The sequence below is a fragment of the Zophobas morio genome, unplaced genomic scaffold (genome assembly GCF_036711695.1).
Source record: "Zophobas morio isolate AGI-343-1 ecotype UQ-CSIRO unplaced genomic scaffold, CSIRO_AGI_Zmor_V1 ptg000183l, whole genome shotgun sequence".
Taxonomy (NCBI): domain Eukaryota; kingdom Metazoa; phylum Arthropoda; class Insecta; order Coleoptera; family Tenebrionidae; genus Zophobas; species Zophobas morio.
Window position 1 is genome coordinate 198337 of NW_026972287.1, and position 68885 is coordinate 267221.

General features: G+C 32.8%; 7 protein-coding genes and 3 long non-coding RNA genes across 17 annotated transcripts in view; 5 read left to right on the forward strand and 5 right to left on the reverse strand.

The window, feature by feature from the left end:
* Positions 1 to 666: 666 nt before the first annotated feature.
* Positions 667 to 2027, forward strand: LOC135145776 (uncharacterized). The gene is made up of 3 exons (XR_010283562.1): positions 667 to 868; positions 930 to 1036; positions 1883 to 2027. It is a non-coding gene; the product is annotated as an uncharacterized LOC135145776 (long non-coding RNA).
* Positions 2028 to 4433: 2406 nt separating this feature from the next.
* Positions 4434 to 17608, reverse strand: LOC135145796 (rho guanine nucleotide exchange factor 6-like). Its single transcript, XM_064077932.1, has 9 exons — positions 17384 to 17608; positions 17209 to 17324; positions 17065 to 17150; positions 16665 to 16992; positions 16525 to 16564; positions 15752 to 16416; positions 13106 to 13195; positions 12846 to 13061; positions 4434 to 4658 (listed from the first exon to the last, which is right to left on the reverse strand). Exons 1-9 carry the CDS (start codon positions 17526 to 17528, stop codon positions 4434 to 4436), a joined length of 1911 nt encoding a protein of 636 aa, XP_063934002.1. The 5' UTR covers positions 17529 to 17608.
* A 6702-nt stretch (positions 17609 to 24310) lies between these two features.
* LOC135145802 (uncharacterized) lies at positions 24311 to 24990 on the reverse strand. The gene is made up of 3 exons (XR_010283570.1): positions 24849 to 24990; positions 24681 to 24795; positions 24311 to 24618 (listed from the first exon to the last, which is right to left on the reverse strand). It is a non-coding gene; the product is annotated as an uncharacterized LOC135145802 (long non-coding RNA).
* Positions 24991 to 36070: 11080 nt separating this feature from the next.
* LOC135145807 (uncharacterized) lies at positions 36071 to 36447 on the forward strand. Its single transcript, XR_010283571.1, has 3 exons — positions 36071 to 36213; positions 36265 to 36341; positions 36410 to 36447. It is a non-coding gene; the product is annotated as an uncharacterized LOC135145807 (long non-coding RNA).
* A 6384-nt stretch (positions 36448 to 42831) lies between these two features.
* On the forward strand, positions 42832 to 43824 carry LOC135145799 (protein dj-1beta-like). The gene is made up of 6 exons (XM_064077935.1): positions 42832 to 42984; positions 43040 to 43138; positions 43196 to 43235; positions 43300 to 43389; positions 43445 to 43583; positions 43638 to 43824. Exons 1-6 carry the CDS (start codon positions 42898 to 42900, stop codon positions 43738 to 43740), a joined length of 558 nt encoding a protein of 185 aa, XP_063934005.1. The 5' UTR covers positions 42832 to 42897; the 3' UTR covers positions 43741 to 43824.
* Positions 43756 to 45633, reverse strand: LOC135145797 (DNA-directed RNA polymerase III subunit RPC6-like). The gene is made up of 11 exons (XM_064077933.1): positions 45562 to 45633; positions 45408 to 45491; positions 45300 to 45349; positions 45172 to 45236; positions 45010 to 45114; positions 44806 to 44963; positions 44400 to 44507; positions 44265 to 44324; positions 44152 to 44215; positions 43942 to 44018; positions 43756 to 43893 (listed from the first exon to the last, which is right to left on the reverse strand). Exons 1-11 carry the CDS (start codon positions 45631 to 45633, stop codon positions 43816 to 43818), a joined length of 921 nt encoding a protein of 306 aa, XP_063934003.1. The 3' UTR covers positions 43756 to 43815.
* Positions 45634 to 48606: 2973 nt separating this feature from the next.
* LOC135145786 (uncharacterized) lies at positions 48607 to 53288 on the forward strand. 5 transcript variants are annotated; one of them, XM_064077923.1, is made up of 30 exons: positions 48607 to 48694; positions 48749 to 48806; positions 48857 to 48939; positions 49005 to 49098; positions 49153 to 49235; positions 49290 to 49336; positions 49399 to 49501; positions 49608 to 49665; positions 49719 to 49791; positions 49851 to 49993; positions 50060 to 50186; positions 50249 to 50322; positions 50373 to 50441; positions 50495 to 50570; positions 50627 to 50757; positions 50811 to 50977; positions 51033 to 51098; positions 51164 to 51263; positions 51330 to 51392; positions 51448 to 51495; positions 51552 to 51625; positions 51682 to 51804; positions 51864 to 52058; positions 52110 to 52229; positions 52283 to 52348; positions 52412 to 52488; positions 52544 to 52680; positions 52738 to 52826; positions 52885 to 53056; positions 53142 to 53288. In XM_064077923.1, the coding sequence occupies exons 2-29, from the start codon at positions 48755 to 48757 to the stop codon at positions 53002 to 53004; spliced, it is 2658 nt and encodes an 885-aa protein (XP_063933993.1). In that variant the 5' UTR covers positions 48607 to 48694; positions 48749 to 48754; the 3' UTR covers positions 53005 to 53056; positions 53142 to 53288. The 5 variants fall into 5 exon arrangements, with proteins under 5 accessions (XP_063933993.1, XP_063933990.1, XP_063933992.1 ...); XM_064077920.1 differs by having other exon boundaries at positions 48686 to 48806; XM_064077922.1 differs by having other exon boundaries at positions 48686 to 48806; positions 48860 to 48939.
* A 3326-nt stretch (positions 53289 to 56614) lies between these two features.
* LOC135145777 (nuclear distribution protein nudE homolog 1-B-like) lies at positions 56615 to 57729 on the reverse strand. Its single transcript, XM_064077916.1, has 6 exons — positions 57526 to 57729; positions 57389 to 57473; positions 57160 to 57276; positions 56955 to 57103; positions 56734 to 56849; positions 56615 to 56680 (listed from the first exon to the last, which is right to left on the reverse strand). Exons 1-6 carry the CDS (start codon positions 57540 to 57542, stop codon positions 56634 to 56636), a joined length of 531 nt encoding a protein of 176 aa, XP_063933986.1. The 5' UTR covers positions 57543 to 57729; the 3' UTR covers positions 56615 to 56633.
* Positions 57730 to 59563: 1834 nt separating this feature from the next.
* LOC135145800 (double-strand-break repair protein rad21 homolog) lies at positions 59564 to 66526 on the reverse strand. 4 transcript variants are annotated; one of them, XM_064077938.1, is made up of 22 exons: positions 66465 to 66526; positions 66227 to 66351; positions 66093 to 66168; positions 65806 to 65894; positions 65614 to 65738; positions 65413 to 65507; positions 65289 to 65341; positions 64446 to 64511; positions 64291 to 64345; positions 63971 to 64044; positions 63744 to 63850; positions 63561 to 63696; positions 63035 to 63145; positions 62910 to 62975; positions 62764 to 62784; positions 62634 to 62696; positions 62415 to 62474; positions 62319 to 62364; positions 62170 to 62262; positions 61453 to 61555; positions 59964 to 60020; positions 59564 to 59600 (listed from the first exon to the last, which is right to left on the reverse strand). In XM_064077938.1, the coding sequence occupies exons 2-22, from the start codon at positions 66338 to 66340 to the stop codon at positions 59597 to 59599; spliced, it is 1614 nt and encodes a 537-aa protein (XP_063934008.1). In that variant the 5' UTR covers positions 66341 to 66351; positions 66465 to 66526; the 3' UTR covers positions 59564 to 59596. The 4 variants fall into 4 exon arrangements, with proteins under 4 accessions (XP_063934008.1, XP_063934007.1, XP_063934006.1 ...); XM_064077937.1 differs by lacking the exon at positions 59564 to 59600 and having other exon boundaries at positions 59947 to 60020; positions 63561 to 63690; XM_064077936.1 differs by lacking the exon at positions 59564 to 59600 and having other exon boundaries at positions 59947 to 60020.
* A 1235-nt stretch (positions 66527 to 67761) lies between these two features.
* LOC135145805 (NKAP family protein CG6066-like) overlaps positions 67762 to 68885 on the forward strand; it is a 2206-nt gene continuing 1082 nt past the window's right edge. Inside the window, exons 1-5 of the mRNA XM_064077942.1 lie at positions 67762 to 67827; positions 67895 to 67959; positions 68013 to 68564; positions 68674 to 68756; positions 68812 to 68880. Coding sequence (XP_063934012.1) covers positions 68708 to 68756; positions 68812 to 68880 — 118 coding nt within the window. The 5' untranslated portion in view covers positions 67762 to 67827; positions 67895 to 67959; positions 68013 to 68564; positions 68674 to 68707. The remainder of the gene's footprint in view (positions 67828 to 67894; positions 67960 to 68012; positions 68565 to 68673; positions 68757 to 68811; positions 68881 to 68885) is intronic.

The following is a 68885-nucleotide window of genomic DNA, read 5'->3' on the forward strand; positions in this document are numbered from 1 at the left end:
TAAAGCCGAAATAGATTCTAACTTTGTGTCAGTCAAAGGAGATAACTCCTCCCATCTAGCGTATAGCCCTTGGGAACTATTTTAAAAACTTCCTTTTTTTTTAATGGGAATAGGGTAAAAATTTTATTTAGAGGAGTAAAGGTTCGCCTTCATCCTTGTACACCAATTTTTGATATAATATTCTTATCTTCTGCTTTGAAAAACACGGCTCTACGACCAATACTATTGAGTTCAATGGGTTATATTTGAGGCTTGTGGAGAATCACTATGGCACTTTCTTCGGACTTCCACTGTTCGTCGCTATATATTTGTTGTAAACAAAGCTTAACCTTACGACTTTTTTCTTTCTTTCTACTAGTTTATTAAGTCTAGTCATGTTTTCTGTGCAACTAAATGTTCTCGCTGGGATAAGTAGTTTGGTGGCCGTAGTTATTTCTAAACGTCTAATATGTGGACATTTAAAGTTTTACAAGTCTCCGGAAAAACAAAAAAGAATTGTCAGAATTCTATTAATTGTCCCCTTATACTCTATAAGTTCGTGGTTCTCACTAAATTTTGTCTCTGTAAGCTGTTTAACTTGTTTATAATAAACAAATCTGTTATACTTGTGTTTATAAGTTTCCTCTCCTCTTTTTTTACTAGTTTTTTTTCTTATTAAAGGCGTCCCTTTATTTCGACTTTACTCGAGATTTGTACGAAGGATACGGTTTATATCAGTTTTTTCGACTATGCGTTTCCTATCTCGGTGGCGAGTACGAGGTAGAAAATCTTTTTCGACAAAGGTCAGCTGTAACTCCTTTTTGGCCCCTATATCTCTGTTTACGTTCTATTAAAATAAAAGAAGGTTTTTACCTTTTTCTCAAAAGAGGTAGTTATATTGTATGAAAGAGTGTAGCTTTTCTTTACAACTTTTTTGCATCCCTTTAAAGGAACTTTGCAGTATTGCTTGGTAAAACCTCTCATGACTATTTGTGCAATTTTCCTGCAAAGAAAGAACCGTTACTGTCCTGGTAATTGGAATCTTCGGTGTGGTTATGTATGTTTATTCTCTATCTTTTTTTTTTTCTAATTTTTGACCAAGCTAGGTTTTTATCTAGTTCACAACAGTAATCTGTTCATCTTGTTCTTAAAAAATGTGCAGGTTATGTACGCATGTACCTTGCGCGGTTATATATGTGTAGTGTAAACTATAAGAATTTATATTAATTCAAGTATAATTTGTTTGTAATACTTTGATACTTTTTTAAAAGCTTTTTTTTATATAATATTTTTATAAAACTTAAAGTTTTTTCATTCTTTCAATCTTAAAATATACCTAGTATTCTTTGATATGGATTTAAATTATTTAACTATGAAATTATAATGCTAACCAATTGACGTTTTTAAGTTTAAAGAAAAAAATCAGTTATATCTTTAGTTTATGCACTATTAGATTTCTTTCAGATTTATTAAAAATAAACTGCATGTATATATCTTGACATTTTCGTAAATTCCGTAAGAAATCTCGCTGGTGTAGTCCCGTTATACTAGCAATAGTATGAATTTAATTTTTAAGGTCTGTCAAATAGTTACTATGCTTTGACTTTTTGTCCTACTTTTTGCTCCTTCGCATTCTCCGCGGTCGCTATTACTTATTTTACCAACAGTTTTTAATATTTAAATCAATTCTAGTAAATTTTATTTTGGCCATATTTTCCTACGATTAACCATATTACTTTTTTTTTTTATCAATTAATTTTTTAGTAATCAAATATTATTTTTAGAAAGTACGAGAGTCCTGCCTTTTTATAAAGATTTGTTAATAATTTCTCAATGTAAACTATATTTAGTTTCGTTGAAAGTCCAGCCTGTAGAGTATTTATTACTATTATTATTTCATTAGATTTATCTCTCAACAATAAACAATTCAAGTATTACCTTCTCACTTTGCTGCCTTATATTGTTTTATCACGCGACATCTGTGGAGCTCAAGCCGTGGAATCCTTTAGGGAAATTTTTATGCGTGAAGGCTGTACTGTTTTTTTCCTACTGGCAAGGTCCCTTGTAAAATACTCTTGAGCTTTTATTATAACTACTTCTCTTTAGGCGTTCTTTTTTCACTGTTAACTTACTTTTGCGCAATTCCGAGTCTCTGCGCTCGCTCTCACGCTTTCCGAGATGCAGCCGCTGAGTTTCAAAATCTTCTTATTTGCTTTGAAGTCGTTGGCGCCGCTCTTGCATTTTACTTAGTGTTTCATTATAAAGTATTTTTGTATAAATGTTTCCGATCAACGACCAAATAATTTTTTTTAAAAGGATTATGCTCAGCTGCCAGATCCCAAGCTGAGTTTTATACAAGCAGCGGCTGATGCTTTTAAATTTTGGGATATACTATACGATATTCAAACGGCTTTCAATATTTTACCGTCTGAATACCAAAGAATTAATTAGAGCGATAGAGCCACTTTATTGCTCAAGACTTCTTTGTTCCTAAATTACACTCTTATTTGGTGGCCCGGCGCTCGATCTTTGAAATTCTATAAAATTTTTGATTCGCACTTTATTTAAATTCTTTGTTAAGTGAACTATTAACTACATCTTGACCTCTTTTTCTTTTCAAAGGATACTCTTAGGGGATAAAAATGATTAGAAATCAACTTACTCTATTATTTAAATTTATTGGTGGGCACTGGTTATGAAAAAAAAACACTGGTCATTATACGTATTTCTTTTTCATAAAAAAAACTTTTTTTGAGGGCATATGGGGATATATTAAGATAGGCAAGACACTTCACAGGTTAAGTAGTAAAAAACATTTTGGCTTTATAATATTATAGTTTCTTTCAGCGTAATGACCATAAGGTTTTTTTTTAAACTGCTCAATTGTAAGGAAAGTTATATTGCCTTGTTATTAAGAAATTGTAACGTATAAGAGATTTGTTTATTTATTCTTAATACTATACAGAAAGGACACAAGTGGGATGGTTAGACATAGAGCATTGGTTTAAATTTCGGGAGACAGTGGAGCCAGTAACAAAGGCGAAGAGATTTTTAAGCAAGGCGGCATAGCCTTATTCCCAGTGAAGTAGAGCGTAATTTTGACATTTTAGAGATCCCCATAATTGAACTGTAGCGTTTTCTCCTCCTATCATATTTAGATTATCCCAGAGGGATTTGACAAACTTTGATATCCTAACCATCGTACCCAATGATTATCTTATCTGTAGGTCATAAACACATACTTAGCGTCTATAATATGAATAATGCCATCTCATTAAAAAAGGGGTGGTACTGACCTATATACGCAATCTACAAATTCTAACTTATTTCTACCAGATTATGTAAAAAAATTTAGAACAGAAAGATTATTAGAAAGTCTTTATTTATAAAAGCAATATGACTTCAAAAAATAGCTAAACCTCCATCCCAAGTAAAGGGGGAAACTAAACAAAAACAAATTAAAGCCAAAATAACTTAAAACCACTAATAAATTAATATAAAAATCTGCGACAATTTTTAATAAAAAAGTAGCAGATGTATCCCACAGCCGAAGACTAATATAAAGCAAAAACCTTTGTACATAATCTTTTGATACAACGTAAACTAAACCACCTCAGCTAGTAAATTACACTATAGGGTCGACCCCTGTCTCTTAACCTTTACCCACAGAGTATGCGATTCATAGCACAAAAACAAAAATTAAAGATAGTTATAACTCATAAAACTATGAAAACAATAAGAACCGAGGGGATCTTTAACAATACCAATTGTTACCAGCCTTTCAAGGAGCTACTAAGACCATTTAAAACATACTCTCAAAATGTTTAAAAATATAATATGCTTTTGTTAACCTATTTAGCGAGAGTGTAAAGAACTATCGTCCCGTTATCCTACTACTATACTTAGAAAAGATGGCGCAAGGACCGTACTTGAATGAGTTAAAAATATCGAGTTAGAGGTGTAAATTCAAACTTCTAGCTAGGGCTATGTAAAGGTCACTCCTAGCAACAAAATTTAAGCTTACAAAGCACACTGCAAATACTTTTCGTTTAAAAATTAATCATATCTTTAAGTGTATATTTGCGATTTATGTACAGAAGCACGAAAAGTATCAATAAAAAAAATTTATTTCAAAGTTTTATTATCAGCATTCATTAAGCGGCCTTCAAGTTTAAAAAGAAGCAAGAGCGGTAGCCAACATAACGGGACCCACCACGGCAATAACTAAGCCGCCCATGAATTTAAGTTAAAAGCAGGTCTTAATTCAAAGTATAGACCGGATATTTCAAGGCATTTATCTACTGTAAAGTTATTCGAACTTACAACGGTTAAAGTACATTTTTTAGAATAGTAAAGAGTAGCTATTTTAGATGGTGCATTACACGTAGCACTATAATCAGCCCCAAAAGCTGTGCATGTAGTTGCTTTTAGCTTTTCCATCCTTGCAGTCTTTGCTAGTACAACCCTCTTAGCCGACTTGAAAGGGATATTAGCCAATAGATGTGCATGAAGAACTTTCTGAAAACGGTATAACTTCTAGTTTTGCAACCTACGGAATAGTTAAAAGTAGCATATTTAGCCGTTTCGTCGCACGTAGCAGAACATTTTTTCCCCAGAGATGAACAAGTTATTTTATCCGCTTTATCCTCGCAGTCTTTATCAGTAAAAGATTCAGTCCTCTGGATAAAATATTTACCAAAAGGGGTGCCTGTTTTTTCAATCGTGCAAGCTTCAGAAGTATTACTAACCTTTTCGGTGTAATACCAGTAATCATTGTTTATTTAATTGGATAAGAGGCGGACTCAGAGCCATAAAGGTAAGACTTCACTATTTAGAAACCAGAAATATTAGAAAATTTTAAACGTTAAAATCTAATTAATAGGCTATTAATATAGTATGTTAAATGACTCTAAAAATCTTGTGAACTCATTTACTTAGTAGGAATGAAGATAGAAAGCAAAAGCCGTTTGTCAGGAAAAGAATATTTTTAACTATATTTAGTAGTCATTTGAAAAAAATATTCTAAGGGCGCATTTTTTATTAAGTGGAAGAGGGGCCTTATCAAGGATAATTTGAAAAATTTTAATATAACTATTTATAATCTAAAGTAAATGAAAGCAAGTTGTGATCCCTAAGCCATAGCTCCTTTAATTGGCTTAGAGTAGAATTTTTAAAATAATTAATGAAGTTAAACTTCTTCCCACAAATAAATTAAATAACTATTTACAAACCGAAACTAAATAAATTTAAACTCTAAAACTAAATTCATCTAATTATTGTGCTAAGTGTTGTATATACACAAAAAAGGTTTTTTGCTAACTTGCACTGCAATTCTTTAAGCTATTACGCCAAAAAAAATTGTAATTTGATAGATATTGCTCTTATTATTACCTATTAACTCTTTTTAACTATTAACTGCTAGTTTGAACACAATAAAAAACCCTATTAGCAAAGTTAAATTACATGGTTAAAGTAAGTTACCCCTTTCAATTAGGTAATTAGTTAAAATATGGTATAACTTTGTTTAAAAAAAAATTAAAGTCAATTTTCAAGTTACTAGACTTATCGCAGTCGTTATCACATAACATTTATAACTCCTCTTCATTTGTAAAAAGGCCATACAAGTATGTGACTATCTTTATATCATATATTGAACTTCCTTTTATAATTCTTATATATCAATATTATATTCTTCTTCATTTTTATCAAAATTACTACTTAATATTAAACCTTTTATTAACTTAAGGACCTCAAGTCTAAAGTTGCCTTAGTCGGCCCCTCTACCATTATAGAAGAAGAGCAACAATCAGCTTATTCTTCTTTACCACAAACTCATTTTACTCTACAACAACTGAATTCCGGCCCTACTATGTTTGTTTATCCTCGCTTCTGGAAATAAATTACTTTTTTCAGTAAACTATAAGGCTGGATAAGCCTGGTTAGCCTGTGGAGGTCCTTGTTTAACTGGGCTATAGTGTTGTTCTTGCATTCCACTTTGTCTCGACCAATTTTTGGACTTAATACATTGCTGTCCGTTATGTGAAGCTGTTATCAGAACACGAGAGAGAATACAATTTTTCTAGCCTATATCATTTTATTATTATAAACAAAAACAAAATTTTTTTTTTAACCAGTTACCTTCTAATAGGTTAACCACATCTCTCTTATAAGGTACAGCGCCTCGATTGACTTAAGCAAATTTACATACGTATGGGTAAAAATGGTGACTCAGGTTTTGATAGTCGTTATTACGCTTGAAATATTTCTAAACTTTCGTAGAATAAGGTACAAAGCCTTTTAAAGCTCTTAGAAATATACATAAAAAAATTTTTATAGCGATTCATTTACCTATTGGTTAGAGCTAATAGGTTATCTAAATTATTGCGGTGATTGGTAAATTATAGAAATAAAAATTTAATAAACAAAAATAGTAGCCATCAGTTAAAGAGGAATAAAATTAAAAAAGACTCCACAGGTAAAAGATATAAAATAGAAGTAGAGCCAAAATTTTATAGACTTGGCTAGTGATAATAACTAATTGTGTGGTAAGTCATAATATTTAGTTGATCTCCTATCCTAACAGTTTTTTCGTCAAAATTCTTTAGCTAGTGTAAAGCGGTCAGTTATTGTAAAATTGTAATGTCTACGAAGTCTCCTAAGGTTATGCGAACATTTTTTTTTCTATGACCCTCTCTCAATAATCTGCTATATTAAATTTACTAGCTAATATTTAAGTTTTCTAAATATCTCTACACGATATAGATTGTACACCAGCAGGAAGTTTGTATTTTTTACAAATAACATACTTTTTTTTTATATCAACCTTCAATCATACTTCATAATGTTTCTCTTTACCAAAGGTAAACCCTGACAAGTTTACCAAAGTCGTCACATTACGTTAAACAACATACTATTTTAAAATTAAATTCTAACTAAAAAGTGATTTGTGTCGTAAGTTAATCTATTATTTTTAATTAAAACACTACAATTAGATAATAATATAACAATAGTTCTTCGATTTGCTCTCAGAAATATTGTTTATAGTTAACCGATTTCGGCAAACTCATAGGCGAACAGTATGTCTCTGGGTAAAAAGTCCCAATAGAAAGGGCGGTTTACTCTCTTAAGCACTTTTGTAAAGTGTTATAAACTTAATAAATTAAACTTTAGGCAACAATGTGGCTCTCATCACACGCACAACCCTTAAAACGAGGAAAAAGAAATTTTATACAGATAAACTCTCAAAAGACGTTACAACCACAAAAAAAAATTATAAAAAATTTTGATAGCAAGATAGACATAGCATAACCACAGTTGAAAATTAGAAAGGTGCATTCTCATTTTTAATATGCATATTTTTTAAAATAAATAATTTAATATTTATCTATAAGTTTCCTTTAAATAACCACGCATTATTACAAGTATTTGTCGATAATTTAGCAATCATTACTCATATTTGACCTGGTAAATATAGCTGCTTTACACTTACCAATAACAAAATGAATGGGATAGTTTAGAATTCTGTAGTAGCGGGAGTAATATCTGCGGGAAACGAAATGTTGTTCAGTTTTAATATAGCCACGACTCCGAATATTTGGTCGCCTTGCAAAAGGCTTTATACCTACCTTGAAAGTATCTTTATGGTATTTCTTAGCAATATTGGATTGCCCTGTACAAGGACACTCTTCTTTTTATGGGCATAGTTAAGTTAGTCCTTGGCTCATTAGTAATTAAAGGTTAGTGTTTGTGTTAATGTAGGGATACCACATTTTAAATAGTCATTATTAATAAGTTAAACGCCTAATACTAACGCCAAAAATGTAAATGTAATGTAATGATACTTTCTTAAGTCAGTATTATGCTTACTTATACATATTATCAACTTCAATGTTAAGCTAAATTGCACACATTTAAAAATAGATATGCAACTAGAGCCTTCTCGAGCTATATCATTAAAGAAGGCATTACTGACACGGCGAAATAGGCACAAGAACGTAACATTGCCGTTTGCAAAGCGATGAACTCTGAAGGATGAAATATTTTGTAAAGGGGTTATACAATAAACTGAAATCATAAAATAATAAGAAAAGGGTTATTTGAACGCTCCAACCTCCGCGAAAAACGATGCAAAACTAAAGTGTAGAGAAATTGATTACCGTTAATGCTTATCATTAAACATTTGAAACACTTTCTCCTTTGACATAACATTCAATCTTTAATAGCTCATTGACGAAAAATAAAAGTAGCCTTCCTTTCCTAGGCGATTAGTTCAATTACACAAAGTACTTACTGCTTAGGAAATTCTCTCTTAGATTTTTTGTGCACAATAATGAACTAGGGTAGTAGGAGCAACTTTAACAAAGCATCACTTACCTGCAGAGAGTTTGATAATGAACTCGTGCATTATAAAATGGTTTATAAACGAGAGGGCTACTTGTTTGCATTATAAAACTTGCTTACTTTCGAATTATTAGTAAAATATCATAATAGTCAATATCATTGTCGAACTGTAAACTTCCTTGTTCAATAAAAAATCCTAATTTCTTAAAAGCTGCTCTGATCCAGCCAATAGTACTTACTTTGCAGGCAACTGCCATAAACTTTCATGATTGAATTAGAAATACCTGTGCTCAAGCTGTTCGTTGGTTAAGTAATGAAGCCAGCAAACTACGAAATGGTTTGGACACCGAGTCTTTAAGAAAATTAATGATCAATATTTCGAACTTTTTTTCTACGCAATTTTCTTACATGCTCAGACTAGTTATGTGTTACTCTCCTCGGTCGAACATAGAACAGGGTAGAATGATTTAGTACTTAGTCCGGCTTAAATAAATCCTTTAAATCTCATGAGTGAGGTTTTTTAATAAAACTAAAACCATCGTAGAATTTACAAAAATAGGTATACCAAAATGATTAAGAAGTTATTGCAGCATATAACATTGAACCGTGCGAGCCCCCTTCTTCTAAAGGAAGTGCTAATAAAATTGCTCAACCTCATCTAGAGAACAGGAATAACCCGTCATTTGCCAAGTATTGAACCTCTCGTGCCGTGCAGGATCTATTCCCAGAGAACATGCTACTAACAGAGACCCTTTTTCTAACTGACAATAATCTTGGTTTGACTTTGCTCTTAGTTATATCTTTGTAAGCATTCTCAATGGTGTACAATCACTAACACCTAGATAACTCAAAAAGATCTACTAAAAAAATTATACAACAGAAAAATTTACATGAAACTACACTTAATTTTTAATAGTTAAGCTCTGCAAAAAAAACGCTATATAAAAGCAACAGAAACTCTACTCTAAGATTCCGCTGCTCTTTCGCCTTGAGTAACTCGATCTTTGCTTAAACATCAAGATTTAAAGACTCAAATAGAGCAACGTTGCAGCGAACCATCTATCCTGCGTTTTAGCAAAGCAATGTAAGCGTGGAGCTGTCATTATAGATTTGCATTAAACCGGCAGCTATATTAGTACTTCGGCTAGTTACGGACTAATAGGTTTTAGTGTTAATTGAAAATAACAATCATGCTCGTGAATTTTTTTTTTGGAGCAATCTTCTCTGGGTAACGTATTGTACGTGTTTAAGATCGAACCAATAGTAAAATTTAGAGACCTCTTTCAACAAATGACTCCGTAGTTTGCAAGCTATAAAGGTAGTACATTTAGATAGCCATTTGTGGGCAGATTATTGGTAGAGCGTATGTTATACTATCATTGTGAGATGGTTAATAACCCTCTATTTTATAAACTGCTTTCCCTGTCTTTAGTTGAAACTATAGAGTAAACTACTGACTTGTGCTTTAAATTGTATCTGAACTTTAAAAAAAATAATCAAACACAGTACATCGTGAATATGTTTACCTAGCCTTAGCTCGTATTAAGAAAGGATATGTAGATACCATAGAAAGCCGTAGGCGATAATGGACTGTTTTTTTATATACAAAAGTTCGCACGATAACAAGTGCTTTTAATAATGATAAAAAGGTAAGTAAACGGTATCACTTATGGAAGGGTCCTATCTTACCTTCGAGTTGTATCTTTAGGCTCCTATGCTACAATTGATGATATACAGGAGATATTACCCCCTTCTCATCTCTAATCCTCTACATTGACACAACTTCTCTTATCTATCGGCTGGTATAAGTATTAGTAATTCCAATGGAGAGCTAATTGGGTTACTAGTATGAGTAATACGAAATAACACTTTTGACATGATAAACTAGTTGTAAATTGACTGTGTTATATATGTATATATGTATAGTTTTGTATGAAATGACTGTTCTACTCAGTTGGTATAATAACATTATGTAACGAATTTGACCACAAGAATAGTGCTTACTTCATATATCTAATTTAGTATAGTAAAAAGTTCGAAGTAAGTACACAGTAGACAATAGTGCTATTTCCTAGTGTTGCTTAGGTAAAGTTGACACCAATCTACCCCTTTGGAACTAGCGTAGTCTTTCCAAACATTTTGCTCCAAAATGACGATCAAAGAAGGGGTTAGGATAAGTCGAAAAAGAGAAAATATTCTCTATCTTTTTCTTCCATTGAGTTTTTTTTTTTGTTCTACGTTAGTAGAACTTAATGAGCAGCTGGTGAGTGCTCGTTAGTTAATTCTACTAACCTGCTTTCTAACGAAAACTAAAATAGAAGAGTTAGAAATAGGAACATTCAAATCAGGAAGTAATTAGTTATCAAGTATTTGGTGGTGGTTTTTTTAATTACAACTTACTGTCTCTGAAATGGATCAACAGAGGAAAAGACGATAAGTAATGCATACAAAAAGGACTTAGTATTGAGAACAGTCTATTAGCTGTGAGGCGACAGTGAAGTAAACCCTTGATCATCAACACTACCTGCGCTCACTTAGCACTCTCGTCTAAGGAAGGTTTGAACTAGACCCTCAAGGGAGAAGGAAATAGAATATGGTAATGCAAAGGTGTATCTGTCAGTAGTACCTTGCCTTTGACTTTGTTAGTCAGCCTATGATTAAAGAAATTGAAACTCAATCCATCACTAACACTAACTCACTAGAGTTTAACATAGTATTTGAAGGTTAGTGTCCGTGATTAACAGACGAGAAGCTTCCTTATCTCCTGGGAACGAGAATCGGTTTCCCTGAAAGTAAGGAAGTAGATAGCTTCATCTTTTCTTAACAAAGGCGAGATAGGTAACTGGCATTAGTAATTAGAACGTGAGGGGTTCAGCTTTGGTTAAGATGACTAAGCATAGTAAGATAGTTAATGAACAGATTAGAAAAGAAACAAGTGGTTCTAAACTTTTTATTGAATGAATGAAATTGATGTTTTAAAATTAGTAAGCTAAGCCCTCTGATTTAACATCAGTTTACAATTTCTGGGTAATAGGCAATAGTCAGCTACCTTAACAAGAGTAGGTATATAAAGAGACAAAAAGCTAGGATATATTCAAGATTGTAATTTCTATCTTGAGTTTGGATCGATGTAACTTAAACCTGTTAGGAAAAAGGAGCTATATCTTGTAGAGGTTAGCAGTGAATTACTCCTCTAAATAATAAACAAAGTAATTACTGGCACACGAGGTCCAATAATCGAACTACACTACAAAAATGCAAAGTCCTCTCCAATCGCCTAAAGCCAGTAGCTTTAGCCAGCCAGTATAAGGCTATTTTAATTATTATCTTAATTTATCTCACGACATTTAAGCTAATGTTCCCAAGATAAGCTTCTTTACATGATTAAATACCCAAGATCCAAAATACAATCGAGGCTGATAAATAAAAAGTTGTATTCACTGCTGAAAGATTGATGAAAGATTCTACTTAATTTAAACGTACTATCTTCCCTTTGACTAATGTCTAATACCGTCAATGAACTAAGAGGTTAATGATATTTAACTAGTAATTACCTAATCTAAGCCTAAGTTTATGTTTTAATTGTTCACTGTTACAAAAAACTTCTTCATTTATAATTTAGGCCTGATTGAAAGGCAGTAGTTTTAAATGGTTCTCGATGGAGTAGTTGAGCTTTATAACCTTAGGGCTAACTTGTCAATGGGTTGGAGGTACTCTCTTAGAGTAGGAGGCCTTAGGGTGATTTAGCAAAAGAGCTGACTGACACTTGGTTAGAATAAACTTAGTTATTTAGCGGACTTAGAATCAGTTATACTATAATATGTTGTTAACTACTTGCATAACTTTTATTTAGCTTACAACAAACTACTCCTTACTAACCCTCGTTTTGTGCACCAACTAGTATTAAATTTACTTGATTAATACTTATACATTTTACAGTGGGATATATGGTTCCTTAGGAGCTTATCAAATTCTAAAGGTAATTAGTTCGAGCGAACGCACGAGGGTCAACTATATTACTGCCTAGTATGCTAAGTGCTGAAGAAAGACCTATTTCAGAGGAAATTATCTCTGCGCTTGGGACGAGTGGAACTTCAGGGAAAAGCCCATTAGTACTAAAATACGCCTGTCATGGTTACGATGGGGAAAAATTAGTAAGAGCGCTGTCCCCCATTAACCCTACAGTAGTTGTTCCTCTTATTTAGATATTAGTAGTCACATAGTTCTGCAGATCCCTTCTTGAGTTTTAAATTTTTTACTTTTATATTAAATAAAAAATATCGTAAATTTTTGAAACTTGCTGTTTATTGAGATATTAGGATACAGGACACACTAAACTTTAACTTCTATCTAATTTAAAATTTAGAAAAAAAAGTAAATTCCAGATCTGTGAGACCCTCCCCGACTACTATAGGGTTAAAAATGTGACAAAAATAAATGAATGCCTTAACCATTTGAATAATAACACTATAAAGTAATAATTAAGGTCGCCAAATATCATATATGAGAATAGAACAAACGCTTACAAGTCTTAAATCTCGTTTCTTCGACAATCCTTTGGGGCCGTTAAACCTTTCAGCTACTGCGATCACCGCCAGGTACGTGGTGGAGACCCTTTGAAGATCCATGTCAGCGGTGCAGGTTGAGCTCCAAATAGGAAACTTAGCTTTCGTGTTAGTTCGTACATTCTTCATATAAGTATTGACCGTTTTCTTGTCTCCAGGTGCTTTTCGTAAAGAGACCTAAAGGGATAGGCCCTTTAGTAAAATCTGGCGGTTCAGCTGACCGGTAGTCTTCGACGACTGGCTTCGTATTCCGCAAGATGAACGTTGTTCTGATCGGCTAGCCTTCCGAGAGGGTACAAGGTTGTCACAGCCTGAGCGGGCGATGCTTAAAACCCTCTTAATAAACTGCTTTTCTTGGCTTGAGCTGAATTTTCCACAGTAAACTTTCGTTCTATCTTGATATTAACTTTAGGGGAATAATTAAACACAGTTCGTCGTGAGTTTGGTTGCCTTCCTCGATGAAATGGTGATTGAATGGAATGGACATTGACCTCGGAGAAGCGTAGGTGAGAATGGACTGTTTTAATCGACCACAGTCCGCTCGATTCGTAAGGATACCTCTTAAAACTGGTATAACCGGTTGTTAGCTTGAGATTTTTATAAGATCCTATCCTTTAGCCCCCTTCATGTAATGAAGAGTCATGGCAATCTTGCTCTTTCTGCTTCCTTACTATCTTTTTCTTAGCCATTCTCTTGATCCGTCGTTGGCACTCAAGTTTAAGCGGCCCGCCCTCTTGACCTGGAGCTGTCTTACCCCTGGATCCGGTTGATCCATTGAAATTAATTGGGGTTGGGAACCACGGCTACGTTGTTACAATTCAGAAAAGTAAAGTGAATAGTTGCGGACGAAGGTCTGGGTTCTTCTAGTTGTATCGGATGAGTGGCATGGCTTACAACACTACTGGTACTTATTCTCGGTATACTCTAATTCCCTAGTTGAAACTGTTGTAACATGTGTATAGTTCTATAAACAATATTATGTCGTATCATATTATGGGGGTATAAGTACTATCTTGATCTCTCTATAAAGGTACCTTTCTCACTTGGCTTCATATCGAAAAGTTAAGTTTTAGTGTCCTTTTGAAATTTATTATTAGTGCTTACTTCTCTTGCTATGGTACAATTGTCGTATAGTTCTATATAAGGTTACATATACCGTAGTGTTATTTCCTAATATATACTATATTGAAGCGCGAGCTCGTACTTTAATATCGCTTTAAATACTTTTTCATTGGGTGCGAACTTTGTAAAGTAATAAAGCTGACATGTTTTACGAATAATACAAAAACTATAAAAAGGGTTTGACTCTACGTCAGGAATACTGCCATATTTATCATAAATAATTTCAAAAATTTTGAGCTCTCCCCTTTTACAAATGGCCTCACTTTCTAAGACTTTAGGTTCCGAACTAATTTGGATACTCGACAACTTAAAAAATTCAGGTTTAAGTTTTAAAGATCTTTTAACTAGTACTCGCGCAATGCGCTGTACGAGGGTAGTAACACCATAAGCCAGGTAATAATTAATTTACAGCTAATTATTAGGTCTCTCGGATGTTTTGCAAGGTGAAAGGCTTAACATATACCGTCGCTGTCTTAACAATTTATTATAATTAGGAGCACTCAGCTCCCTAAAAATAGTATTTGTTAACTGGCAGTTTGACGACCAAGTAAACTTGTATTGCACCCGTCAAACAACCATATAGAGCAAGCTTAAATTTTAATGTGCTTAATATATAGATTCGAACTTTTAGCGTTGAATTAACTGAATTCTTGATTTAAAATATAATCTTATAAAACAATATACTTTAAAAATAAACTATAAGGATTCTGGAGTTCAAAGTTCGCCCAGCCTAAAGAAACGCAATGCGCATAAAAAAGTTGTGTCTCCTGGAAAGCACTCTTTCTACTAAATTCTACGCCATCAAACCCAGCAGTTTTCCAAGCACTATAAAAAACCTTGAAAGCGCAGTATTTCTTTATTTAAAAGACTGATAGCTATTGTCGCAACAAATAAATAATAATAAATTTCCTCGCAGCGCTTAATATTATTTCCTTTCGATCTTTCTCGTTTTTGTATAATACTTTTTATATATACTAATTTAATAAGCTCAATTCTTATAAAACATTTGTTGTTTCAACACTTACTGCGCTTTTAAAGCTAATAAAATGAAATTAATTATTTAGAAGAAAGCCTTTGTAAACTAGTCGGCGCTAACTATTTTTTCCAGTTCTTTGCTTTTGCAAACTTTCTTTTAGCAGTTGCAGTTCGCTTTGTAAACGGTTGACCATCGAATATAAGGTATTAACGGCGTTAATAAGCTCTTTATGAGAACAGGACTCATGAAGAAACTGAAGTGGTCTTGGTCCCGAAATCTCCGGGGCTATTGCCTTGTTGGATCTGAAGCTTTGGCTTTTAGTCACAACTTCCTTGCTTCCGGAATGCTGTTCCATATTGCTAGTAAAGTTTATGACATTTTCATTTTTTAAGGTTTGGGACTTTATATGCTTCATCGGTGGGGTCGTCCGCTCGGGGCTCTTCGCTAAGGTTTCTTCCATTGGTTTTGATTTATTCGCTTTTTTGAAATTTTTAAAGGCACCCTTAATAGATTTTTTGGTTGAAGTAGAAGTAGAGGCAGAAAAAGAAGTAATTGGGGGCATTTCTACAGGAACTTTCAGTGTTCTTTCCTCACGGGGCTTGTTTAAAAAATTTATAGTTTCTTCTAACTCAGCTGGTGTATTACAAATGCAGATCATCGATACTTTGTTATTTATTAACAAACTAAAGGCAAAGTCGTAGTTTTCGCACTGACACTTAGTTGCCTTAACTTGGGAAAACTGAAATTTATCTTTTAAAGAAAAATTTACTTTGTTGCCTTTAAAATTCTTGTATAAAACTATAAGAAAGTCGACATAGACAAGCAGTAAAAGATTCTTTAAATTTTTTTTGTCTGAATTAGGCATTAGCACGTTAGCGCAGTGTTGCAGAGATCCACAAGAGGACAACTGAGAGAAATGCAACCCTTGAATATCGCTGGATGCAAGCAATCTTTCTGTAGTTCGTAACTTTTTTATCCTTTCGGCAGATCCAACGATTCTATCAAAAATTAGAATAGCCTCAGTTAACTGTTTTTTAGCTGGAGCGGAATCCGAAGTGTTCCGCGCTAAATCTTTTAATAATTTGGGATAGACTTTAAGACGCAAAATGGGCTTATTCAAGTAAATGGGAAAAACGTTTAAGTAGTCCACCGACTTCTTCTGTGAACAGCGTTTTAGGAATTCTTGAAATTCCGAGGAAGTTTTGATTTGCATGTAAATTTCAATTGCTGTAGGATACGAAGAAAAGTAAAAATAATATAGTTTACGAAATTCCTCAGAAGATTCTAAAAAGAGTTGCCCCACAAGATCTCTAGTGCCGCCTTCAACACAAGATTCATATATTTGAGAATAAAATTTGTTATGAAAATGTAAAATTGAAAAAAAATTAATAAGAAGTCCGTTTTTCTCAGTTTCGGAAATGCCGTTGTACCCCTCTTTTAAAGGTAAAGCATAAGTTTCGGTAAATTCTTCAAGTTCACAGGAATAATAATATTCGCTTTCTAATAAAGCATTAACAGCTTGCTCTAAGAATTCAGAATTACCTTTTTCAGCTTCTAATAGTGTTTCCAAAGGCTCTGAAATCTAAAAGAGTATTTTCAACAATAAGTAAAAAAAGCAAAGTAATAAAAAATTATAATAAGCAAGGAAAGCTCTTAACTTTTAAGTTAATAAATATCAATACTTTTGCAACTTCTGTGGGATCCTCAGATTCTTCTTCGTCAATCTCTGGAGGTGTAGATCCCTCGAAAATTTTGCAGTAGGGCGAGGGAAACCAGCCTACTTGGTTTGAAACTTTACCTTCCCACCATCCTTCCTCGGGCGTTTGTGTTAGAATTATAATATCGCCCTTTCTTAAAGAAAGTTCGTCGGATTTCGTAGCTGCATAAGACCAAAGTGCAATCGCTTTTTTTGTTGGTGAATTTTTCCAGGAAGAAGAATTATTACTCTTTTCTTTATTATCCAAAATTTTCTCAAGTTCACCTCGTATTGGATTAAGACGAGAAGGCTGGCTAAAAATAAAATAAGTATACAATACGCTTGATGTTTAAAAGAGAGGTAAAAAAAAGATTTAAAAAAATTACTTTGAGGTTGTACGTCTACTTTCTAATTCGGTTATTAGGTCATTTAGGATTTTAAGCAGTTGTTCAAAGGCAGAGCCACCGTAAACCTTTAAAATATAAGATTGATTTATTTTCGTTTATTAAAAAAATATGGAGTAAGTTTACCTCTAAAGCATTCGGAGCTTCAAAGTTAATAAAAGTTTGGCACTCATCAAAAAAAATTTTCAAGTTCGCCACACTTTGAAACCTAAACTTTGCTTGAGGGTCATAATCAAAGTGTTCTAAGTAAAAAAATCGTTAATAAATATAAAAGTTTATTTTTAATAAAATAAATTAAAACCTTTTTTAAATTGATTGAGAGCATTACACAGAACTACACCAGTTTTAAGGTAAGGATGAAGTTCAACATCTTTCACTCCCAGGGGAACAGTGGATTCTTCATTTTGGGGTAAATTTCGAAGCCACTCCGCTACACGACTGGACATTCACACAAGCTACAAAGTCAAGAATTGGTGTAATATATAAAGAAAAGATAACACAGTAAGGCCAGGTATTCTGCTACGACTTTTGAATAAGAAAAGCTGGCTAACTAGTTATGCGGTGATATTGGTAGTATCCTTGACCAATAATAATTTTTAGTAAAATTTTCCAGCCCACAGCGGTTTTGAATCCGCTGCTAGGACAGGGTAAACTCCAGGTGACTTACGTCATCCGATTCGTACGGGCTATGCAGCGCAGATTCCCTATCCAGGCGGTTAACCCCTGGACGACGGCGTCGCCCTTTGAGTCAGGCAAATCACAAGCATTTAATTTTACTTACTTTACTTTTTTTCGTTCTACTTTAGTAGAACATTTTAATTAGCTAACATTTCTAGACTGTTATTTCGTTCTTGTGTTCTACTAAAGTAGGACTTTATTGGCAAACCGCTTAAGCAGAGAAGTGGTATAACCTTATTACTTTGCAGTAAAGTCAATGTTTCCATCCCATTCTTAAGTAAGCTGACCTGTAGCAGTTAGCTTCCCTATCCTTGGGGAGTAATACTTGTAAATTTTGGAATATCTCTGTATTATTGTTTAGTCCCTTGTGCTTGGGTTCATAAACTAAGATGATGTAACTTCCTTCAAAACTCAAATATAATCAACGAAGTAGAACTAATTACCCCCTTTGAAAAAAGGAAGTAATCATGGTTTGAGTATTTATACCATAGTTAACATCTAGACCCTGCTAACACTTTTAGCACTTCTCTTGGCCTTGTGTAGAAAATATAGTGGTTCTTTACGAGCATTAACTATTGGTCGATAGATAAGGACAGTGATCTCAAAAGTTTATAAAGTTTATTGAGGTGATGGATCCTTTAGTTTTCTATTTATATAGATACATGTAGTGATACCTCAACAGATTTATTTGCAACTTATATAGTTAAATTTTGCCGTTGGGCTCACTTTGTACTCTTCAATAGTGGCATCCAAATCTAACCAATGACGATGTACTAGTTGGATGTCCATCCTAGGACAGATTAAAAATTCAATGGCGTTTACGAGCTAGTTTTGTGAGGCCTAATAACCCTCTAGGATTGAAGGTTTGAGTTGGCTTGAGCTGAAACGCCAAGTAGGCTTTAGTTAGCATTGTTTCATAAAGTAAGCTGAAAACTTCAATTCTGAATATGGAAGCCTTGCTCGGTCTAACGGTTATTGGAATCCGTGCATATAATCTCATGCTTATTACTGGACTCTTACTGTCATCTCCGTGTGTAGAACATTTCTCCAATAGCGGATTCTTGAGAAGGTCCTATCAGGCCTTTGTCTGGGTTCTTATGTAGTATTCACTTAATCCATTGTCGGAGAGGTCAACTAGTTTAAGTAGAATATTGGAGTCAGCATGAGTAAGAAGTGAAGCACTCTTCTAGCTAGAGTTAAATAAATTTGTACCTATGAGGAAGGCCGTAGCATTTTACTAGGTTCTAAAAAGGAAGGACTAAGATTATATTACCGAGTTGACGAAGGCTAAACTTGATAAAAGAGCAGTTTTAGGCTGCTTTAAAGTTTGTTCTAGCTACACCGAAGGCTCAAAGTAATTAGTGGCGTTCTATCTCATCAAAGAACGATCGAAAAAGAGTTTTACCCTTTCCAAATTGAAATAACCTGCCACTTTACGCGCTAACAGATAGAAAAGAGTAATAATATCTTTAACTAGGAAGAAATAGTGACTATAATTTGTATTTATATTTCTATTTTATATTTATACCAATATGGCTCTAGGGTACTGCTCTGAAACCAGTTTTTCTCCTAACCCTATCACGTGTCATTTACTTCTATATGTTTGAAATTTTGGTATTATGCTAGAGTTGTAGTAGGATTCTATCCTAGGCTTAATGCTAACAGTTGCTCTATGACTATAATACTAATCCTTGTTCATTGTTAGATCGTAGTTCGCACCGCCTTTCTTAGCATTGAAAATAGTACGATATCTGACAGAGTTCCTGGAGAGAAACGTATGTCATAGTGTTATGGTGATTCTTTAATTTAACCAGCGCTATAAAATCCTATAAATCCTGTACGAGGCATCCTTTACTATTAACGAGTTGTAAACTGGTAGGACTTTTCTGCGTGTTTGTAGAGAAACTAGTTGCCACCTATTGGTACTTTTGTAACACTACCTTAATTCGAGGGCTTTTAGCTTTATAATTTAATTAGTTTATATAAAATTCAACTTAGTTAAACAAAAATAGTTCTAAGTGAGCTTAAGCAATAGATTTTTTTTCTTGATTTTAGTGCTTTACCCTGAAAAAATACTTATGCTTTTACTATCAAGCAACACTTAACTAAAATAAATAAATTAATAAATAACATTTTAATGAATGAGAAGACTAAATTAACAAATAAAATAAAATGAAATAAAACCTAACTTTTTTAATAGTAAAGAACACATATACGTTTTTGTGAAAAACTAAAATTTATACTTGTAAATAACACTATTTTAAAAATAATTAAGTCCTCTGAAAACACCGTATAAAGAGCTTGGAAATTTAGCTCGATGCTCCTATTTAGGACGTCCTCTGCATTAATACTACTTTAACATTTACCTTGATTTTGCGAGGGACATGCTAGGCATCGTTAACTTGGCTGTGACTGCAGCAGATAAGACCTGTATCTTTGAAGGCATCTGCGTAGGTTGAGCTATTAGTGATAGCACTTTGTAAAGAAATTTTTTTGTTTGACTCTGACCGTTAGCTTCATCTTGCTGCTTTCGCCAAGTTCTGTACGCTCTCCATCAGAGCAAAAATTGCTTTGTTTACCTAGGCTAATAGAGTAAAGCGCACGAAAAAGATCTTGCCCTATATATAAGCGCTACGTTGAGTTAGTCCTCGCAGCTTCCTGTCGGTAGATGTATCGAAGGTTTATAGCAGGCTGCCACCCGGAGGTGGATTGCATGTCCAATGTCGGTTCAGTTCCCTTTGGTCATGTCACCCACTCCGACTAACGAAGGGCTTACTTTGACCCAAAGCTAATGATGCTAACACAGGTTACTGTAATGATTAACAAACCTTCAAGTTATGAATATGGTACCTTCCTTTGGCAAACATTGGGCCCAGGGTGGGCATGCACCCCGGAAAGTTGAAAGGTGTTTTACGCTCGGTTCGAAAGAATTACTTTTAAAACTGGCAAACTCAATACGAACGAAAGCTTCTAGACAGGTGCTACATTTCCTGTGGCCTTAGAGGAAGACTTACCGTCTATTCGCATATGGGCAATGTGAAGTCAGACCTTGATGAGCGGCTTTTAAAGTTTAGAAAATGCCCGACTATTAACTTGGCTAAAGTACAAACTTGCCCGAGGTTTACTAGCATTGCCTTTGGAAGTCGTTTCTTCTGAGAAGCGAACAAGCAGCTCTAGTAGAACCTTGAGCGAATTCTGGTTGAAATTAGCTAAGTTTTGTACATGCAGGCCCTTCTAGCTAGGTCCGTCTGAAAGCTTTCAGTGGTACTGGCAGCAAAATTAGTGACAACTTTAGCACTCTTGCTCCGTTCTTAAACCATACGTGAGGTTGGACTATTGGTTCAGTCAAATAATTGAACTGACCTCCGCCGATGTGTAATAATGCTTGTTTTTTGGTATGTATCTTAAATGATACGTAGTAAGAAGTGCTGTGGGTAAAGAACGTTATTTACTAGTATATAGTTATATAGCCGGCGAAAGCCTAGTTCCCATGTGCGCTCCAGTGCCCAATTTTTTATTTAGGTATCCAAACTGGTAAGAGTATTCTTTAGAAGTAAAAACCAATAAAATGTAATAGTATTTCAAGATTTAACCACTGCGTGTTACTCTTTTAACTCTTCTAAATATAATAAATTGAAGCATTAAACCTACAAAATTATACTAAAATATCTAACTAATTTTTATTATACTAAAGCCAGAGGTTCCCTTACTTAACTAAGTTGTGTCAGAAAGTGTCAGAGCAAAACTTTATAAAGCAACTGAGGCTCTTCAAACTTTAATTATTCCCGGAAGTTGCAGGTTATACGGTAATCCACATTTGCCTATGTTCTTTACTAATTTATTTAAAAATTAATATAAATTCTTTCAAGTTTAATTAGATTGTTTCTGCTTCGACTCTCGGGCGAGTTTTCCATGGAGTATTCGAGTTTGGACAGAGCAAGCGGAGAAACACAGAAGCAGCTCGTGGAAGAGCATCAGAAAAACTCAGTAGAAAAAATTGTTCATTTTTGTCGTATAAGAAATCGATCGTCCTGAGCTGGAGACCAAAGTACTAGAATTTAAGAGGGTGAAGATTAGATACACAATCAACAACAACCGAAATAGAAAGTAGCATTCCGGTGGGGATCTAACCCACGACCAACGCGCTTTAATGCTTTTAACCGCTGAGCTACGACAACAACCCTTAATCCTGGTGTGATGACTTAACGTATTTATTCGAAAAAGGGGCTAGACTGAAAGAACGCCCCATCCCTCCTTTATCGTTTTTGGGTAGTAAAAATCTAAGGTATTTCAAGTAAAATTATTGCTTATTGGTAACAGTTAGACGGGCGATCTCAAGCCCCAGTTCAGTATAAAGTGCACCGAAACTAGTGATACTTTTCTTTAAAGATGCACAAAAATGACGGCAAAATAGAATGGATGTAATGCCGGATGCATAAGTACCTGGACAATTACAATGTTCGTGTAGTAGGCTGTTAAATTTTTTTGGACAAATAAGTCAAAAGTCGATGTCTAACACAAACGTTTTCCCCAAAAAAAAATTTGCGAGAGTGATAATATGTATTCTGTTTGGCTGGGGTGAGGTCAAAGATATTATCCCACGGTTAAGAGAAAATAACATCCTTTTCTTCTTAAAGAAGAATTGGATAGTAGAAAACGAGAATCATTTAGCACGTAGAAGTAGAAGAAAGCCGAAGCAAGTTAGTTCAAAGCTCAGCCAAATTATGGTTAACAGTTCCATTTAAACTGAAAGACAATGAAGTAAATCTTATGCCTTTTGAACCTAACGACTTTTGTAAACAAAATTCCTAGTTTTAAGCTCAAACTTAGGTATAAACTGTAATAACGTGTGATTATGCGACAGTATTCACTATAAATACACTTGTAGATATTAATGAATAGAGGTTATGGTGTTTACAGTTTTATTTTAAAATAATATTGTACCAAGTATTATTACTTAAAAATAATAAATAAAATTGAAAGTTGTTCTTTAAAATGTGTTAATAAGATTAAAATATATATCTAAGATAGTTAACATATGAGAGTTAAGTCGGCATAAATTTGACTTTAGTCTAATGAATGTACGCGTGATCCCGCGGGATTGAAAATAAAGAAATAGTCTTTTACTATTTTATTAATCAATTTTTGCAGAAATCCTCACAAAATAATTCAAGATTCTTTCATTCGTGATTCCAAATGTTTTTTTCCTTATGACGCGCTTATGACTCATAACACCAACACGTCCTGTTCAGTATCGTCTGTTGTGTTTTAAATAATAGCTTATTATGCGAAATAAACTCACACCGTTGTTAAATTCGACTTAAAATTAAACTTGGAACACATATTTGGATGCTCTGTTTCTTTTTTTTTTTATTACGATGTGTGAAATAAAAGAAAGTGGTTACTTTGAACAAGTGGATTCGGCCCTGCATTCCCCCGGATCTTTTTTAAAAATATACGATACATAATCTGCTAAGTGCCAAGAATGTTCCGAAGTTATAAATTAAGGGCTAGAACGACAAAAGGATTACATATAATCATTTGAAAACCATTCATAAGATCGATTAAAAAATTACAAAGGAACACCGTCCAATAGTATTGAAAAGGGACCGAACCTAAAAAAAAATCCGGGTGATGATTGTAATGAGCCGGCATAACTCATTTCAAACCAAAAAAAGGAAATTGGAACATTATTTTCCTTTATAAAAACGAAAGCACTGAGATGATTAAACCGCGGATGGTTGCAATAGATGTTTTTCTATTAAAATCTTTTATTACTTCGACGAATTATAGAAAGTTATAGATAAATCAGGACAGAGTTACAGGTTCAGTCCACACTGTTAGCAATATCGTATTGAAATATGGAAATTCCGTAAAAAATGGTATGATTGAGGAAATTTTTGCTTTGCATTTCCAAAAATCATTGATAATTTTTTACCTTTTTTTTAAGTTATATTATATTTATAACATCTCATTTATCGTAGACTTCGTTAACATTGGACGAATGGACCTCTATAAGAAACCGACGCTACTTAAATGTAAAACGTTCATTGCTGTATGAAAAATTCAGTAATATTTGCAAATTAGGATTCGCTCGGGTGAAGGAAAAATGCCTACCGGGAATTTTTCAAAAGTTAGAAAATAAATTAGTCACCAAATTTGTCGTTTAAAAAGATATAGTAGCCGTTTGTAATGATGGTGTTAGTGTAATAATAAGAATGGGGAAATCGTTCAGTGCAGAGCTAGGTGGCGGTGAGTTAAAAATTTAGAAGTTGTTTAAAAATTTACTTTGCTTAAATAAATGATTTTATGTCTTTCTTGTAAAACAGCAACTGTATTATATTCATAACCTTCAGTTAGCAGTCTTAGATGTTATTTACAAATAAAAAGCAAAAGATAAAGTAGAAGAAGGTATTAAACTGGGACTGAAAGCGAAAAGGAGGAATCCTTCCTCGGTTGAATCGGACGACGAGGCATTCACCGAAGTTGAAAACGTAGGAGTTTTTTAAAAGCTTTAGTAGATTATAAAGAAATAATTAACTAAGTCCGTTAAGTTGTAAAGTTAATTAAAATTTAGGTTTCTATGCAAAATAATGTTAAACATCAGCTTGGAAGAGAAATAAAGTTTGAAATTGACTTGTAAGACTAGATAGAGTGGTCTACACGATATTGCAGAAAGAGTTATAGAGCTAAAGACTTTTGTTACAGTAGCATTGTTAGGGTTGCCTGCGGAAATAAGTTTTTGTGAATCGGAATGGCAAAATTACTCCAAAATAACCATAGGGCGCTTAAGCCTATCAAAGCGGCCGTCGAGATTCTCGGCAGGCGCAGCGCGAATTTATTGACAGCTGAAACACCCTTGAATTTTTTGCAAAAAAATTGAATCAACAAAAGAATAAAATGAGCAATGAACTACCTACAGCGATTAAAAAAAGAAAACTGAACGAAGGGTTGTACAGACGCCGGTCTTGAGTTTTCTTCATAATCCCGGAAGTATTCGAAAGAAAATCATTGACTCTACTGTTTTTACCTGTCCTTTACAATATATTATAAGGAAAACAATAAAAAAATTTTGTTAGACGTTTAACCCGTGAGGACAAACCTCACCGGAAAGCTGAGGATGAAGCCAGCAAAAATATTGACGAAATTCCACAAGTGGAGAATTTGTCAAGTAAGCAAGGAACAGCTTGATATGGCTTTTGCCAAAAATCCTTCCAAACCAGAAATAAAAAAAAAATGCGATCCCTATAATTTGGATGCAGTAAGAAGGAAGGAAACAAATATTATGGGATCAAGATAACCAGCGAGGGAAAATTTAGAGATGATGTCCCAAAACCTTACAATTCCACTGCCAAGCGTCGAGGCAGAACGAGCGAATCAATGGCAGGAGTTTTGTACGGAATTAAGGTGTCGTATGAATGACGAAACCTTAGACCTATTAGTTTTTTTTAAATCCTACTCCCGCAATCATTAATTTAAGTACTAAAAAAAAATTAATTAACCTATTGTATTTTTTTTCATTTTATCTTTTCTTTAATAATTTTTTAAATTTCTCTTAGCATAGGTCTCTGAATTATTGCTACCTTGTGAGCAATGGAAAGCGTTTAGGTAGGAGAGAATTTTTCAACTAAAAATTTTTTTTTTCTTTTTAATTTTTCCCTCTTGTAGGTACGCATGATATAAAGAGAGTCTTCAAAATATTAAAATCGAAGTTAATTTTTTATACCTGTCAGTTACAGGCAGTACCCAAACTAGTAAAACGAGTAAATTTTGTTTATCCCGCAAAGCCCAATCCTTCGCGGAATCGCATTCCCTACGACCTTCTATTGTAAAGGCATTGAGAGATGTACAAAGTTTATGAAAAAAAAACCGTGTTAAAAACAAGGCCAACTTAGTCAGCATTGCCAGGTTCTACCTATTGAATTTTCGGCCACCTAACAGAAGTTTTTAAATCACCCGTTACCCAAATCCAGAGCAACGTTGTACGGAGTACTGGAAGACGAAACAATAAAAGCTTCCACTGCGTAAAAATAAAATAAATAGATAAGAGTTATTATTAAATATAACGATAAGATCTAAATCATTGTAATTACTGACCTTTTGTAGCGCTATAAAAAAAATTATATAAAAGTATACTTTAGCAATATTCAAATACATTTCACTAAAATTTCTGTAGTTTACGGAGGGCAGTATATAGGGTACGCCCAAAATTTCTAGAACCGCATTCTTATATTTATATCCTTTCTCGAAAGTCGTGGCCATTTTATGTCCGAGGATTCATATTAAGGTTTTTTTTTATTGATAAGCGAAAAAGTTCTTTGCAACTCATACTTAAAATAGTTATAATGCTTTAAATAGAAGCAATCATTTCGTTATTAACAATTTTTTTAATTTTTTGGTTTGCTTTTGTAACATAAAAGTAAACTTTAGTTGAGAGTATTATTGACTTAGTTTCTTTTTAAGTGTAAAGAGCATAATTTGCTTACAGGTTAATTTACGGGGCGAAGGTTGTGTTTCGATCAATTTACATAAAAAAAACTATGCAGTAGGCTTTGAAGCTCCCAGCCCTTAGAGGTGCCCAGGATATGACCCTAACACTAACTGCGCACTTGAGCAGTTACATGTGCAGGTTTAAAATGCCATTAGAATATCATTATATAACAATTGGTAAATTCGCGAAAAGTCTGTGGGCATAAGCAACCGACAAGGGTGCGAAGAAAAGTATGCCTAAATTATATAAACACCGCTTTATGTTAGGCGGTTTAGACCAAGGACGGTAGTTTTTCAGTTAATATTTTCCCTCTGTTCTCAAGTCGTTCGGGTCAGTCATATACTGCTTTTAAAAGACTACCGATTAAAGAGCTTTTATGCCCCACTCCCTTTTAAAAAGGGAAATACAGTTTTAGGGGGGTTCAGTAGGCCCGGCCTTAGTACGTCAATGCTAATCAAAAAGTATCCACTTAATTTACATTAACTTTTCTTAGTCTTTTGGCACAGGCATGAGCTATAGTCAAGCATGCGCATTTATTTTTTATTGGTCATAATAAGCCTACCCATTAGAAAAATGCTAATTTTTAATTTTCGATTTTGTTTAAGGTCGATCAATCTACTTTCAAGAAAAGATCAAAAAATTATTTGTTCTTCATTAAGCCCGTTATCAATTTTTAAATCGACCTTTAAATTCAAATAATCAATCATAAGGTTAATATACTTAATTTTAAGGATCGTCGTGCTTTTTAAATGGTTCTGAGGGTTACGCTCAGTAGAGACTATTCGATAGTGCGATAAATAAAACCTTAAAAGTGAAATTACCAAGAAGCCGGTGATTATTCGGTTAATTTAAATAGCTTTTTGTTTGAATTTTGCAAAAAAATTAATAAATTAAAATATTAGCAAATTAATAATATGCTTAATTATTAGGGCATCTTTTTTAACTGTACCACTCAAAAGGAAAAGTTCAAGAGAGTAGGTTTTAATGGATACTTTCCCTATTAAAGTTAGATGAATTATTATTATGATGATACAATAAAGTAAATAAAAAAAATTCCTTGTTCCAATAAAATGGTATAGCAACTTTTTTAAAAACAAATTAGCCAAAACTTAATCTTTTTTGGAAGCAGCTTGAACCGGTACACACGCTTGAGGCAACGGGTTCAGCCAGGGTTATGGATACCTCTTTTTCCGCTAGCAAAGAACTTAAGAGGCTTCAAGTAAAAATTTACGGGCTGCTCTTTTATTTTTAACATCGTCTACATTAGCTAAAATATTATTACATAGAACGCCAGAACTATCTATTATAGTAGTTCTGACATTCAAAGGAGTAATGAACCATACGATGTTAAAAACTTTGATGATGACTTGCACTTGGCCTCCCTTTATGAAAAAATTAATGATCTAGAAGAAAGCAATCAAAAATATGTAATTTTAATATTAACATCTATTTCTCCCCTCTTGACCCACAGCGCTGGTGCAGAATATGTTCGTTTTAATGACAGTTCTACGCCAGCCTAAAAAATTTTTAGTAGCAGGGACTCACAGATAATAATGACACAACATTAATAGTGATTCTCATAAGTTACATAATTCCTTATTTCCATCGCCAATGTAGCTATTATGTTTACTGTAAACATTTGGAATGTTAAGAAAACTTAGCCTCTCATATAATAATTACTATTACTGTATCAAAACTTCTCTATAAGAATGCTTATAGATTTTAACACTACGTATATAACACTTTTAAGTTTCAGTGAAAGCTAACCGTTCTTTGATGCTTTCTTTTTACACTTTTGTTTTTAAGAGGCTCACTAAATCTAACACTTATTCGTCAAAACTAGTTTTTTAGTTCGGAAAAAAAAAATGTCCACTTACGATGCTATAAGTTACTCTTTACCTGTTGACTAAAGCTAGTAGGGTAGCCGATGGAGGGTGTAATGATGGGGGCCTAAATAATTAGACTAATACAATTTATAAAAATTAGTAATGAGGAAGCTTCATAGAATGTTTTGTCGGATGTGATGCATGTAGGTTAAATAAGTAACGCTCGTACATTAAGTTTTTAAGGATCATAGTTGTGAAAATGGTACTTTACGAAGGTCCACATTCCCCTTAATGGGCATCATATGCAATTTTATCTTAAGTAGGCGGCCTTTATAGGAAAGATATATAAGTGCGTGAAATTTAAAATAATATATATATTCTTCAATAAGTTCAGCGACCTGACTACATTTGGGAGGCTCTATAGCCGACCGTGTGAGAGAACTTTTAAATACAAATTTTAATAAAGGCTGTAGCAGAGTCCGTATACAACGTGTGAGAACTCGATACTTTAGTTAAGTGGTTTCCTGCTCTCTTAAGGTGCCCACGTTGAATGCTGTGGGTAGAAATTTTAGTATCATAGCCAGCTTATTTTTACTTTATTGCTTTTGTAATTATTAATGTTATATATATATTTTTTATATACTTTTTCTTAAAAAGTTTAGAAAGACTTTTAAATGGTACTTAGTTATCTCATAACAACTTAATCTTAATTCCTGCAACTCGATTTTTTGTTTTGTGAAATTTTAATTTATGTTAGTTTTTTCGTTGGATATTATTTTAATATAACACTAAGAAACACAAATATTGTAACCTTCATACTTACCAGGGTTTCTTCGTGGGTATCTAACTTTTATATTATAAAGCTTGGTAGCTCTATAGCCCTTACAGTTACTAAAAGAAAAGTCTTTATTATATTTATTGAACTTTAACTTATAAGGTGGCGGAGTTAGCCCAATTGCACAGGGAAGTATCTTATTTAAATGAAAAAAACGAAAAAGTAGAAGCAATATGCGACGATCAGGTCTTATCGTAGAGTTAGAACTCTCTTATATTGTTACTAAGGGACTTAACAAGTACTTATAGGGAGACCAGCTTAGAAATCTTTCTAAAGAGCGTAATATTCTAAGCTCATTGGTGAATGATTTAAAAAGAGAACTATCCATATTAGAAAAAGTATTAAGGATTAAATTTTTTCAAAAGCACTTTTAAACTTAAGTCTTACAAAGAAGGAGTCGCGGATTTTAGCTGAAGAAAAAGTATATGAAAAAAATGCAATGAACTTTGCTAGTATAAAATTAGAAAACGAACAACTGAAGTTAGAAATAAGTGAACTAAATGAATGTATGAAGAATCTTCAGGTTTTTTCTTTTACTTAAAAGATTACTGTTTTATTTACGACATAACAAGAAACAAAGCATTATAAGAAAAGCAAGCAAAGAAATATTTATGCTTAAGAGGCAGTTAGATGAAGCCAAGGTCATCAACATATTTAGCATATTTACACATTCTTACTTTATAGTCAAAAAGGAAGTGGTAACCGATGAAAACAATATAATTATAATATTTAGATAAAAGTTTTTGAAAAGGAAAAATTTATACTCAGTTTACTTACTGAATTTGAACCTTTTTATAATCGAAAAAATCTGAAACTTCATTTATCCTTTGCAAACCTTACTTTTCTCTTGCCAAAGGTTATGCCGATACACAGTTTTAGTGCTATTATATGAGTACTTTTGGAGCAGACGGACACCAAAGCTAATAATGCTATAACCGCTATTGAAATTAAAAAAGATACCCCTAAAAAAATTTTTAAAACCGTACTTAACGGAGGAAATCTTTTTACCAACTGGTTTTTTTTTACAAAATTCTGTATTTTTATTAAAAACTTGGTATTTACAGTCTACAAAGGGTACTTGTTTCTAACTCAAACCTTCTGATAATCGGACCTTCCTCTCAACACTGCACTTTGGGTAGAATATAGGCAGAACTTCTTTTTAAAAAAATAAATAGAAACTGTCCCGAGTTTTTAGCTTGCCCCCTAAACTCTTTAACTTTTATCACTTGTACACAACAGACAACGCTGCTAGTAAATTTTATTCAAATGTTCTTACCAACTACGGAGAAAAACTTGTGAAGAGAGGTATTGCCACATGAATAACTTTACTAACTTTCTTGATGCTACTTTAACCTAAAACACTAAAAAGGAAGCGTCTATTATGAGATTTACGACTTAATTTTAACACTACTGAAGAAAAATTATCATCTTATGTTACTATATTTATTATCAATAATAGCCATTTACGTATGTATCATTAAGTTAAGTTCATTTGGCGAAATAAAGCCTACATAGGCCTTACAAATTCTTTGCTTATTTTACTTTTTCAAACGACTAAGCCCCGTGTTTTATGTATATTATAATAAGTTAAAAGGGAGTGGATGTGCCCCCAATTAGCTTTTTTCCTCCGTTATACTACTATAAATATTTTTGTTTTGCTGATCATTTTTTTTCATAAAAAAAGTAAGCTAAAGTGTTTAGAAATATTTATTTGACTTTATAAGTAAAGCGAAAATTTTTTTCAAGAGATGTCTTGCATACATCGCCTTTTTAGATGTCTATGTGACTAAAATTAACAGTTAAAGTGAATAGCGAAGAATTAAGCAATGCAAAGAAGACTGCACACAATTATGGTGTCTAACTTCTAAATTCAAAAGTCAAAAAAGATGCCAAGTCCACTCAGCCTTCAAGAAAAAACAAACAAACGCACAAATAATTTTTAACAGGATTCACAACAATAGGTTCTAAATTTTTATACTTCTTTTCATAAAATTTAGAAAACTGTGCAACAGTAACTAGATAGAGGTGTATTAAGGGTTATTACTTATTTTTACCATTTTTTCCTGATATCCTAATAAGGCAAACCACTTACCCACCACCAAGTAGGTGCCCATCTCTAGGACACAGAAAATTGTCAAAAAAGGATTTACGTATTAGCACTGCAAACTAACCTCCTCTCCCCTTCTTATAGTTGGGAAGAAGAAAAGGATTTTAAAAACTTTTTCTCTTCCACTTCCCATTTCCCCCCTTTGTGTTATAACTCCCCCTTTTTATTTTCTATCCCTTGAGTTTCCCAGAAAAGAGATCACGTAACTATTTAGCAGGTTAAGGCCTCGCTCGTTAAAGAAATTAACCAGACAACCCACTCTCCCGACTATGAAAGGCCACGCACCACCACACATAGCATCAAGAATGAGCTTCCACTATCATTCCTTACCATGACTGGACCTGGAAAGGTTTCCCCGGGTTAAGTCAATTTAAGTTGCAGTCTCCTCTCTTGGTTAGGTCCTTTCGTCAGCTCTCTAAGTTTCAGCCTTGCGACCATACCCCCCCCTCCCCCAGGCCTAAAGGCTTTAATTTCTCGTAAAGGTGCTGGTGGTATTAATTCCTAGTCGGCAAAGTTTATAGTTAAGACTAAGACGGTATTTTCTCTTCTTCGATCCCTCACTTTCGTTCCTGGTTAACGAAAACACGGCGAATATCTATGCTGAAGTTAATCTTTAGTAAATCTAAAAATTTCACCTTTGAAACCAATTAAAATAAGATCAAAATCCTATTCCATTATTCCATACTGCAATATTATTTAGGAAATGGTTATTTCCTGCTCATAAAAAAGGGGAAATAAGCCTTTGCACACTTTAATTTTATTACGATAAAGTTGTTTCTCCGAAAGTTAAATATGATGGGAGAAGTGTAATAAGGAAGCGCGCCCCTCCTCCTACTTGCTCCCTCCCTTTTTTAATTTGAACCAAATGCCCTGTTGGGCCTGCTCCCCCGCAAAAAAATGTACAGTAGTTTGAAAAAAACCTCCCTTTCTCTAAATTTTCCCTTCTTCTACCCCTCTCAAGAGAGGAGAGTACGAAGAAGTTGGAAGTACTTAAAGACCAAATGACAAAGTAAAAACGAGGTCCTAAAAAGGTCTAACTACGAGTTTTCTAACTGCAACAACTTTAATGTACGCTATTAGAACTGGAATTACCGCGCTGTTGGCACACTAGACTTGCCCTCCAATGGCTTTCGTTAAGGGGTTTCGATTGTACTCATTCATTTATTTAACTAAGGTCAAGATTTATAATTTTCGTCATTACCTCCCTGAGTTAGGATGGGTAATTTACGCATCTGCTGTCTTTCGAAGAAGAGATAGCCGTTTCCAAGCCCCCTCTCCGAAATCGAACCAATATCCCCGTCACACAACAGATTTTTGGTAGAAGTTGTGTTTCGTAAATAAATCAAAGTGATAAAAAGTAGGACAAAGAGTGCAATTTAATTTAGCTGCAAGAAACGTCATAATTTATGATACTAATAATTAAAAGAAAGGAGGTGATATAGAAGGAAGTTAATATCACTTGAAACTTAAATATAACAATTCACCAAAAAAAGATACGGAAGCTTCATAATCAGAAGTTACTAAAAAAGAATAATCACTGACGCAGGGAGTATATACGTTCTTTCGTACAACCCTATGCATGCATTTATTATTATAGATGGCGTTTTCTGATGTTTTACTGAGTTAGCAACTTCGAATACTCGAGCTTTAAAACGGGTTGGTAGCCCACAAGTACAAGCTAAATTATTATATTAACATGCATTCCCCACTTTTTGTTTTAAAACCTTTTAAGTAGCTTTCAACTGTCACATTTAGAGTGTGTCACGGGGAACGAGGGTGCAATGCTCCATGCCAGGACTCCCGAGTTCTTACTTTAGAAGAAGACTAGCATGTCCAAAGGCCTTTTGTATAAGGGGACGGCATTACTTTAAAAGATTGTGGTAGACAGCTACCTCATTTTTTTGCGTTTGTTTAATTCATTTGGGGGGATTGCGTTGCCGAATTTTTTGTGCACAGTTCCGCTTTCGAAAGGGTCAATTTACCATTCAATGAAATTCCTAGACTTTCTTAGCCCTTCACCTAAGCTTAAATTATGTAAAACTAATATTTATGTACTTTTATTTTGAGGGAGCCTTTAATCAAATGTATGGCACAAAGTATTGATTTTAAATGACAGACTATTATATACCCTTGTACCTGATACATATAATTGTGTCCTTATTAAAAGAAAATTTAGGATCAAGTTAGAAACACTAACTCTTTTTTTAAAGGCAGCAGTGCCCACAAGGCTCCCTTTGCCTTTCTGCTGTGTACTTTAACTTCTGACATCCCACAGCCAGCAGTGTCCCCTGCCCAGTATTACACTAGTTCTGAATCAAGTCTTTTGACTTTATAAAGTATACAGTCATATTTAACCTCCTTAAAAACTAGTTCAAGTTTAATAAACCAGACAAGATGCAAGACACTACTTCTCGCTTAATTAATAATATCACCCGGTGTAACTTACAACTACTTAAAAACAAGTCCCTCTGGCGCACACGGAGGCAGAGTAGCTTGAAATAATTGTTGACCACAAGTATAATGGGACGCCCAATTAAACTGTATAACCAAAAAATTTAAAACTATTAATAACGTTTTGTACCCTCTACTACGCAAAAAGAACAATTAAAAATTTTGTAAAAAGCTTCTTCTATACAAATGCCTATTAAAGCTTACACTCACATATGCGTCTTCTGCTTGGATATACTCTTCTATGAGTCATTTTAATAAGCCACCCAAGCTGCAAAGAAATAATATCCTTCGACAGTGTACCAACACTCCTCGTGGGTTTGTGATTCGACTTGCATCAATACTGAGATCGTGAGAGATATACATCACGGACTACTTAAAAAACAAGGCAGGAAAATGCTTTGCGCGGGTCCGCACTTGCTTTAACAATATGCTATCTACGAATAATACCTGATGAGCCTTTGTGATACCAACTTAAAGCGCCTAAGCTCCTGTTGGACTTACCATATTGCGCTGAAAAACAATAATTATACCTTTTTAACACTATTTAACACGTTGGCGAACTCGGCTAAGTAATGTAGTATACTATTGTCAAGCAGCAATTGGTTGCGGTAGAAAGCGTTGGCAAAAAGCACTGCATTATGAGTGATGTTTTAATAGCACTGTAGATCTGTTTCGGAAGCCTCTGGTTCGGGTTGACATATTCGAATCCGCACTGGTATGGAACGCCCATGTTTAAACCGCTTATGTGCGGATTGTATGAGTGCTGTTACTAATAGTGCTTGTTAAAGGTTACTCGTATAGTGAATCCAAAGGCACCAGGCACAAGGCAGATTAGTGACAATAATGTTGCATCTCGAGCTACAAGGAAGAATCCACTTGCCTAAAGACTTTAGTCAGTCTCGGAGTTTTTACCAATTTTAAAAGCATATCTTTTGGTAAAACCGTTCCGATCCTATATAAATAATTAAATATGAGCACGCTTAGTTATTCCCTCTTTAAACCCTAGCACTAAACAAGCTAACTAAAGAAATACGATCACACGAGATATATTCCCTAGAATTAAGGTCGTTCTTGAACTTTGTTAGACTGCTTCCACTATTAATACTATTAATAATAAAATGCTAATAAAATTATAATAATAGTAATAATATTAATAATGTAATAACTCTTTATATTATAATATTAACAAGAAAAAAAGTAATTTTAATTGAATTCATAATTATAAAATCTGCAAGTGTACCGCGTGCACTATAAATTTACCATTAGGGTTATAACTTCTTTTGGGATCTACTCTTCAATCTCTTATTTCTAGAGGAATGAGCAAGCAAAAAAAAGGACGTATATCCTAGCCTGTAGCACACCACCTTCATAAATAAATAAATAAAATAAAATTAAATTACATTTTATATTATTATAACATTTCGGCATCGTTTTATCACATTTATTCGAAAGTTCTTATTTTTAAGCCACTGCGCTTATTTACAAAAATAAATTTTTTGTATTGATTTTGTTATGAGGCTAAACGATTTTCTTTAATGCATCAGCTGGTGGCATAACGCTTCTATTAAGGCTAACAAAGTTTTTATTAATACTGGAGGTTTAAGGCATTCAGTGTAGTAAAGTAGGAAGTTGTATAAATAATTTTTATATAATTTTGTCGTTGTTAATTTCTCAAGAGTTAATTTTAGAAAATTGCGTCCATTGCGTTGGGGTTTAGGTTTTGCCTATGGCGTGCTGAGCGGAAATAAATATTCTGCATAGGTTATATGTTACTATATTAGTTGGTGAGCGGTTCATTGTAAGTATGTTCTCCAAAGTATTTTTGTAATGTCTCTATTAAAAAATCTATTAGTTTTGGTAAGCTTCGTACTTTTTTTTTAACTCTTTTAAGACTATGTCAAACTTACCAAGTACTCTAGCACAGTTAAGGTACATGGTCTATAAGAATATATTTTAAGAGAGCTAAAAAAAAATAAGGAAGAATTAAACAAGCGGGTTTTTTACACAATTTCGAAAATTTTCCTTCGAGACCAAAATTATACAACTAAAAATGTTTCTATTTTTTTAATGCTACTACTTAGAAGTGCAAACTTTGAAGCTCCTCACCTTGGTTGTATAGTTTCCATTAAAGTAGGATAGAACTTTCTTTATTTCTATAAAGAAACCTAATTAAAATTTAGGTACTACGTTAAACTTAACTCTAAGAACGTCCAGTAAAAAGAACGCCTGCTTTTGATTTTAACGGTAGTATTCGCATTCGGTAATACTGTATAAGGGATGATTTATATCAAAATGTTCTCAAATAGATTGAAGTGGTTTAATTTTTACCGTGGTCGGCCTCTAGTCCCTATGTAGACCTTAAGTTAACGTATATATATTAGATAATATTTTTTACAAAGTTTATTAATTTTAATTTGAAATCTTTAAACTTTAATGTTAATATAATTTAAACACTTATTAAGTAAATTTTTAAGCTTTAACAAAATAATATCGTCGAGAGATTGGCGAGCATATAAAGGAACCGTACGCATGAATGCATTTCCAATTAGACATGAGTGGCTGCTGTCTGTATTTATCATTAAGTAGTGTAGGCAAGGTCGCGTTATGATGCGGAAAGAGGAGTCTGTAACGAAATCTGATACCTCTGTAGGCGCTTATCCTCACGCTTTAGCTGGTTTTTGTGCTGGTTTTTTGAGCACTGTATTACTTCACCCGTTGGATCTTATTAAAGTCCGTTTACAAGGTATGCTCTAGATAAATATTCGCTTTTCTGGTGTTAAAATTTACTTTGTAGTACAAAACTCTCTTTCCAAGGATTTGTATTGTTACCATTACTCAAACACCTTTCAAGCACTAAAGTTTATATATAAGGTCTTTTTTGTACTTTTTCCTTGTAATTATTCAAAGTATTCTAGATTTAAGCCAATCTTCATTACTAGACTGAAGGATTTCCTGGACTTTACCAGGGTTGTACCCCCAACTTACTTGGAAGTATAACTGCTTGGAGCACTTATTTTTTTTGGTATGTACTTATCTTGATAAGATTTATATACTTCAATATAATAAATTGGAAGCTACTTTTATTTGAAAGATTTATTGCTTACAAAATTTGATCTCTCTGGGACTACTCAACATGCTCTTGCTGCCGGTGGAGCGGGTTTATTATAATTTTTTTAATTTTATTTATAAATAACCTTTTATACAAAATTTAGGGATTCTAGCTCTTTCCTTGACCAACCCTATATGGGTGGCAAAGACCAGAATATATCTGCGGAGTTATAAAAGAAAACCTCTTTATAAAAACCTTTTACGTACATCTTAATAACTCTTTCTTTATATATAAATATTCTAGATTTATACGAACATTGTCCTTTTTTAGTTAAATTAATTAAAACTAAATTCAACTTAGAAACTTTGATCTCGATTTCTAAGAAAGAAGGTGCATCTGGTCTGTTCAAAGGTGCCTTGTCTAAATTTTAGTTACTATTAATCTATACAAATTTTCTCAGTGTTGGTTTTAGGATATATTCCTGGTCTGTTCAACGTTTCTCAAGGCGTCATTCAATTCTCCGTTTATGAACGCCTCAAACTTTTTTTGCTCTCTTCTAGGGAACCTCCACTTGTACTCATATATAACTTTTTTTCTTAATTTTTGATTTTTTAAAAGTTAAAGTCAATAGAAATTTCTTGATTATATAATAATGGCCGCAACTTCAAAGATCGCGGCTTCCTTACTGACGTACCCTTTCCAGCTGGCCAGAAGTCGACTTCAGGTATTGCTTGTTTAGATGTATTAATTAATCAATAAACTTTAGAGCATCTTAGTAATTAAGAATCTTTATTGCTGTTCTAGCGTTTCTTTTTACTTTATTGTTTTACTTTTTTAGTCTCAGAGAAACCCATCTGCGCTATACACAGGAATGAAAGATTGTTTGAGTAAAACATTGAAGTAGGTTTTTTTATTTAAGGATTATAATGAAACTCTTTAAATCCTATAACCATCAGGCGGGAGGGGTTGCGAGGTCTCTATAAAGGCCTTGGTTCGCACGTCTTGAGGGTAACACCTGCCGCCTGTATCACGTTTGCCACATATGAGACGATTTTTACCCTCTTGGAAACCTCAAAGATCTGATTATCTACAAATTAAAAAATTTTTTTTTTTACAGCTCTGTGAAAGCTTATTTACCAATACAACCAGCCATTTCCAAACATTTACGACCGCTATAATAAATTCGATTAAATTTATTTATATAATTACTGCATTCTTTGTTAATAAGGTGGCCTTCACTTTTAAATGTGGTGAGGAATTCAACTTATAAGCTTTTTTATATACCTCAAAATTTCGGCTACTTTGATCTTTCTACTATTGAAAGTTTTAAAAAAAGATGGAAATTTGTTCCTTTTAAATTTATTTCTTTTAAACCAAATTACGATTTTTTAATGGTAGTTTTTTTGCAGCGGTTCTATATTACTCTCCGATTTACTTACTACAAAAACCAATTGGATGGGACGTATTTATTGCTCTAAGCGTCCAAATTTCTTAGTGTATGAGTATGGTATCTACAAGTTCCTATAAATAATTTAATGGTATCACTATAATAATGAATTTTCGGGGTTACTTGTTACAGCACTGAGTGGTTTACTAATTTAATTTTGAGTGTACTTAGTTTTTCTCTATCATAGAGAGACGTTAGGGCAACAGTACTCGTATTAGAAAAGCGTAGCATAAAGAAAAAAACTTTTTTATATTAGTTGTTTCCTTTATTCTTATAGTGAGGTTTAAAAAAATATTGGCTGTTCTTCAAGGCTTACATAGAATTTTTTCATTAGAGTAGTCTCTACTTTAGAGGCACATATCCTTTGTAACCCTTCTATTTCTTTTATAAAAAAATAGTATCCAGAAACGAAAGAAGTATGTAGTAGTCTAGAAAAAGAAAGTGATAAAGCATAAAAGAAAAACTAATTAATAGCTATTTGTTATTCTGAACAACGAAGGTTGTGTATGATCAAGTGAGAGCCGGGTATTTTAAAAAATCCTCCAAGTCTAATGACCCTTTAGTCAAAGCAGCTGTAGAGGAGGCTCTAAAAATCAACTTTATTAATAAGTGGGTTACGGCTAGAATAGGGTTTATGTGCCATTAAAGAATAAAAATTTAGTTTAAAAACAGTCGACCTCGCCTAGAACGAATGCTTCTTTGAAGCGAACAAACCTCCCGACCTCGGCCCCTTTCTATGTTGCCTTATGTAAAAAAACTCGGTTATACCGAAAATCAATTGATGCTGTTTTTTTAATTTATTGCAATTTATCTCCTGAAAACCGAAGTACTATTTCCTATTCAATCTTTAGAAGCTTGTCTAAACGAAAACGGTAGTCTTAAAACGAAAAAATCAAAACTTTAAACAGGTTAGTTTCCGGTGTAAGCCAAATGAATATGCCAATTTACTTTTTTCACTTTAATAAGCAACAATGAAAAAATTAAGAAAGTTTATAAAGAAAAGAAATCAATCGAAAAGCGAAAAGGCAGTAGGATGAAGTAGACCAGGCTTTAATTTTAATGGCTCACAATTAAAAAACAGCTAAGGGATGTCCAGCGACGAGTCCGTGGCCAAAAACTAAAACCAAAGATTTTTTTAAGTTTTTAAATTAGAAGACTGTTCAGAAGAATGGTTGGATCGGTGGAAAAAGGATATAATGTTTTGTCGGGCAAATTTGTTAACTGAGAAAAACGTATGGATTGATAGTTGATAAACGTTAAAGAAATGGGTGGGCAAAAATAGGTGGGGTTATTAAGCCGGACAACGTTTTAGTTGGGAATGAAACTGGATCACTTTTTCAGTTAACGAACGGTCAGGCTATGAATTTAAAGTATAAAAAGGAAAATTGGCGGTCGTGAGAGGGATTAACCATATTCGTTCGTGCTAACATTGGTTCAGAAAAGCAAAATTTACTTGTGATTGGCAAATTTAAATACCTTTCTGATTTAAACACGCCCAACCACCTCCCGGTTAAGGATGCCTCTAATAAAATATTTTGGATGGCTTCAACGTTATTAAAACAGAAATAAGGCAATGAGATAGAAAATTTAATATTAAGATTTTACTTCTTGTGGATAATTGTCCAGCTCACTTTAAATGATAAATTTTAAAAACTTTTTTTGCTGCATGCGACAAGTATAGACGAAGAGCACGCTCTCTGAAGCCGAAAGTCTTTATTGCATTGGCTTGCATGTTGGAATGTTGCAAAAATAATATTTATTGTAACACGCTTTTTTCAAAACATTTGATGCCCTACAAAAGTATAAAAAAAAGATAAAAGGCAAAACCTTTTAACCTTTTGAATGGAGGTAAAAACAATATTCAAATTAGTGCTAACGCCGAAGGTATGCCAATAATTGGTGCTTCAAATTAAAAAGAAACAATGAGAGTAAATATCTTGTTCTTAGTTATGTGCAAACAATATAAAAAGAGAAAAAATTATCTTAGGCATTACGATAAGGAAGGAATATTTAAAGCTTGGTTCATTGAAACCCCTAGCAGTGCACTATCGCCATAATCCCTTATTATTTTTTGAAGTTCTTTTAAATGACGCTGTTAAAACATATGAACTGGCCCGTCATTTACATTTCAAAGCTTACTGATTTCACTGATAAAACCACTGGACTTTTTTAAAAGATAACGTGAATAGATAAAACTTCAGTAAAGTCAACTGAAAAGGATGATGACTAGTGACAAGTCGCTGCTTTAACCTTCTAATTAATTGCTCTTCGAATAGCTAAAACGAACACACCGTTTACTATTGATGTGGTGTTTGTAAAGCAAACCACAAGAAAAACTATACTCAATCAGGGGTGTGATTTAGTAATTATAAACATTTTTAGTCACTGATAGCTATAGTTATTCTCTGCATCTCACTAAATGAAAGTAAATACATACCTTTGAAACACTTTATCGCATGACCTCGCTGAAGATACTTTTTTTGGTAGGCTATAATAATTCATCAGACACAGTAACACAGAACTATTTAAAGAGTATGAACTAAGAGTCGTATCTTATATCTCTCCCTTTTTTTTTATTATTTAGTCGTTATTTTTATAAGGTTGTGTGAACTCATTTTTTCTATTAAAGAAAAAGTTTTTAAAAAGTTTTTTAATATGATAATTTATATAATTATTATTTTAGATTACTATATTAACGTTCACTACACCTACTATAAACTCATATTTCTACATATGACAACTGACGTACCTTAAACAAAATACTGAACTAACCATAAGCAGTTATTATTATTATATACTCGGTAGCGGCTCGCCGCTCACCTTATTTTTATAGGTGTGGTCCAGAGGCTTATTACTATCTTTACCACCATATATACAAGTCTCCTAATAACCATCAATATACAAATCATTTTTGCTCCTGCATGTAATATAACTATAAACTTGTTCTACTACACTATTTGTTTTCGATTTTGAACTACAAAGATTATTTTTTTTTATTTTATAGCATTACATTAGTTTAGCACAGTAACGTCTTCTATGAATTATCTGATATATTAGTATTTTTATTTATAATCCAAGGATCAATAAGTCGGTGGGGAGTAAAGGCTGTCAGTACTTGCCTTTATATCAAAGAGCTCAGTTTCTCGTGTTTCCTGATTTTCTCCACATTTTTCGGTTCTCATAATAATATTTAGGTTTTAAGGGCTGCAAGCCCTTTTTAAGTTAGCTTTCATGACCATCAGGCTATTAATAGTTTTCTGTAACGCCTGTAAAAAAGCTTTAATCGTTTTACTCTTAAAAATTTAAATTCTAAAAATATTTAGTTAAAGGAAAAAATAAAAATTTTACACATAAATATAAAAGTATACACCAAGAATTTCTGATAACCTGCAATATAGAAGTGCTCAGACCACCCCAAAGATATAGACTGATAAACGGCTAAAAATGCAAGCCCCGGGGGCGGTTTTTTATTGGCTTTCCCGCCACATTAGGCCAATCGGTGGGAGGCCTCAGTCCTCCGAGGCAGTCATGGTGTTCCGAATTATAGTTTATAGCGAAACGGACTGTTTAACTTTTTGGCGCTTGCAATGCCTTGTGGTTATATATCTCGTATAGAGAGTTTTAGTGCTAGTCATCGACTGTATTCCAACTCTTTGAGTGAAGAAGAAAATGAAATGATTTATGGAAAATGTTCAAATCCTAACGGACACGGACATAACTATAAAGGTTCCCGCTAAGTATGCCCTTTTTGTAAATGGCATAAAACCGTATTTTTATTACATTAATTTAAATAAAACCTAGTTGAAGTTATTGTAAAAGGTGAAATTGATGCAAAAACTGGGATGATAATGAACATTGCACAACTTAAAGATATTATAAACAAAGCCATTTTGAAGCCTTTGGACCACAAAAATTTAGATCTGGACGTCCCATTTTTTAAAAATGTAGCAAGGTGCGACTTTATAAAAGTTATAAAAAAATTAAGCTTTATGACCTTTTTTTTACCTACAATATCCCTCAGTGATTGTATTTAAAAATCTCTTTTTTCTTATATTTAAAAATTTAGCTTTCTGTAATTATTTTCTAGTACCACAGAAAATCTTGCGGTTTTCATATGGAAGCAACTTGAAAAGTTTATACCTATTTCCATGCTATATGAGGTTGTCATTCACGAGACAGAAAAAAATCAAGTAAAATACAGAGGAGAATAAAAATGAGAGCTTTGTTATTTTTGTAAAAAGTGTTGGGAAGATGCCACACTTTTTTTTGTTTTTAGTAAAATGTTTCTTTCGGAAGGCCACAATAAATTCCTTTTACTTAAAAATACTTATTTAATTTCCTCATGTTTTAAAAAGTTAAGGCAATACTTTTCTTCATGAATAAATATAAAATGATAAATCTATGCCACCATTAAATAATAATGGTTTTTTACTTCGACAAGCTAACGCAAGTCACCGTGAACTTCATGTTGTTTTAAAAAATAGCTAAGCTGCTTAGTAAGCGCCAGTAGAATTTCGAAATTTTTAAACAAACTTTAAATTAGTAAAAGGCAAACTACCCTAGTGGTCAAATTTGTTAGTCGTTGCAACTTATATAAGAAACATATATGATGTTGAGCATACTATTAACTTATGTTTACTTTCATACATACCAATATAAACCTAAAAGATATATTTTAAAAACAAGCTTAAAGGTAGTCGTCGGTCTACTTCAATGAATTTTATTAGTATAAAACCTTTTCCCGAAAGATCTCGTGCAGTACAATGAGTACCTCCAATGTTGCTTCGATCAAAAATCTTGCGCCCTCTAACCCTTTAAAAAAATTTTGGTCCCGGGATATGAGAGGGTTCTAGAAAGTGCTCCGCTCTGCATAAGTAGAGACAAAACAAAATCTCCCCTCCCCACCTCGACTAACTTTTTAACCTCTCGGCATGCCGTGTACTGTTCTCGCTATACTGGCTAAAGGCGCAGAGGAGCTCGAGCTCGTCACAGTCGTGAATATTCTGAGAAGAGGGGGGGTAGGATCTTTATTTGTTTTAAATCTTTAGCTATCAAAAATTCTTAATGTTAAAGGCTGCTGTTGTCATCGCTGGTTTGAATGGTTTAGACCCGGTTAAATGCAGTAAGGATGTTGTTATTGTGCCCGATCAGGAACTTGAAAAAGTTAAAAAGGTTTGTATACTTTTAATTTATAGAAAATTTTGGGTAAAGTAACTTTTACCTTGTTAGGATTTATACGACATGGTGTTCATTCCCGGCGGTTTAGAAGGTTACAGTATCAGCCTTTTTTCTATAGTAAATACTTTTTCAAGCAATATCTACTAACTTTACAGGGGCAAAGGCTTGCGCCGGCTCTGAATTAGTTAACGAAGTGCTCAACCGTCATTACCAAAATAACAAGTACATCGCGACCATCTGCGCAGGTTATAGTTAAACTTATAAAAAACCCTTTCCCTGTTTTTTGACAATCTCTCTAAGGCCCGTTGTCTTTAATAAATCACGGCATTGCTCGCGGGAGTTGTGTTACTTCCCATCCTTGCATTAAAGAACAGCTTGTTAAAGAGGGCTACTCCTATAAGGAACAACCGGTCTGTGTGGATGGCCGCATCTGCACAAGGTTGGCTTTCTGCACGGCTAACTAAACTTTAATAATCTAAATTTTTTTTATCAGTCGAGGGCCAGGAACAGCTCTTTTGTTTGGCTTAAAATTAGTAGAAGTGCTTTTTGGTGAAGAAAAGTATAAGGAAGTCTGCAAGCCTTTAATGATCCCTTAAATTTACATAAAGCCTTTTCTTTCAAGTTTATTAAAATTGCTTTTTTTGCGAGAAACTTTATGATTTTAGCGTGCTCTAATTTTCCAACCACTCGGCCATATATTGACAGGTCGAAGGCGAGATAATGAAGTTTTCACGGCATTTCCGAAAAACCTTTTATATAATTAAATAAATAATTAAATATCAAGCAGCAATACTTACTGGGCAAAAGCCGCAGACAGTGCTTAAAAACCCGTTGCTTAGCTTTGTAGATTGGTTCCAACGATAAACTTTAGCTCCTAATAAAATATTCCTTTTTAAAAAAACCAAAGTATTAAGCTAATTATCTTGCAAATAAAAAAATTACATAAAAAAAAGTTAACAAATTATAAAAAATTCAATGTCTTGGATTGATGGAAAAATGTAGATGACCCAATTGTAAAGGGCGATTCCCGATATCTCGAATAGGGGTGAAAGGTTTCCCAACAACACTTTCCTATTGTAATAAAATTACTTATACAAAATATTATAAAGCAAATCTTAACCTTAATGGCATCATCAAAAACAAGACTGGAAATTATGCACTCGACATCCTCAACTAAAAGCTGGAAAGTTGCATTTTTGTAGAAATTTAAGTAAAAATATAGTTAGAAAAGCTATAAATCAGCATAAAATAATACAGAAATGTTGCTTATTCCAGACTTTTCTATAAAGTCAAATAAATCTTGAACACTTGCGTAGCTCTTTAGCAGCCGCGAAGGCAACGGTTCGTCCTTTACCTTTTCACTCTAGAAAATCATATAAATATTATCTACATAAACATAACACTTTTTTTTAATAAAAACTAAAACTTTTTAATACTATTCTTAAAACTGTTAAATTAACATTCCAAAAAAATCAGATTAAGCTTTTATTTTTGTAGGTAATAAGATTTTTAAGTTAAACCAAACGATTTTTAAAAGTTTATAATTTTAATTTTCTATTATAATATAATACTAGCAGTTTTATATGAAAATATAATCTTTTTATCAATCTTTTAAATTTCATATAGCCACAATATTGTATAATAGTGCAGTTAATTAGTACAAGAGTGAAAAAGTATTTTGTGCAAAGTTTATTAAGTGCGGTGGTGAAGCTGATGTCTAACTCGCTTTCATTATGAAAAGCACCTCCCGTTATACTGCGATCGGGAGTAACATCAGCTCTGAAATAAAAAATCTTTTTACTGTGCTGAGCAGTAACGCCTATAAAAAAGAAGTTACGACAATTTATAAATAAAAAATTTGCTACCTTTTACAGATTTAATCTTCTGCTTAGATTCTAAACTTTTTATGACTTTAGTTAACTGAGGCCTTAATAATCCGCATTTATCTTTTAAATCTCGAGCCCATATACCTATAAATAAATTGAAGGTCTAAACTAATGAGTAATATAATTTTTTATTTGCACTACCGGAAGTGCTAGCTTCAGATATAAGGTGATAAACTAATTTTTCGGATTCTTGTAATTGTTCATCTCTAAAAATAATAATAGTAACTATATAGTTTAAACTTTCAATAAAGTTTTGGTGATAAAAAAACCTCGAGTCCTTTAATCTAATAACACCATTTTCCAAGAGCTCGAGTTTCCTCTATTTCGCTAAAGTGAGAACCTTCAGTCCAAAAAAGAATAATAGAAGAAGAGCATACCTGTGTTAAAAGTAAATTTACGGCAGCCACGGATTCTTGAGGGGATAAGCCAGAAACTTTAACGACATCAGTTTTGTCAATCCCCTTATAAGTTAGCAAAAGTACTTATTTATACATTTACCTAGTATTTATACTTAAAAAACCTCAGGTATACCTTAGGATGGCGCTCAATAAACTCAAGCACCTTTTTTGTGTTTTCCACAATGATATTGCCTGCAGTACCCATTTAAAATCTAATTAAAACTATAAATAAATTACAACCGGCGGCAAAGTCTCAAAAAATATAAAAGTTTAGAACTTTTAACAATAAAAAAAAATAAATTGAAGGAAAACGGAATAAGGTTGTTAACTAGCATTTTAACTTATATATTCTTAATTTAAACCGTGTTTTACGTGCTGTTATTGTTCAATGTTATAAAAAGAAACCTCGTTAAGGATTGACACTGCATGCATAGCGCGAGACACTTAACGCATTAAACACAATAAAACTTTATTTTGAAACTTTGTTAGTTTTGATTTTTTTTAAAGACTAATATTAAATTAGTAGATAATATTTTCTAATTCCTGATATTATTAATTTTTTAAAATTAAGAGGAACTTTCAAGAAATGACCTTGGTAATGGTTAAAAGTTTTAACTTCTAAGTTTCCTTGTTATCTGTGCAGTGTGCCATTTATATGTATGTGAAACTTATAAAGTTACAAAAAACTTAATATATTTCGGAAACCTTCTAAGCAATATGTAGAGTTCTTTTTAAAAAAAATTCATTTTGAAAAAGATGAAACTCTTCTATATTTAAAAAATATGGATATAACTGGTCTATTTCTTGAATTGTATTAGTTAGCACTTGCCATTATGTTAAAGTGTGATTGATAACTCTTCCCCTAAAGGGATTTTTTAAAAAATTATCAGGAGACGCTGTAAGTTACATATAAAGCTATTTTTAATATGTTCGTAACGATCATTATAGAAATTATTTTATTTTAAACTAAAGGTGGCGAATGCCGATTTCACTTAAAAATGTTTAATGGTTCACTTGCTGGTAATGTTTAACAGCCTCGTTTTATGAAAAAAAATAAATACTCCGAAGAGTACAAAAAAGAATTACTGTGCGTTACATTAAATTTGTTTTCCAATATATCCTTAATACCTACAGTTAAAACTGTAAAAGTAGCCATACTAATATCCTGCAATACCAAGGCGGATATATAATGTTAGTACATCCATATATATCAAGTTACTTAGTTTGTAATACTGTTTGTAATAAATTTATATAATAAAGCAAGTTTTAATGGAAGATAATAGCATTACTACATTATTTAAAATTACAAAATATGGTGGGTAGAATTTGTTCTTATTTTTATTTTCTCTTTTTCGAGGTTAGAAATACTCTCATTTCTATAGTACCATTTTACTTGGCAGATTGAACAAATAACAGTTGTGTTTAATATCTCCCTATTTGATTTTTAGCGAATAAATGATAGTAGTATATTGAAGAGTAATTAGAAAATTATCTAACCCAAAATGAAGTATTCAACAGCAAGTATAAGCAAGAAGATAATTGGAAAAAATGGGGTTGTATACACCAATGACATTTATTTATTAATAGTTTTGTTTTATTAAAGCTTGTAAGGACTAAAAAAGCATTTCATGGCTACAATTGTCATTTAAAAGCTCCAATAAGTACATAAGTATGTAAATTAACATGTATTTTCGCTCCAGTTAACTAACGTTCTCGTGCTTTTTGAATTATGCACCCTTTAAAAAATAATGTATTTTCAAGGCATATGCATGTAACGTGAGGTTACATTACTAATTTGTTGTTACTAAAGGCGTGGCGTGCAGGCACACTTCCTTTTCCCTTTGGTTGGTTATTTGGGGTGTGCGGGCGGCCCTCGAACAACTTGAAAATTATCCCGGATATTATTACGGAGTTCCTTGGATTAACGATTATATATTATACTTTTTATTAATCTATAATACTTAGTTTTCGAACACAATAATCTTGTAAAATCAACACAAAAAAAGTTAAACGCTTTGTAAAATTTAATTACGCTTCATACCAAAGCAGAAGCTATATATTTGCTACTAAAGCACGGAGAGTAGCATGTTAAAGTTATCCGAAATTATACACATTTAGTAGTTTAAAGCAGCTTGACGGACTTTCGCTTACTTCCTCTTTAATTCCCCTTTTCTTCTACTGTTTTCAGTTTTTTAAGTCCAGGCTCTTCGTGATCGCCGGTGCACAGCTCCAACTTAGTTGCGCCTTGACTTCATTCTTATTTTAATATTCGTAGTTTGTGTCTTTTTATACTTGCTCTAAGCTCTTAGTAGTTTACTTTTATTGTTTTTAATATATTGTCTATCCTTTGATCTAGAAGAGTTCGACTTAGTGTGTTTTACCTTTAGAGAACTTTACGATGCGTTTCTCCCAATTATAAATGGCAGGAAGTTAAGTATACTTCCACTAATAATTTATATATATTATATGGCGGCCTCAATTTCTTAATTTATCTTGGTAAAATTTTTGAAAGCTATTATGGTAAAATTTAACTTCAGTTTATAGTGGTAACACTCACCAGAATTTTTTTTTCTACTTTTATAAAGCCTAAAAGTTATAACTATGTTTAAGTTTACTTATGCCACCACAGGTCAAAACCATTACTTCCTTATTGTAGTTGTAGTAACCTTTATTTGTACGCCAGAATTTTTTAAATAACTTTCGCAGTTCGTTTTGTAAAAATATTTACAATACTTTACAGAAGTGATTAACATATTTATAATTAATTCTATTAGCACGATAATAAATACAATAGCTCTCAACCGAAGTTTGAGTATATTAAATTTTTATTTGACTCAAGAAGTATATAACCGTTATTAATAGAAGTGAGGTTCAAAAAAAAGTAGTAAATAAAAAAAAAATTAATTTATTACTAGGTTGAGGAACTGCTAATGTATACCAAATTTTATTTGCCTTCTAGTAAATTTTATAAAGAATAAAACTAATATACATACAGTTAGATTATTACATACTAACAGATACCTATATTCGTGACTTGTTCTTTTTTAATTTAAATTATATATAAGAAGACTTTAATTAGTAGAGGAAATAAATATAACGTTGAGCTCTCAATTTAAGCTAAACTTAAATGGAGAACGATCCAATTTTCAGTTTCGGACTAACCAAGAAAATCAGAGGGGGAACGTCAATCACGGGTCGACATACCCAAACTCCTTTTGTTTACTGTTAAGTTTAAAATTCTCGTTTGCTCTCTTTAAGATGACACTGTAATGACTAATTACATTGTTCGTTACAAAAATGTTAATAATCCCCGTTCAAAGATAAGAATGGAGCTTGTGTCTCAGAGTTACTTGCACAAGCAACATAATTTTGAAAGTCGTATGTTATTACTTTGCTCGTAAAAAGAATAAACTTATTTTATTCTCTAGAAGAGAGTCGTTCAATACGCTCTGTATTTGAAGCTAATAAAGGCACTCTCCCCGATGCCGGTAACCACAAATCTTTAAAAAGTGTAAGTTTTTCTTAGAAAAGAACTTAGAAAATTTCGTAAACGACAGTAACAATTACAAAGCACAGCTTAATAACTCTGAGTGCTCTTCGAACCTTAACAGTATAAGTACAAAAGTTAAGCCTTCAGATTTTGAGTGCTCTTCTATTAAACGTAAAAAAGGTTTATTTTGAGCCTCTTTTTCTTGTTTTGGTGACAACATACTTTTTAAATAAGTTAAAAAGACCATCCCTCGGAATAAAGTTAGTGAAAATTACGTAAAACTGGATTTGCGAAGAAACTTTAGACGTAACATAAAGGTAACTTAAACTTCTACTGCACCTTAATATTGTAGCTTCTTTTAATTTTGATAGAAAAAAGTATCTTTAAACAAACGTAGAAGTTACGAGCTGGCTAAGAGGTATATTCTAGTAAGGTCGTATTTGTTAGTAAGACTTTTGCCATTTTATTTATGCGAAGTAGGGAGGGATTAGATGAAAACATAAATATATCCGACATAGATGAGTACTGTAGCGGCGTAGAAGGGAATCTCTTTCTTGACCGCTTTAGACTTCCAGAGGAGCAAGTAATAAATAAAAGTCTATTTCCTTTTTTAGACTAGTGTAAATCAAATTTTTGTTTATGGTATTTTAGTCTTACGCAGTCAATCTCACAATTTCTTTAAAAAAAAGATTGATCCCGAAGTTTGGCAAGAAGCGGGTATGAATGTTGGATTAAGTCAAGGACTACGTATTAATTTGACCCTTTTCTCATAAAAAGCGCTTAACTTTAATACCCAAAAGTCAATTTGTGGGAGAAAACGGATTCTTCTGGGGAAACTTTTTCTGAACCGCAACATAAGTCTGTTCCTGCAGAGTATGAGTATTTGGCTTTGCAACTTGCGAGCGTCGTAATGATTACTTTTTGCTTCAAAGTGAGCCACGCGGAGTAGAGACTGACCTTCACTATGAAGAAGCTCTCCATCATCTCTTCGGCTTTCAGTCGTTCCGTCCCGGCCAGAAGCAGGTAATCAAGCGCGTGATGAATTTTGTCTCGACGCTGCTCGTCCAACCAACGGGTTCGTACGGCGTTCTTTTCACCAGTCAGTCGTCCGTCGTACGCACTTCAATACTATCCATAACAGGTGCAGGAAAGTCTCTTTGCTACCAGTTACCGGCTTATTTGCACCATTTGGCAAATGGCTCCATTGCCGTTGTGGTTTGTCCATTGCTCTCTTTGATGGACGACCAACTGAAGCGCCTGCCGAGGCTGTACGTGGAAGTCGTATTGTTCGTTTCGTGAAAGGTCGTAATTTTCTTGGGCTGCCCTGTAGCTTGTCGGGCTGCACTCTAAACAGCACACAATCGAAAGCAGAGGAGCGTAAAGTTATAGAAGAGCTCTATGCAGGTTTGGGAGTGCCAAGGGCTCATTTATTACTACTGACGCACTTGCAACAGGGAAGCACCAAGTTTTGTTTGTATCGCCGGAGCTTGCCTGCAGTGAAAAGTTTATTAGTTTGGCACGCTGTACTTAACTTTCTTTATGGGCGTTCGACCTGTTAATGCCACGTGCTGAGTAGCGGCAACCTTTTCGCCCATTTCTTTTGTTTGCGTGGATGAGGCGCATTGCGTATCGGAGTGGTCCCACAATTTCAGGTCCTTTTTAGCACGTGGCTTCCGTCTTTGAGCTTAATCACGTCACCGGTGGGCAGGCCTTCCTACTGTCGTCTGGGCGCCGTTCTTCGAGAGCAGCTGCAAGTTCGTTGTGTTCTTGCCCTCACTGCTACCGCTACCGCCCGCACGCTGTATTCCATATCGTCGTCCTTCCAAATTCAGACATCTAGTTCGGTGCATGTGTCTTCGTCCAAACTGCGATCCTATTTGTTCTGCTGGCAGACGTAGTGAGGGGATTGATGATACCGAGAAACTTGCTCCTAACCATTTCCACCGAGACCAACAAGCTGCGCGCGCTGAAGGAATGGCTTCTGCTGCCTTGCCTTCATTACAATGGCAGACTCGGGAGCTGCATTGTGTACTGCACGCGCAGAGAGCAAACCGAAGAGGTTTCCATGCTGCCAAAATATTAGTGCGACTCTCTATTAAATATCACTCTTCCAGGTGGCCTTATTTTTGCGCAATAATGAAGTTGACGCATGGGCCTACCATGCTGGTTTGACTCCCCTGGCAAGCATTGCTCTCTTTCAGCTTATTGGTTCTTCTATAACAACATTTCTCTGTAAAATTTGTAGAGGCGCAGAACACTTCAACACAAGTTTATGTCTGGTGTGATCCGCGTGGTGGTCGCAACGATAGCCTTTGGGATGGGCCTGAACAAGTCAGACATACGAGGCAACCTCGTGTATCCGCCACTCCCCGTCTTTGGTTCTGAGGGTCTCTTTCTACACTCCTCTGCAGGCGTGGTTCATTTCCATATACCAAAAAGTTTGGAAAATTACGTACAAGAAATTGGTCGAGCTGGTCTATTCTTTTCGTTTCCTCTGAAAATCTTTTTTACCATCATCTAATCCAATAGGAAGAGATGGTGCACCTGCCTACTGTCATCTGTTCTATTCTCCGGAGGGTGCTTCTCTTTGCTTATAACAACAAAAAACTTTCTTACTGCTTTTCTCTGCACAGACCGCATTTGGTTAGAAAGCAGAGTTTACTCGGACGCGGTGGACAGCACTACACTAGAGAGTTTTGTCGAGAAGGTTAGTCCTCAGCGGAGAGGCGTCTTTTTTCTGTTTCTTTACGCCACGTGCGTGAGGTCTTCTTCATGGATCGAACGCTTACCGAGCCGCATGAGCATCTTGTCTTGCTCCCGGTCGAGGCGGTTTCTCATTCGCTCGATTTGGAGGAAGCCGCCGTGTATACTCTCCTTACCAAACTCGTGAGCTCGTCAACTCTCAACACCAATCAGTGGCACTTATCTTCTTTGTAATTCTGTAGGAGTTTAGCGTTGGTCAGTACATTACGTTATTGGCCAACCATCATTGTGTGTGCGTTTTGAGAGGCCCTCTCACATCCGCGCGCTTACATGATGACCGTTCTGAGGCTGCCCTTTTTATAAAAACCGTAATGCGGACCGGCGGAGGGGCTACTTTTCTCAGCTTTGATGTCTATGAAAAGGCCGTCCAGCTGAAGGTAAGAGCGCGTTGTTCGGCGGCAGCCCACTTGAGATCAAAGCGATTGCAGCTTAGCGTGGTGGCTTTCCGCGAAAACTTGGTTTCAGCTTGCAAGCAGTGCAAAATTTCTTGCGAGTTCAAGGAAAGAGCCTGGTGCTACCGGATTAACAAGCGACCAACTCCGAGCGAGGTGCGCACTGAGCATCACGCTTTCCACAGTTTTCTAGCGTACTATTAAGGAAGGCCAAAGAAATCGCTGCTAAGCTTTTGGAGAGTATTCAACATTTGGAACTGGAACAGCTGAGAAAAGTCTATTATATTTATATGCCAACACGTTTTTGGTTTTTTTATTTTTCTTTTAATGACCACAAGTTGCAATATATATGCCGGCTGGCCGAAAAGTATGCTGTGGAGGGATTTTCTCGTTTGTACGATAAAGATCAAGAAAAGTAATTCTTTTCATTTTTTTACTATAAGCAGTGCAATAAAACTGCTTTATCACAGCCTTCGACAAAAAGTTGACGAGGGCGTTCGCGTCGACGTGCTCGATTATTTCCAAGAGCCCACCGGCGACACAAAGGTCATCCCTGCAGATCTGCAAAGCTGCACGGAGGCCGGAATTGAGTCCGCCCGGGTAGAGGGTATTCCACTGTCTTCTCCTACCTCTTCCACTTGGTGTAACTAGCCTCTGCTTTTAGCGAGAGCTCTATTGGTCATGAACAGGCAAATAAGAAGCGGAAACGCTTGCGCTAAGATTATGCACGGTATCTCCACCCCTCGCTTTCCGGTGCAGCCCTCGTTTGGCTCATGTTAAGCGCGTGCCTCTCTAAATTACTTTTTTACAGGGAAAATACTGGTCTAAGCATCGCTCTTGGAGGGCTTTTCTGCAAGTCAACTTTGTAAATTTATCAAGAATCGCAGAGGAAGAGTTGGCAGCTTTGCGCGCTGCTCAGTCATTCTTATAATTACTTAGATATAATTTCATAGCAAAGCCGCTATATAAAAAGCAAATGCTCTGTAAATAGATAAAAATTACAATATAAATTTATTTCTTTACTCCATTAAAAAAGGTGAAGGCCGGATTAAATTTTAACTTTTATAGGTGCTTGTTTATAAAATATGCTCGCTGACAAACACACCACCAACCAAAAGATCCCCGTTGGCGACGCGTGCTCGTTACCAAGAAGAATGTTCAAGAAGATGGTGATAATTTTATTCGTGACGCCCACCAGAGTATAGGCAGTAGCGGATAGAATTTCTCTGCACCACCAGCCAGAATAGCTTATGCCAACTCCAATAACTCCAGAAAGTATTAATAAAAATTTGGTTTCATAAGAAAGTGAGACTTCATTAAATCCTAAAGTAAATTTAATATTATCAAATAGAATTTTTATAAACAAATTATAATTATAATTAAAGAAATTTGTTTTAAAATTAAAGCCTTTATAAAATTCCTGAACATCGTTGGTCAACACGGAGAGGGCAAGAAAGGCCGGAATGGACAATAAATTATTATAATAGACACTACCCCACGTGGAAAGTTTGACAGAGTCGGTGATTTGTTTACCTTAACAAATAATAATTGCAGAAAGTATATTAATTTTATAAAAATTTGAAGTTACAGTAGAATAATTATTTTAAAGATTAACTTGAACTAGTAGAATTTACCATAAGTCATAACAAAGCACAGCATAAAAAACCAAATAACCACCCAGGTGTAGACAACAGGCCCTTCAAAAGTTAATTGTTTATCGTTTTTTACATAACCTAAGTTTCATTTTAAATGATAAAAGAAATATTTTTTTATTACATAAGCTAAGTAAATAAGCAGTACTGACCAAAAGTGCCCAAGGCTAAAACTAAAAGCGCTACAAATGAGCCTCTTTCTGGCCACTGACGATTTAATAAAAAGTACTCTAAGATTGAAACTACTAATGGCAAACAAGATCTAAAGACTATAATAGTCTCAACGTTGACTCGTTTTAGGGCCTACCTTGAAAAAAAAAATAAAAAACATCTTCGAAAACCAAGAAGCGTAACCTCAATATTTGCGTACAAACCAAAAACAAAGGCCAAGACATATACTAAGTACATTTTTAACTGCTTTAAGCTAAGCGACTCAATTTCGGGAAATAATTTTAAGTGTCGCAAAAGTGCTGCCGTAATAATTGAAAATACTACAGAAAAATAGTGAAAACGGAAGAAAATCAGTAATAAGTTACGTTCAAACCTACTTGCACTAACATGACTAGAGAAGAAAAAGGCAATCTTTTAATTAACAACTTGTTAATTAGAAGCATAAGCGAGGAACAAAAACTGTACCTGCGTGAAATTTAAAATAGACGGTAAACTCATATTTTTAATATATAATTTACAAGCTAACTGCGTTTATATACTCTCTGACGCCTTTCTCACTCATCCTACTTTTACAGAATAACAAACAAGTCAGAAAAGCAAAACGCTTGTCATATTTTTTATTTTTTACAAACGACAGTTCCTGGTGCTCGATCGAGTCAAAAAACCTCGAATTCTCGAACTCTCAATCAGGAGTGATCGCAGGCTTACTACAAAGTAGCTTTCAAACGAAAAGGTGTTATTTCTTGACATAAACAAACAAAAATCTGGCGATTCTGCGCGTCATGTGGGAGGCGGTATCGTGCCCCGCCCCGTGGCTCGTAAATAAGTCCACTCACCAATAGACGATTAGCGTACCTAACTAGCCTGTCGTAAAGGGCATTAGCATTTACATTAGTAGACGACGTCTATGGGGTAAAGCTGCAGACCCCATGAAGAGCGTTATTCGCACAACCATTTGTTTTGTCGCACTTGAAGTGCCGACACTATTGCAGAGAGTCGTATGCCCAGGCAGTAAACGCGTATGTCATTATTGGCTGGATGTAAGAAATACAATTTTCGTTTGTTTCACAAAAAAGCTTGCTCTTACTTGCATAGTAAAGGGTAAATCGCCTTAGCTGCTGCCTTGATCCGCAACTAGATAGTCCTACGTGGCTGCCAGGAAAGTTTGTTGTCAGTGATGTCTCCCGAGTATTTCGCTTGAGCACACCACGGAATCTTCACGCCAGTAAAGGCTAAGGACGCTAATAAGGAGAAGCGTTTCTTAGTAATTAAAAGCGCTTTGCTTTTCATCGCATTTAAAATAGAAACTTTCCAACTATGGCTCCATTCTGCAAGGGCGTTTAGATAGCGCTGTAGATGCTTGCATAACAAGGCGAGAGACTTTGACGATGTGTTACTGGTCGTATCATCGGCGTAGAGGGCGATTCATGTGTGTGGATTGGATTTCAAGGGCATGTCATATTAAGAAGAGAAGGGCGAAAGAAGGGAGCCCTGAGGAGGCCCTGCTTCAGAGGTCGCAGAGGCCACTGTCTATCTCCCATGCACACGCTGAAGACGCAGTTATTTAGATATGACTTCAGCGCGTTGTAAGACATAAAGAACGGATAACGAGCGCAACTGGTACAGCATACCTTCATGCCAACTTAATATGATGCTTTATCAATGTCAAGGAAGCCAGCGCCTGTTGCCTTTAAGTTAAAATGCGCGAGTAAGTCATTCAGTTAAGCGGAGAAGCTGCTGGGCGTGTGCCCCTTGTAGAAATTTAAACTGGAACTCGGCAAGGCGTCCCGAGCTTAAAAGACCTCTTTTAGGCGCAGTAAAACGACCTCACCTCCACTTTACCGACCGCTGACAGGAGACTTTGAGGTCGGTACTTGCTAAACTTGGCATACTGTTATATCTATTTTCTTAAGTAATAATGGGAAAGTTTATTACTGGGCCAAACAAAATGCATTTTTGTTAGTAAATAGCGTCTTTAGGAACTTCATTTTTTGACTCCGGTCCGCGATTGTTCCCTGCATTCAACATCACTTCTGAGGCAATGAGTAAAACAGAGAGAGAGTAATAAATAAAGGACTTAACTTATCAATTTAAGCACATCCTTTTCTTTAAATGTAGATATGCTTGACGATAGCGTAGCTTAATCTGTTTAAGATAGCGGAATTTTTTATTCTACTTATTTTACGGCCGTGGTTTATGTTTATGCCTTTTTACCTTTCCCTTATTGTACTAAAGAAATTAACTTTATAACGTAACTATAGAGACCGTCTAGTAGTATTTTAAAATTTATAAAAAAAATCAAAAAACTTGAGAGCGCCTATGCTAACCTCGGAATCACCAATTCGACTTTTATATCTATGAAAATATTAAAATCAGTCATAATTTTTACTAGTCGAAAGCAAGAACAAAGAAAGTGTGGTTTGCATACTATATAATTTGCTTTTATAAAGTAATAATTTAGTTTTTGCCATTTCAAATTAAACTTTTTAGGTTCTATTTTAAAGTTCACTGATCCACTGAGATTGTTAATTTAAAATGAATTGTGGTGCTTTTCGTTCTATAAGCCTAACTTAAAATCAGATAGTAGATTATCCTCTTTAGCAAGAAGTCGACCTTGTAAACTAACTTCAAGTTTATCAATATTCCTTACGTAAGGAAATAATGGATAAGTACCAATTTGATAATAGTGAAGGCTAGAAAGCTAATTTTATTTTAAACCAAAGTGCGGAAGATTTATTCAAATAGATCGCTGCTTCTTTAAATAGCCGCTGTTATCCACTGAATCTTTTTTAATAAATATTAAGTCAAAAAATAAGAGATACCCAAAATTATTATACCCTTAAAGCGTTGAAGCTCCAAAAGGAGATTGCCGTTTTCCAATTCTAGAAGAGCATTTTTTTCGAGAGAATTCTCAAGCTCTCCTCGTAAGTCAGTTAAGTAAGCTTGAGTCACACTTTATTATATATAACACAAAATACAATTTACAATAATAAGTAAAATACAATATTAACAGCGTATTTTTAATGAATTTTCATTGTTGTAAAAACATAATAAAGACCGTTCTTGACGCTCTAAGTCATCATAACTTTGTTCTAATTCACGAAGTTGGCTTTTAACTTTTTGGTAGTTAGGTGAGGCTGACTTAAGTTCAGCCTGAAGATCAGAAATTACTTTAAAACTCTCATTATCCCTCTCAAATAACCGATGCTATAATTTACAATAAAATTTTATTTAAAAGAAATTATGCACATAATAAAGCCCACTTTTGAAATTTCCAACTCTTTTTTCAAATTATCTATTTCCATCCGGGAAGCTAATAATTGTTGTTTAGTACGTTCAGCTGCTAATTCCATTTCTATTTCATATTCCCTACTAGCAGCCTGAGTAAGGTATCGTAAGAGGACTTCTGAAGTTGGGAAAGGCGAGATTAAATAAATAGTTATAATAATAATAAAAAATAAAGAGTTGGTGCTGCCTAGTATAAATATTAACAAGTTGCTCTTCCAGCTCCTTGTTAACTTCATAGTACAAGTGCTTCCAGTAATATACAGCATCTTTTAGATCTAAAGGCTCACAGCTAAAAAAGCTTTGAAAATAAATAATCTGTAATAATTATAGCTAAATAGTACCTCTCTGCATCTTCCATAGAGTTTGAAAAATCTCAATTTAGCTATTATAAAGATAAAAGCTCTATTACCAAAAAACTAAAAATAATAATTTGTCTAGGCGAGAAAGGAAGTTGCTTAAATGAAAAGGTTAAAGCTTAAAGGCTGGCAATCAGCTCACAAAAGCTTTAAGGACGAACATGCCTTTATCTCACTGGATACACGACATGATAAAAAAACCGAGAATATATTTATACACAGGCCTTAAACTTTAATAGTTGAGAAGTAACTTGTTATGTTAGGAGGTCTTCTTTAAAAAAAGAATACGACCTATGCAGACTTTTAGACAAAATTGCAAGACTGTAGCACTTAACCATTACAAAGTTCGTTCAAAAATTTTTTTGAAAAACTGAAATATTCTAATTTTTATTTGAGTGCGGGCGAATCAAAAATATTATTTTTAATTTAATATGTAGTAATTATGCCATGTCTCCTTCGTATGTATTATTTCCTCTTGGTCTATTTTCACTTTGCGCAAATAGTTAAATAGTTTTCTATAAGTTTTTTGATAAAAAGCTTGTTAACAAAATCTAGTTTTTTATTTTTAAAGTGCGAGTGATTAAAAGATATACTTCTGTCTAATTGATGAATAGTTTTTATTTGCTTGAGTCGTTGTATCGTTTTCGAAAATATCTGTTTAAATTTTTGTCTCTTTATTTTATAACTAATTACTAAATTTGCCTGACTCTTTTAAGTAAAATAATATCCAAAAGCTATTTTTCTCGATCCTACTTTCAAATAAAACTTTGAGTTTGCTTTGCCTTACACATTTTATTAATATTTTTAATCGGCCTGGGCAACTAAATGAGTACTAAATTTAAGGGTTATAGAGTTATGTTTCCTATTTATATATATACGCGGAAACTTTGTTTTCATAAAAATACTTAGGACTACGAAATTTGGTGTTTATGGATCCTGTGGGGTACCTTAAGCGTTTTATATAAAGATTTATTGAGAAATTAGGGTATATACCAAAACTTTGGCAAGCATAGAATTTCAATCTTATAAATCTCAACTAGTATCTTCATCTATTAGGGAAAAAAGGGTTTATCTAGAAAAAAGACTTTTTAAAAACTGCAATAATACTGAGCGTAGCGCAGGTTATATTTTAATCTGGTACAGGTATAAATCGGGCTTATTGCCTAATATAAGCTTCAGACCTTAATTTTTTTAAGAAAAAGTGTGTTGAAAGTTTAAAAGTGTTTTAAAAGTACTTTTTATGCTGATTTCTGTTCGTAGGATATAATAAACGCTATCTAGCCACATAGCTTCAAGAATTCCTATATTTCAACGATAAAACTTTCCCCCAGTTTATAATATTATGACGTATAAAAGCATAAAGTTAACTGTAGCAAAGCACAATCTTTTAATTAACACTAACGACAACAAGTATAATAAGATTAATTTTAACGAGGTGAAAATAATCTTTGGACTAGCAAAAATAAGAGATTGTATATCTTGAAGCCTTAATCGCTCCGTAAAATATATCCTGTAGAGTAACTTTTATTTAAAGGTTTTTAAGCGCAAGTATATGATGAGTAGATCGTTTCATATACTTTTTTATATCAAGGCTAGCGGTCTGTGGTAAGCAAGATATTAAGAAAAGTCACTGTCGAGTGATAATACGAGAGAAGCAACATTTTTCCTTCGTTAAAAACAATACTGAAAAATTTTAAACTTAAAGGAATACTTTTCGAAATAAGAAATAATAAACAAGATGGTTGCCTCATTTTTTATTTCGTATCAACTAATCTAATAATAATTTTTTTATGATCTGTTGTTCTCCTTCTATTATACTTAGAGTTATGGTTTTTTTAGACCTTCGCTGGAGCCTTTCGTGCTGCTTTACAAAACGACCGGGAAATTGGAGTGTTTGTTGCACAACAAAAGCACAAATAATAAAGGTTTGGGATTGTTTATAATTAACTTTATTAAGCAATAAAAGAAATTAAAACTTGAACATTTATAATTATCTATCAGTAGAATACGTAATGTTTAACCAGTCGTCCGTAACCAATTTCATTAATCTATTCTTTCATCTTATAAGGAAAATAAGAAAAGTATAATAATTATACTGTTTAGTTTTTAAAATTTTTAAGCAATAAAAGTTTAGGAAATTAGAATGAACCAGAATTAACAATAAAATTTCGTAATTAATTTTTTACTGACGTTCAAAAATTATAACTTCACTTTTCCGATATTAAGATTTTTATATTAATAGAAAAAGTTAGAGATTTTATGTAAAATTATTAAACTTTCTATAAGTAAGAAATTGATCTAAAGACTAAATTTACTATTCAATGTATATTGAATAGTAAATTTATTAATAAATATTATTTTTCAGAAATAAATAAATTCTTAATAGATTTATAAAAATAAAGAAAAGCATTCATCAGTTTAACGTAAAAGGTTGGATAATAATTTCATTAAAAGGACGCTCCTGCCGGATGCAAATATTCCTAAAGGAATTAAAATTCTTAAAAGTCGAGAAACAAAAATTTACTTAAAAAAACTAAACGCTGAAACTTTATAGCTGCTGATAAGATTTAAATCCTTATTTTTAATTTTTTTTTAATAATTATATATAAAAATTTATAGTTTGCTTTTTTCAAATTAAACTATAATTCGTTATTCTTTAAATAATATAATGTTTTGTTGATCAAAAAAGTTATATAATAGTCGAAACCGAGGCTGAAATAATAAAAAAGAAACAACTTTTATTATGAAACTCCCCAATTTAGTGGAAAAGTTTTAACAAGTAGATTTAAAAAAAAAATTAGAAAAAGTAATGATTAGATTAAATTTTTTTTAAAAGTAGCAGAAATAAAAAAAATTCATTTTAAATTTCTTTAAAGCGCTAAAAAATTACAATTACAAATTATTAATTATTAAATTAGAGTAAACGCAGCATAATAACTGCAAAGAATTAGTCGCAGCTAAAAAAATATTAATAAATTTTATTACTTTTTTATTAATAAAAGTAAACAAAAATGTATTTAAGTTTAACAAATTTTTCCAAAAAAATAATAAAGCAAAAGATTTTATAAATTAAATTTTATTTATTCATTGAAATTTATTAATTTTTATAACAAATTTAGCTAAAAAAGAGAATCAAACTTAAATTATTTATAAGTATTTTAATAGTTCTATAACAAAATACTATCAATATAAATTGATTATGACAAAAAATATTATACAAATCTAAAGATAATAAATTCTTCAGAAATTAATCAAATAATTAATTTAATTTTTTTTAACAAGCAATTTCATATAAACTTTTCATAATAAAAAATTAAAAAAGAAAAAGAAATCCTCAAAGTAAAATTAAAAACACTGAAATTTATTATAACTGAAAAATAGAATATAATAAAATTAAAAAATTAAATTTCTGAAATAAGCAAAAAAAACAATGGGTTGAACTTTTTAGGATGAAGCAAAGAAAACAAATTATAGTAAGATTAATAAAAGCTAAAAGTTATCAAGCTTTTATAATTAAAACGAAACAAAAAAACAATGAAGTTTTTTATAATATAAATAAAACAAAAAAAATAATTTATTCAATTAAAAAAATTAAAAATTTTCGGAGCAAAATCAAAAATGCAAAAAAACTCTAAATTTTAATTGAGCAAATCAAAATTTCAAAAAGTTTTTCCGAACAATTTAAAAAAACAAAGAAATTTATAATTAAGTTAAGAAAAATGAGAATTAGCAATTTTTTAATAATTATTTAACGAAGCATAAATTTAAAAAATAATTTTAACAAAAAAATAAACAAACTTATTAAATCATAAAGAAAGAAGAAAAGATTTTCTTAAAAAAATAAATAAACTTTTTAAATTATAATTAATAAAAAAAAAAATTATTTCAGAAAATAAACTTCTTCAGGGAAACCTGCACTGCGCGAGAGAAAGAAGCTCATAAAAATAAACAGCAGCGAGACGGCGGGAATGGCCAGAAAGTAAATCGTCAAAAGAAATCCAATTCGATTGTTGTTCTTACAAAAATTATAAATTATAAACAAAATTTTATTCCTAATTTATTAATTTTCCCCCCAAAAATAAATAATTAGTAAAGAGGAAAGTTATTCATAATTGACTCAGTATTTCTACAAATTGCTTAACCACTAAAGAACATATTTATTGTATAACCAACAAATTTTAATTATAATTATTAAAATTAGTTTTCTTTAATATTTTTATGTTTTTTCTATTTATTTTTTAAAGTTAATCTTTTATAAATCTTCATTGCATTTAATTTATTTAATTTAATATTAAAAGTACAATACTTTTAATAATTTTTTATGTTTAGAAAACTTTTATTTGGTATATAATAAATAATATAAATAATAATTAGAAATTATAAAATTACTAGTTATAATAATTGGTACTAGCAAACTTCTATTATAGTTTTATAATTAAATATAAAATTTACTTAATTATTTTTACGTTTAAGATTATCATAACTACATTTTAGAAGTACTGTTGCCTCTACAAAAAAACTTACTATTAATGCTAATAAAAAGTAAATTATTATATCTTTTTGTGAAACAAGTTATATAAAATTGATAAATTCAAAATAAAACTGAAATAACTTGTAATTATAATAAACCTCGAAAAGCTTCATTTATGATTTCTTTCATTTTCGCTAATTTCAGTTGTTCATCTTTAGAATTTAAAAGTTCATAATTTTTTTCGTCAAGTTCTAAAAAATTAAGGAAACAAAAGAACCAATAATACCAGTTATCAAGAAAAAAGTACCCACTAGTTCTGCTTCTTGCGGAATTTCAAAAAGCACTTCGGCCGGCTTCGACGCAAAAATAATAGTAAAAATAATAATAATAATAAAAGTTTTACTTCAAGAGACTTTTCTTCTATAACTTCGAGCTCCACAAAAGGAGTTATTTGGCGTTCTGCCTAAAAATTATAATAACAAGTTTTTTATTAACTCTTTTTTCCCCTTTATTATAATTTAGTATCTATATATATTTATTATTATAATATAACATTTATCAATATTATTGGTTTACTTTATTTAAATACTAATTATATTTATAATAACAAAAATGTATCTACTTCAAAGGCAACGGGAAGGGGCGAAAGACTGGCCTCTGCAGTAGCAAAACTTAAACCTCCACTCTTTTATATATAAAAAAGTTACAAAACTAATAAAAATAATAATAGTAGTTAAAAATTGTGTCCGCACATCTGCTGGCAAGTCCAGAGTCTTAAAAATAATGATAATAAATAATAATAAAATTTACATATAAAATAAAGATAGTAGAGAGAATGAATGTTATAATAATAATGAAATGCTTAAAAAACGGAATATTTTATATAGAAAAAGAATACATCCATAGAAAAGTCGCCGTGCGAGGCATCCGTCGCTTCGTTGTTCTGACCAATGAGAAGCTTGTCCTTAGAAACAATAAAAATCAGGTAAAGGAAAAAACCATTATTTTTACTGAAAAAGTAACAGAAGATTTGGTGGGGTAGTGTTTGGCGGGTTCCTTATTTTTCTCGAAAAGGTTTAATATTTCACGAGGAAACTCTTCAGTCGCCGGAATGGCAAAAAGTTTTTCGACGTCCTCAATAAAGAAATGGTTTAGTATTATTATTTTGAAAATATAAGAAGAACAGCTTATTAGTGGTTTACATATAATATAACTATTTTTGACCAATAGCATTGCGTTAAAAAATTTATAATCATTTTTATTAATTAATAAATTATGCTTCTCATTTAAAGTTTGAATCTCGATTTGCAACTTAATAAATCTAATAGGCCAGCAATAAATTTTTACTTTATAAACATATATATAATTAATACAATAACTTTATAAGCACAAAAAAAAGATTGAAGAATACATTATTTATAATAGCAAAAGCAAGAATAAAAAAGTTAATAATAATATATTTTCTAGCAATATAGAATTATTACTTTATTATTAAAGAAAAAATAAAAAAATAAAAAAAATAAAAGTTATACAAAACTTAACAACATACAATATTAAAAGTCCGAGGCTTATAACTTCCTTGTAAAGGCAAAACATCTTCAGCTTCAGCACGTTCTGCACTGAATAAACTTTTTTCCAAATCAAGAACGGCGTCCAGATGCACGCGTTTTGCTCCAGAACTTTTTCTTATTATTATTAACAATAATAATAATAGTTAAAATAATAATAAAACTCTTTAGGTTTTAGAGGGGTCGAACGCTTGGCAGGCCGAGTAGCGGGTGCGAGCGCGCTAATGGCTTTGTCGTGGATAATCTTTTTTCCAGCGGCGAGCTCGGGACTCTATAATTATAGCAACGCTTTACAGTAATAATAAATGATGCACAATTTTTATATTTAAATACAATTATTATTATTATTATTATTATTATTATTATTATTATTATTATTGATTTCTAGCACCTCAAGCTCGGCGACGGAATCTCTTCGAGAGTCTTCCAGGGGAGAAACGCCAGAAAAAGAAAATGAGACGTTATCTGTAACATAGAAAAGTAAAATGTTATTTTTGTTTCTTGGGAACCTGCACTGTTCGGTGTCAGGTTCCTGGACACTAGTGTCTGTACTATGATAGATACTAGGTACTAGTACTATATATATAAGCGGCCCGCTCCCCAAATAAGTGGACATGTTGTAATTATTTAGTTCAAACAATCAAAATTAATTTTATGATTTATTACTATAAATTTTCATTGGTCGAAAAAGATATTGTTAAATAAATTAACCAATGGAAGGGGTTTCCAGTTCTTTTAAATCCGCAGGCTGCTCCTCTGCTAAGAACTAATATAAAATATATAAATTTATGGAATTTTTTATAATAAACAATTCGACCAACAAATTTAAATAAAAATAAAAATAAAATATAGAATAGTTTCTTAACGTCATTGTCTATAGGAAGCAAAAACTCTTCAGTCATCGCATCCAGTATATCGCCCTTCTGTGGTCCCTAGCAATAATATAAAGGGAGATGAGTACGTGGATCCAACATAGTATATAACACACGCAGAAAAACAGTACACGTGATCAAAACACGCCATGTGGAGTGTAACATGTTCTAGGAGGTACTCACGTTTTTATAGTTTTCTATAACACAAATTACACGCTCCATAATGGGTGCAGCAAATTTAGTTTTAAATAAAAATAATAATAGATAGCCGATAGTATTAGTAAAAAAAAAGTTATAAAAGTACCACCGCTTTATTTAAAAAGTAGAAAAAAGTAAGAGACTAACAAGTTTATAACCTATTTATTATTACTTATTTAAATTATAGAAGACAAAAATATTTATAAAAGCATATTTATTATAAGTGATATATAAGAAGGAAACTAAATATTAATAAGTATAAAACATAAAGATCAATAAATTAAATAAAGAAAAGCTGTTTTACTACTTAAACGTTTCAGTATTCCGAGCAATAATATTATATAAAAGTATATTTATAAATATGTATTTTTCAAGTAGAAAATGATAAGTCAAATAAATTTATTAAATAAACTTAATTGCTATCAAAAACTTGATGTTAAAATTTTTTCGTTGCTAAAATTACTTGCTGTAGAAGTAAATATTCTTATAATAATAATTTATACAGATAGATTTACGTTTTTTAGGGAAACATCATTTACAAACATTTTTAAATTTAATGCAAGGAAAATTAAAAAATTTAATATTATAAAAAAAAAAGAATTAAAAACGTAAAAAGCAGCAGAGATTTATAAATTAAACCAAAGTGTCCTCACGGCGTGGCACCTCGGCAAAAACATCGTCGCTCACGTGACCTTCGTGCGCCAAAAAATGGGTATATATATATATATATAACGAAGCCATAAAAATTACGTTTAATATATACCAATAGAAGAAAGATCGGCATGGCGGGGAATTTCGATAGAGTCCAACGTTATGTCCTGCTCGGGTGCCGTGTAGAGCTCATCCCCCATAATGACACTGTAGTGTTATAAAAAATACTATTAAAAAAGTTATAACTTACGAAAATATAAAAAGATTTTCTTATAATAAAAAGTTAATTTAAGCTAAACAGTAATATCAATACTCGTTTTCGTTGAATATTTTATTAAAATCCAAATCGAAGCTATCCAATTTCATAGTTATTGCGCTTTCTTTAGCAACAGCCCGATTATCTTTAAGATCAATAGCTCGACCCGTTCTAAATGCAGACTTAAAAAGATAAATATTCGTTATTGTTATCGTTATTATTTTTATATTTATTATTATAAGAAGAAACCTTAATTCTGGTAAGAGTTTCTGTGACATCAATATAAAGGTATTGCACTTTGCGAAAAAATATTTTCACGACCCCCAAAAGCAAATGGCCTTAAATAAAAAAATGTAATAATCAATGTAATAGGAAAATATATATATATATAAATTTTATACTTATACTATTTATACATAAGATTATAATTTTTTATAAAAAATCTGTTTCAAAGAAGATAAAATAACTCATTGAAACGTTAAATAAACATTTTTGGACTGCTCTTCACTAAGTTTATTTTATGGACTTCTTTATACCTGATGTTCTTAAAGAAATCGGTTGAATTTGTGAGCCCTTTTCAATATAATCGCTTACAATAGTTTCTACCGTTCTCTTAAGGCATTAATAAAAAAATAAAATTAACTGAATAAATTGAATTTTGAGTAAATACGTTGATATCTGTTTGCATGACGTGTTGCTTTGTTAACTTTTTTTCCCAGTGAGCCGCTAGCCATATTTTACCGAGAGGGCCACTCTTGGCAAAAACATACTTAGAATAAAACATTTCTCCCCAAACTAGCCAAAAAATGAGATAGAATTAAAGTTATAATAAATTTTCAAATAGATACTGTTTATTAAAAAAAAAAGTAAAAGTAAAGCAAATATATTTAATAATGTTCAAAGCTAACCTTAATAATTTCAAACCAAATAGAAAGGGATCTATACGATCTACTAAAATGTGGAGTTGTATGAAGGAGTTCCTTAGAAATATCTGCTGGCTGAGGCCAAGGTGTCCCCAAATGTAGGATAATACTGTGTTAAATTTAAATTTACAGGTAGTACTAGCTAATATCATTAGAAAGATAGGCATATTAATAAAAATTAAAATTATTAATATAACAACTTTCTCTTGTATCATTCAACTATATGACTTGTTAATATTTTGAAATGTTATAAAAAAAGATTTTTGCCCTACAAGGGGGGATACCAACTTAATTAAAGTGATGATTTCTAGCATGGCTGAAGCTAGTATTACATGATACATTCTCACGATGAAAAAAGTCACAAGTCCCCACAGCCAAAAGAATGTTATAGTATTAAAATTGTTTTCAATATTTCAATAAAAAAGGAAAAGTTATGTTTCATTCAATGACCCTGAAATGTCAGATTTATATCTTGAAAAATTCTTCTGTTGTGCAAATATTGTTAAGTGTTCGGGAGCTAAGAATTACTTTGTCTTCTCGCACCGAAAAGTCTACTCATATACTCTTTTCGTAAAAAAGCGGTAATTTTAAACAGGCATCTTTAATTATGGTAGTGCATAAAATTAATCTGATGAATGCGGTGCCATAAATTACCATGGACAAAATTGAATCAAACTTTTAAAAATGTAGTAAGTGAGTTTTTTTTACTCCCCCGATAATAAAAATAAGGTTGAATATTACAATAAGAACTATATGTTTCAGTAGCTACCAGAATACCTTTTACCTCCCCACCCCCTTTTAGCGAATAGTGGTTGCGTCATAACATTACTATGCTCCTGTTTTTAAATATACTTTCGTGACAAGGTATTAAGCCTCTTAAATTAAATTAATTTAAGTTCAAGGTACATCAGTTAACTAACAAGCTTTAATAAATATATTTGTCTAAATTTAAATGTCTTATGTGGTAATAAAAGAAAAAGAGATTCAGTATGCCTGGATACAAGACAAAAAAAACGTAGATAGATCTTTATAATAGTTTATAAATTCTACCAAGTGGTTTGCAAAGCTCTTACTAAAATGCATTAATTTGGTTTTCTTTTTTATGCTGTTGTATGTAAAGTGAAGGAGCTTCCAGCTGTCTTTAACGTCCATAAATAATGCGCTATTCTCCTTACGATCTTTCCTAATATAGATAGTTAAAAAGCATTCCCTTGTGGTCTACAAGTACGCTACACTTTTGAAAAAGCAAAACGACGCTTACTGAACTCTTTTCTTCTAGCTTTTCACCCCTTGATTGAATAATAATATGGCCTTAAGTTCCGAAACATATACACATTTAATTTCTTCAGTAATACTGTTATTTTAGTTTTACTTAGATGAGTGATACTTTCTTTTATCTTTCTTAACATGTTTAGCAGAAATAACGTTAGAGAAAAAAATTTTTGGCTTGACAGGCAGAAGGCTAGGATTAAACAGGAAGGTAATTTTGTTAATAATTAAATAGTTATCTTCTTTATTAATATTATAACCAAGGGAAATATGTGCCGGGTGTGTGGGCCAGAAGTCCCCCAACCCCGAGGGGAATGGAAGAAGGATGCACAAGCGTATCAGAAAGACTTAAATCACTAGAAAGTAAAAGTAAAAAAGTTTATAATAATCGTTCTCGTAAGAGAGATAGTAACTTTAAAAAAAGAAAGCTAGTACGGGTTGAAGATGATAGTAGTGCTATCACCTGTAGTTCCACCAGTGGAACAGAAAGTAAAAGTACTAGTAGTTCTAGCGGCAGTGATAGTGAAAGTTATAAACGTCACGACTCAAAGCGAGATAAAGTTAACATGAAAACTTGAAAAAAATAAAGAAGTTATACAAAGTAAATAATAAACTAAAGGAAACTGAAGATATAGCTTTAAGAGATTTAAAAACTGGCCTTAGCAGCACTTCAATTGTTAGTAGTAAGAAAGAATCATCCTTAAATCCATCTTCTGATGAAGACGATCAATGGGTTGAAAAAACCGATCTTCATTTAAAAAAAAGAAATGCAGACAGTGATGACGACACGATTGTAGGCCCCCAGCCCGCCACCGGGTCATTACTTTCTTTAAGTCTATATCTTTTTATATATCAAATTTAACATTCTTCTTATTTTATTATTAAAGTACCTAAACTTCCTTAAATGTTTCTTTTTCGGTTGTAGACTTCAAGTTGGACTGCAAAAAGGATATAAAGACATGATGATGCCTGGTGAAGCTGATGCTATGGCCGCTTTTATTGAAGAAGGTATTTAAGCCTTTTAGGTTTACTAGTATCACACTTCATTAAATTTATTTTTTAGGTGTGCGCATTCCCCGTCGTGGCGAGATTGGGTTAACTTCGAAAGAGATTGAAGATTTTGAGAGCATGGGTATG

Bases quoted from the DNA above. Each gene is read 5' to 3' on its own strand.
- LOC135145797 (XM_064077933.1), bottom strand. From the start codon at position 45,633: ATGGGTACTGCAGGCAATATCATTGTGGAAAACACAAAAAAGGTGCTT. The intron at 45,350-45,407 runs GTATGCTCTTCT...TTAGCGAAATAG, and splicing joins TAAATTTACTTTTAACACAG to AGGAAACTCGAGCTCTTGGA. The intron at 45,237-45,299 runs GTTTTTTTATCA...TATTATTTTTAG, and splicing joins ATTAGATTAAAGGACTCGAG to AGATGAACAATTACAAGAAT.
- LOC135145799 (XM_064077935.1), top strand. From the start codon at position 42,898: ATGCCGTGTACTGTTCTCGCTATACTGGCTAAAGGCGCAGAGGAGCTC. The intron at 42,985-43,039 runs GTAGGATCTTTA...TTAATGTTAAAG, and splicing joins ATATTCTGAGAAGAGGGGGG to GCTGCTGTTGTCATCGCTGG. The intron at 43,236-43,299 runs GTTACAGTATCA...CTAACTTTACAG, and splicing joins CATTCCCGGCGGTTTAGAAG to GGGCAAAGGCTTGCGCCGGC.
- LOC135145800 (XM_064077936.1), bottom strand. From the start codon at position 66,340: ATGTTTTATTCTAAGTATGTTTTTGCCAAGAGTGGCCCTCTCGGTAAA. The intron at 65,508-65,613 runs GTATTGATATTA...ATAACACTACAG, and splicing joins AAAATATTCAACGAAAACGA to TGTCATTATGGGGGATGAGC. The intron at 64,512-65,288 runs GTTTAATTTATA...TATTATTGCTAG, and splicing joins CACGCCGTGAGGACACTTTG to GGACCACAGAAGGGCGATAT.
- LOC135145796 (XM_064077932.1), bottom strand. From the start codon at position 17,528: ATGTCCAGTCGTGTAGCGGAGTGGCTTCGAAATTTACCCCAAAATGAA. The intron at 13,062-13,105 runs GTCAGCTGAACC...CTATCCCTTTAG, and splicing joins CCAGTCGTCGAAGACTACCG to GTCTCTTTACGAAAAGCACC. The intron at 4,659-12,845 runs GTAAGCGTTTGT...TATTTTATCCAG, and splicing joins AGAAACGAGATTTAAGACTT to AGGACTGAATCTTTTACTGA.
- LOC135145777 (XM_064077916.1), bottom strand. The intron at 57,104-57,159 runs GTGGGCTTTATT...TGTAAATTATAG, and splicing joins AAGAGTTGGAAATTTCAAAA to CATCGGTTATTTGAGAGGGA. The intron at 56,681-56,733 runs GTATAATAATTT...TTATTAAAAAAG, and splicing joins GGAGCTTCAACGCTTTAAGG to ATTCAGTGGATAACAGCGGC.
- LOC135145786 (XM_064077920.1), top strand. From the start codon at position 48,698: ATGACTAATTACATTGTTCGTTACAAAAATGTTAATAATCCCCGTTCA. The intron at 48,940-49,004 runs GTAAGTTTTTCT...TACAAAGCACAG, and splicing joins ACCACAAATCTTTAAAAAGT to CTTAATAACTCTGAGTGCTC. The intron at 52,681-52,737 runs GTATTCCACTGT...CTCTGCTTTTAG, and splicing joins TGAGTCCGCCCGGGTAGAGG to CGAGAGCTCTATTGGTCATG.